This window comes from Alosa alosa, chromosome 5, assembly GCF_017589495.1.
Source record: "Alosa alosa isolate M-15738 ecotype Scorff River chromosome 5, AALO_Geno_1.1, whole genome shotgun sequence".
Lineage (NCBI taxonomy): Eukaryota > Metazoa > Chordata > Actinopteri > Clupeiformes > Clupeidae > Alosa > Alosa alosa.
Genome location: NC_063193.1, coordinates 6,721,773 through 6,792,846, shown reverse-complemented (window position 1 = coordinate 6,792,846; position 71,074 = coordinate 6,721,773). Strand labels below are relative to the sequence as shown.

At 41.4% G+C, this 71,074-nt stretch overlaps 3 protein-coding genes and 1 long non-coding RNA gene across 8 annotated transcripts in view; 3 read left to right on the top strand and 1 right to left on the bottom strand.

Moving 5' to 3' along the window:
- Positions 1 to 3,951, bottom strand: part of LOC125294386 — a 12,565-nt gene extending 8,614 nt beyond the window's left edge. Inside the window, exon 1 of the long non-coding RNA XR_007193520.1 lies at positions 3,872 to 3,951. This is a non-coding gene — a long non-coding RNA (uncharacterized LOC125294386). The remainder of the gene's footprint in view (positions 1 to 3,871) is intronic.
- A 20,550-nt stretch (positions 3,952 to 24,501) lies between these two features.
- adrb3a (adrenoceptor beta 3a) lies at positions 24,502 to 44,091 on the top strand. 2 transcript variants are annotated; one of them, XM_048243061.1, is made up of 3 exons: positions 24,502 to 24,941; positions 25,043 to 26,576; positions 42,629 to 44,091. In XM_048243061.1, the coding sequence occupies exons 2-3, from the start codon at positions 25,240 to 25,242 to the stop codon at positions 42,654 to 42,656; spliced, it is 1,365 nt and encodes a 454-aa protein (XP_048099018.1). In that variant the 5' UTR covers positions 24,502 to 24,941; positions 25,043 to 25,239; the 3' UTR covers positions 42,657 to 44,091. The 2 variants fall into 2 exon arrangements, with proteins under 2 accessions (XP_048099018.1, XP_048099019.1); XM_048243062.1 differs by having other exon boundaries at positions 24,502 to 26,576.
- A 6,979-nt stretch (positions 44,092 to 51,070) lies between these two features.
- npm2a (nucleophosmin/nucleoplasmin, 2a) lies at positions 51,071 to 53,373 on the top strand. Of its 3 annotated transcripts, none has more exons than XM_048243069.1 (6): positions 51,071 to 51,201; positions 51,577 to 51,670; positions 51,852 to 51,931; positions 52,346 to 52,456; positions 52,905 to 52,998; positions 53,151 to 53,373. In XM_048243069.1, the coding sequence occupies exons 2-6, from the start codon at positions 51,580 to 51,582 to the stop codon at positions 53,174 to 53,176; spliced, it is 402 nt and encodes a 133-aa protein (XP_048099026.1). In that variant the 5' UTR covers positions 51,071 to 51,201; positions 51,577 to 51,579; the 3' UTR covers positions 53,177 to 53,373. The 3 variants fall into 3 exon arrangements, with proteins under 3 accessions (XP_048099026.1, XP_048099025.1, XP_048099024.1); XM_048243068.1 differs by having other exon boundaries at positions 51,558 to 51,670; XM_048243067.1 differs by having other exon boundaries at positions 51,551 to 51,670.
- Positions 53,374 to 53,750: 377 nt separating this feature from the next.
- Positions 53,751 to 59,304, top strand: got1l1 (glutamic-oxaloacetic transaminase 1 like 1). 2 transcript variants are annotated; one of them, XM_048243064.1, is made up of 8 exons: positions 53,751 to 54,020; positions 54,293 to 54,474; positions 55,095 to 55,218; positions 56,479 to 56,696; positions 56,866 to 57,010; positions 57,611 to 57,776; positions 58,202 to 58,344; positions 59,006 to 59,304. In XM_048243064.1, exons 1-8 carry the CDS (start codon positions 53,903 to 53,905, stop codon positions 59,140 to 59,142), a joined length of 1,233 nt encoding a protein of 410 aa, XP_048099021.1. In that variant the 5' UTR covers positions 53,751 to 53,902; the 3' UTR covers positions 59,143 to 59,304. The 2 variants fall into 2 exon arrangements, with proteins under 2 accessions (XP_048099021.1, XP_048099020.1); XM_048243063.1 differs by having other exon boundaries at positions 53,752 to 54,020; positions 56,863 to 57,010.
- The last annotated feature ends 11,770 nt before the right edge of the window (positions 59,305 to 71,074 follow it).

Sequence of the window (71,074 nt, the reverse complement as noted above, 5' to 3'; positions counted from 1 at the left end):
CGGTCATGAGCAGCTCAATAACATGTAATTGAATTACCACCTCACTGCCATAAAGCGCTCTCTAAGCTAATGCCTGCTGGGTAATTCTAGCCGCCGAACCGCTTCAGGGTCTGAGCCGCAGAGACCTGCTTTGAGCTGGCCCTGGGGTGACGGTACGTGCGTCACGTAAGATGGAACAGGGCGATCATGGGGGCGGGGGGAGGTTACCAGATGACGGGACACATCCTGTTTGCCTGGCCGATGGAGGAGCAAAGAGGCCTGGTGGGAGAGGAGGGTTTGCGGGGACATCAGGGAAGTGAGAATGTGACAAGAGGTCAGATGACAGAGTCATTACTGCTCCCATTAACCTGCGAGCCAGAGAAGGTGGCGTATTGTAGCGCCTGCGCTGGGGCGTGGCGGATGGGTCTTGGTGGTGGTGGTGGTGGAGGAGGGGAGCAGTGGAGATCTTTAGGTTTGCAACATAAAGGCAGGAATAGGCAGGAATTCACAGAGGGAACAGAAAAGAAAGAATGAAAAACAGACATGCATTGAAAGTGAAAGAGACATGAAGAAAGACAGAGACAGAGCCATGGGTCAGGGTAGCAATGGGAGGGGAGTTACAGTGAGAGGGAAACTGCTGTTCTATTTTTGAAATCAAAGAAACAGGTCTGTGCTCGCTGGGTGCCTTCATCCACCAGTAGAAATTTGAGTTATGTTGTGAAACTAAGTGATGCATGTTGGGAGATGCTATCTATCTCTTTCTTTCCCTCTCTGACTCTGTCTCTCTCTTTTTCATTCTCTCTCTCTCCCTCTCTGTCCCTCTCCCTCTTTTATTCTCTCTCTCTCCCTCTCTGTCCCTCTCTGTATCTCCTCGTACTTTCAATCCGTTCCCTCTGGTTGAAAACCCATGAACCCATCTCAGTCTCTTAGAAAGGTTTTGAACTGGCTATCCTTGGAACATCCCCAACTTTCTATTTAAATTCTTTCGTCACTTCATCTCTCTCTCTGTCTCTCTTTGTCTTTCTCTCTCTCTCTTTCATTCACCAGTCTTCTTCTCCAGTCAAGCGTGAACCGGCAGGGCTAGATTCTGTTTCTGGGCAGGTAAACATCATGGGGCATGGGCCAGGAGCAACTCTGAGATTGGCCCCTACAACATGCTCCCTGGCCTCCAGCAAACCGGGTGTTGAAACAACAGAGCATGTCTGCCCTCTTATCCCTGCCCTCCACCTCCTGCGTGTCTCCACCCTCCGCGGCGTTATCTGCCATGCCATCAGGCCCTCTCTCTCGGGCTTAAAACGGCATGCCAGGCCTGGCGCCAACCCCTCGGTCCCTGGAAGGTCTCCGTGGGCAGCGCTGCAGAGGTGGGGACGCACCGTAGAGGCAGTGACATCACATACGGCCGTACACAGGAGTGCTGTGGCTCAGACACTCCTCCTGGCCAGACTGAAACACACGACACACCCACGCACATAAACACTCATTGCCTAGATACGCACACACACACACACACACACACACACACACACACACACACACACACACACACACACACACACATACAGTACACACGCGCGCACACACACACACACACACACACACATGTGTGTCAGGGGTCTCTTTAGGGGCCTGTCTCATCTCACTGTATGACCTCATTGGTTACTCCCTGAATCTTAACCTGTTACAGCATGTTATCTTTCCAGGTTCACCCCAGTCTTAGCTCTATAGACCTTTCCCATGGTGCTTTTTGGTCTCTCTAGCCTGCCTTTGCTCTCTCTCTCTGTCTCTCTCTCTCTCTCTCTGTCTCTCTCTCTATCTCTCTGTCCTCATACACATTCACACACACACACTTATTTCTTCCCCTGTTCATGTGTTTTCTCGAACACACACTGCGTCCTTCCAGCAAATGAGTCGAATTGGATGCTTGCTGAGTCAGACCTCACAGTCTCACCCAATGCTGTGGCTGCAAAGATGGGAAAACGGCCGATCTGAGATCAGTTCCATTTCCTCAGTTTAAAACCACTCTCGCTGACAGAGACAAAGTGCTCCCAAAGGAGGCTGGGGTAATGGGCCATGGGGCATCATCCTGAGGCTATCAGACAGTTATTCATCATCACTGTCTTCCTTATGTGTGTGTCTGATGTCTCCACACTCTGCTAAGGTACAAGGACATCAGTTATCGTAATCACAGCATATACATTTAGCCTGCCTCTCAGCATTTCAGAGTCCATCCACTTATGGTAAATGAAGATACTCACGTCGGTCAGAGATAAGGGTAATAAAGAAGTAAATTATGATAGTGTGAATAAGTGAATAGAGATAAAAAAAACGGATATAAACACCATCACCACTGCATGTAGATAGATGCACTGTAGTACGCAAAACGTATGATGATTCAACAAACGTGCAATGTTTACATAGATTGGAATGGTCTGTTTCATGTCCCTGAGAAAGGAATGCCGGACAGGAACAATCCTTGATGTGCTGTTTCCTGACAAGCACACAGAGTAGTTATGGGTTGTGTGTGTAAATCCTGTGTGAGAGAGAGAGAGAGAGAGAGAGAGTATGATAACTAACAACAGTGATGATGAAGGCCCTTTGCACCACAATTAGACTGAGTCTGATGTTGTTTTGATGGGCCAGCGATAGGCTAAGGGCAAAGATAATTACAGCTGCATAAATGCAGGCCATAAAAGGGCACTCAAACAAAACAAATGTGGGAGGTCAAGTCCGGGACTTGGCACAGTCCAGGATCAACAGGTTAGCAACCGCAAAAAAACTAAAACATAAATAAATAAAATAAAATAAACAACATATCAGAGAATATCCATTTGTGATGGATATCATATCACATACAGTTTTGATTGCATGAATTAGATTACTGTTCATTTGTTCAAAAAGATGTTCCTTTCGGTATGCATCACTATTTCTATGTATCATTCCAAGGACTTCTTCTAAAACAGGCTTGTTTTCAGTTGTATTATGGTCAATACTGCTGGTCTCTCCTCCCTCTGCATAACTACTGCATGCTGTTTTCATTCATTGAGGTTCACAAATTAGGATCTAATTAGTTATTAGTTAATTAGTTATCATTACTTTAGTTGGGAAGTCTATTTGGACCAGTAGCCTTGGGGCAGAGAAGGGAAAGTGCTAACAAAACGAAATGAGGAACCAAAATGGAAGGGATTTATTGGCAGCTGCAGGGCATGTGATAAGACAGCTCGGCTCGTAACTGGCAGTTTCGATAAAGTTGACACATAAGCTCCCCAAAAGCCCAAATAATGCAGAAGGAACTCCATATGCAGACTCGTGCCGTGTGCCATTTACCACAGAGCCACTTTCTATTCCATTCCAATTTCTTCGCCACATGCTGGAATCATCTGGGGCATAACACCACACCATCTGCATAACTTACATTGACAAAACACTAATGCAGATTAAAAAAGAAGTTCAATTCTGTCTGCATTCCTGCATTTTATTAGCAGCCATAAACAAATATATGTATAAAGTATGACTTTAATCATGAGCATTTTGATCATCAGTACTGTAAGTAGTATTCTGAAAAGCCCATTTTCAGGCTGTATGCCTTGACTTAATTAGATATTAGTGCTCATTAGTGCTTCAAAAAGTCATTGCAGCCTAGTTCATTAACTAAGCGCATTAAAGTGTAATTTCAAAGGCTGAAAGGCATTTGCCACCCATATTGAGGTAAAGTCTGAAAGCCAAAAGGGGGTTGGGGTAATTTTGTCAACAATTCAGATGTGGAATGCACATAGATCTTGATCTTGTTCTCAAATTCATTACATGGATATAACTCAAAAATCTTTCAATGCATATCTGCTTAGCACAAAAACACGTCATCATCATCATCAATGCTATAGGCAACTGTGCTTACCTGTAAAACAAAGAAAAAACATGGGACAGTTAAGCCACCAGAGGGGACCGTGGAAAGGGACTCGGGGCCGTAGTTGCGTGGCTTTGACATCCCGCTAATCAAGCTCAGCACAGGCTGAGATAAGAGTGTTTGGAGCCCCGGGCCAGCAGCTGGGCCTCAGCGCACATGTGCGGACGCCATTACGGTTCCTCCTCAGGCTGCGATAAGAGCGCTCAGACGCCATTACGGCTCCTCTCCAGGCCACTGAGGAGGGGAAGAAGGTACCCTACCAGTCAAAAGTTTTGAAACACCTACTCTTTTATGGCTTTATTTTTTTTACTATTGTTACATTGTAGAGCAAAACTTAAAATTGAAGACTTAACCCTCAACCAAGCCTCAACCTTCAACCTTAACTGTACATACACAATGCCGCCGACTTGAGCTTCCAAAGAAGCTCGGGTCGCCCTGTCAAGGACGCTTGTCAAAAAAATACAGGGAAGCTTTGGCCGCTTTGGCCGCTCTGGCCGCTCTGACGTGACAGGATTCTACGTTCGATCATGTTCTAGCTTACTACTTTATTTAAAGGCCGTCTATTCAGATTGGTTGCTGGTCGTTGGTCGCTGAAACGCATCATAGCTCATTACCATAAAGTTGACTTACTTTCAACTTTTTGCTTGACGTTCAAGTCGCTCAAGACGCCCAAAACGTGACGCCAACTGAATTGACGCTTCTTTTTTGCTGCTTCCATTGAAAATGAATGACTTCCTGAATCTTTGGAAGCTCAAGTCGGCGGCGGTGTGTACAGTCCTGAAGGAGTTCCAATGCATGTTGTACGGGAAGTTTTTGCTTACTACATACTAACTAAGTGTTTCAAAACTTTTGGCCGGTAGTGTATGTTTCAAGATCAAAAAAGAGTCATCTCTAATGTGTTGAAAAGGGACATAAGGACATAAAAATTCAGCATTATAGGATAATGTCTAGAAATATTCAGATAATCTATATCATTATTATATCATTATCAACCAACCAGGAAATACATCACGGTTATAGCGCAATGCATAATAATTATAAAATTATCATAGCAAATACTTTCATTTATTTTTTACATAGGCCTACATATTTAGAAACCCCAGCTTGTCTGTTTTATCTAAGATCATGAGAACACTGGCCTTTTCATTGGTGTTAGGGGTCCATTCACTTGTTAGTGATGGAACAATTTTTCAGTGGTGATGTTGGATGTGATAATCTCTGAATAGCCATGTTAAAAGGACTGTTTGCTATCCTGTGCTAAGACAGGAAATCCCAGCTCAGTATTGTATCATATGTGTTTACACACATAACAGTGAGTGATAGAAGAGGAATGCACAGATACAGGTTTGAAACACACACATGGCAGAGAGAGCGTGAATAGAGGTTTAAAACATGGAGGATGAAGTCTGACGAAGGGTAACATAAACCATTAAAGTGTGTGTGTGTGTGTGTGTGTGTGTGTGTGTGTGTCACTCAAACACACAGGAAGAAAGAGAGATTAAAGGACCACCATAGCAAAGGAGAGAGAGCTAATCTCTATTGGGCAGTTAGAAAGGGCACACAACCACACACACACTCTCTCTCTCTCTCTCTCTTTTCACACACACAACACGTGATTGTGGCAGTTTGTGGCAGTGGCAGTCTGACCCGTATAGTGGATACAATTTCAGCACAGATGCCTTTCTGTGCAGCAGATCAGTGCCGCTGGGTCCCGGGCCTGTGCCACCACCCACTTCAGTCACCCAGTCACCCAGCCAGTCACCTGGCAGAGCTACCTCACTTGCTCCCTTACAAGATGCTTGGCTCTCCACAGAGACTACTATTTATAACCCATGCCTCTTACAATGCCCATAAGTACGAGCATTATGGACAATCTGGCTGGAGTGGTAGTGGAATTACTCCATAATTGCAGTGTAATTGGGTCTGGCGAGCTCGTTTCATAGTTCTGACCTGAAGAACTTCAGCTCAAACTTAGGGGTAAAGGGGGGTCTGGGTGGCACCTAGTCGACCCCACCTCTCTGGACGGGCTCTGTGCAGGCAGGCACACCGTGACCGGAGGGGAGGGGCGCGGGCATGCCTCCCGCTGGTACACCATGCCCGCTGCCGGCGCCGAACCAAACGAGCCCGAGGCGAAAAAGGGCTGGAAAGTTTTCTTTGGTCAATCAGTAAGCTCACTCATGACTCGGCTCGGCCGCTCAAAGGAAGCTCTGTGTCGGCTAAATAAAGACACTTTCTTTGCACCCTCTTTATGCTGTTTACGCACTGTTCTATCTGAGGGGCCCGTCTGCATCTCAGCTCATTAATAGCAGTCATCGGAGGTGACGGGAGGGATTTGGGGAGAGGTGGGAGGGGGGTGGGGGAGGGGGAGGGGGGTGAGAGAGTGAGAGCAAGATGGGTGGAGGTGCAAGTCGGCGGCTTTGACAGATTCTGATGTCAGACTCTGATGGGCTCCGGTGCAGACAGCAGCATGGAAAATGAATGTTGCTCTCTCTCTCCCCCTCTCTCTCTGTTCCTTTCTTCCTGTCTCTCTCTCTCTCTCCCTCTTTTCCTTTCCTCCTGTCTTTCTCTCTCTCTCTTTTCCATTCCTTCTCCTCTCTCTCTTTCTCTCTCTTGGTCTGTCAGATGGGACTGCAGGGGAGTGTGAGAGGTAATGTCTGTGGCGGCGTGGTGAGTGCTTGCATGTGGTGTAAACACACTGCTGTTTCACGAGTCAAGGTCAGACCCCCCCACACACACACACGTAGGATCCCTCTGGAGAACGTGCATGTCAAAATACCTGTGAATGTGTGCCTGTTGGGGTAAAGCATTACACATGCATTACACATGCAGCCTAAAGTGTTTACCAAGGAGACCATTGTTTGTGCAGTCACATCGCGAAAAAACAAATAAAAAAAGCCTTTGCAGTAGCAACACAACAAACAAGCGCGAAGGACACCAGCTGGTTATCTTTCCATCGAGAACACTGCTGGAATAAGAATTAGGTGTTTACTGACCGACTCCTGTAACAGTCCCCATCTCCAAATCTTGAACATTACGTTCATTCTTTCGATTCTGGCTCTCTGCCACATAGATTACTTTAGTACCAGTTGTTGAGGAAGGGCATATCTGATTAGAGCTAACCAGGTCATTGGATATATTTTCATATATTTTTTTTAATTGTCAAAGCAGAGCGGCAGGTGGATTTGCTCCAGGAGCTTGTTGTTTTGTCTGGGTGTGGCACTTGACAGATCACAGGCAGTCCAGGCGCGTTTCAAGCAGCAGCTTTTCTTCTCTGTTGATTTGTTTGCCTGAGAACATTCCTGTGGCGGTCCTGTGCCAGGAACTTAAATGTCTGAGCTATCTGTTATGGTCTGTAATCCCTCCGAGAAGCTTCTCACTGACCACTGAAATCTTAATCGCTAATCCAGCTCTGGCCTGTCCAGCATGAAAAATTACCAGTTATTAAGTCTTCTGCTGCCAGGAACAGTGTCAAAACCTGTGGATTAAATCTTGTTCTTCCATCATAACACTTTCTACACAGTCCATCAAAATTCATGCAGTATGCAAGTGTAGGTATGATACGACAAGGGAAAAATTAAATCGTCCGTAAATAGGCAATGTCAAGCTCACAGAGTGCATTTATGAGGTTCCTCTTTTGTTTGTGTTATTTTAATTATGGTCTGATGACTGTGCACGTCATACCCAGCTGACCTTTGCGTGCAGTATTGTACCTGTATTATACCTGTTTTCCACTCCATTAACAACAACCTGCCTCGGCCCCTTATTTAGTCCACACCCCCCAGCTAGTCCCTGCTCCGGTCACTCACGGTGTCATGGGCAAGCCTAGGGACTTTCACACTGGCCCTGTAGTTTTGCTTTATTAAGTTGTCATGTTCGTTTTGACAAACTGTTATTGCAGCTCAGACTCTGCTTGACTCTTGAAAATAGCCTGCCATAATTCACTCAGATTGTGGGTGTCGATAAGCTATTATGATGATGGATGCAAGCTCACAGGTCTCTCTGCGCGAGCACAAAGTGATGCTGAGACCATCCCTGCGGTGATCCTTGACTGCTGCTGAGGTAATGAATCCATTCAGGGACTCAAAGTTCTCTCCCCCCTCAGCTCCTCTCTTTCTGATCATCTCTCTTCTTTCCTTCATCCTCGTGTTTCTCTTTCGTTATGCTCGCCTGCCCCCCCACCCCACTCACTCCCACCCCAGTTTGCATTATACTGGCGCCAGACCAAAGCAAACGACCCCCGGCCCCCAGCCCTTTCCTTGCCCTCATGACACATTCACTCACTGGGAGGAAATGCTGCTGGAGAGTGAGCCCACGGCCTTCTTTACACGCGGCCACACCCAGGGTCTCGCACTAGCGAGCTGCTAATAAACGAACAATAGCAGCGTCAGCTTCAGTCAAGGCTGGCCCGCGTTTGCCCTCGATAACATCTTGTTAGATTGTCATCGACTCGCTTTTCAACCTCTGGAATATCAAGAAGTAGAAGAAGAAAAAAAAAGTCCATACATAAAATTCCATAAAAAAGTCCATACATAAATTATTCATTTATTTCATTTATTTGTTTTGAATCATATACTCTGGAGAGGAGGAATGTTTTCACAAGGGGCCAGCTCACGGACACTGCTTCAGTGGAGCCACAGAGGTAAATATTTGTCATGGTTGACAGATGTCTTGTACCATGAGGGCTCATCAAACGACTGAGCAGGCCTGCCGCTACTGTTACCCCTGATCCCCAAACAAAACACGGCTGTTGGCATGAGGGCTCTCAGACAGACACTAATGATAGCCACATTGCTCTGAAACCAGTGGAACTTCCTTCTCATATTTCACTCTTAAGGGAGGAGACATTTCTATGGTGACCATCAGATCTTCATTTGTCCTCAATGAGCTATTTGGGGCTCCATGTTCTGAAATGTTAATAGATTATGCTAATTATATGCTTTCATAATGCTAAATAGATAGATAGATAGTTTATTGATCCCCATGCGGAAATTCAAGGTCCCAGTAGCTTAAAGACATCACACACAACATACACATACTGTACAACATAAACAGGATGATAAAATAACAAATCCACATGAATAATATGGACAATAAAAGATACGAAATTAAAAAAATCCACATGAATGTACTAAAGGATGTATTATGAGACGCTTACTGTGACAGGGCAGGGATTAACCCTGTGATTCAGTATGCATGGTAAGGTGCTCTATGAGAGTGTGTGTCATGGTGGTAGTGCAAATGCTATAACAATATGCTAAAATATTTGGTTATGGTGGCTTGAATTGTGGATTTTTGAATTCGTAATTATGCTTTTGTGTATCTAATGTCACATAAAGGTGGTATACATCATAGTGGCACTGGTATGGAAGGCACCAGAAGAGCAAGATGTGTACATCATACATGGACTTACAATGGCAGACACACCAACAGTAGATAATCATTTGTATGAAATCATTTTTACTACAATACATGGTGTATATGATTCATTGGCTTATATGGCCAGCTTGGAGGGACCCAGTGCAAGGTTTGAACCTAACCCTAAAGCAAAATTTAAACAACACTGACCTTACCATGTTCCACAAAAGCACTTCAGATTTCACATAACTCATTGAGTTCGTATGTATAATTTGAAATAAATGTTCTATTCTTGTTCCTGTCTTTGGCCTGCCACAAGTGGCATGGGACAAGTTGTTTATGAGAGGCTTGACTCTCCAACATGCCTCATCTGTGAACCATTACACATTAAATTAACTTCTACATTCAAATCCAGTGGAAAAGTAGTACCATACAGAAATATTGATACAATTTACACCTTTAAACCTCATGTCTAGACCAACAAAAAGGAATTTCCTGAGCAATAGTGATGTGTTCAACCAACAGATTGACAGCAGATAAAAATAACAAGCCCAACGTCTCTTGAATTAAAGGTTGTTTGAACGTATTAGCTTGTCAAGAAGTGAATTAGCAGGGTTGGTTTTTCCACAGATGATCTCAATGTGATGGACAGGCACCTCTGACTGTAATGGATGAAGTAACCACATATGTGGACACACAGACACACACACTCACACAAACAGGAACACACACACCATGCACACACACACACACATGCAGGCACACACAGAGACACATACACACACACACAGGAACACAGACATACATGCATGCACACACACACACACACACACACACACACACACACATGTATGCATGCACACACACACACAGGAACACACACATACATGCATCCACGCACACACACAGGAACACACACACATGTACTGAATGCACGCACGCACACACACATAGGCACACCCACACGCCACACACAGTATTACTTGTTTCATTAATTGCTTCACTACATTTTACTTTAATAACTCACACAGGAAAACACAAGTGCATTTTCATAATTGGTTTCATTAGACAAGGGTCAGGTGTGCTCAAAAAAGTATTTCATACCATTGTAAAAAGCCTCAGAGGGGACACCATATGAATGCATTTTCAGCAGTTATCTAGAGCCCGTGCAAATATAATCTCGAGAACACTTCCCTCAACACACACACACAACCTCCTGCCTTCCCTCATGTAGACATGTAATTTGGTCAGCACCAGCAGTGCATCATATGAACTCAGGTCTTATCCATGGATAATTCTAAAATAAAAAGTAGAAAACATAGAGAATACTACCAGGCTAGCATGTGGTTCCACTCACAGGGTAATGAGTGTGATTTCCCCACGACCTGATAACAGTGGCACGCCAGCGGCCCTGCAGTCTGGGCCCTTGCGGTGCATAATCTCATCGTGCCTGCGCTCTCTCTCTCTCTGTAGGGCACGCTCACAAGCTCCACAGCCCGGGGCCACGCCAGGGCCGCAGGGGAACAAAGCATGCCAGGGGCCGCATGGGAATCCAGCCAGAAAGCACCAACCTCCCCCTTTGGTCTTCCTCCTCCTAATCCTCGCCCTCCTGAACCCTCTCCGATAATAAACACGGCTAGAACAGCATTTAACGGCCCCTGTTGCTGCTGCATAATGCATACATAAACATGATAGGGGATTGTGTGTGTGTGTGTGTGTGTGTGTGTGTGTGTGTGTGTGTGTGTGTGTGTGTGTGTGTGTGTGTGTGTGTGTGTGTGTGTGTGTGTGTGTGTGGATAATATGGTAAAAGGACATTTTATCAGTGTATGCCATAATAATGCGATGTCAAATATAGAATAAAGGTATTGTGCAGATTAACATAAACTAATCAGACAGTGGCATAATACTAGCACATGGAATATCACCTGGACCTCAAAACGCCATTTGAGAGAAAAAGAAGCTCCTGTCCTCAGTTAGAGTCAAACCATCCAACAGAGTGCATCTCCTGCTTAAGCACATTCATGAAAAGGCTCCTTAAGACACAACGTAGACATTTTCCCAAGAAGCACAGCTCCAAATTGACTTGCAAGGAAAGAAAAAGGGCATTGTTTGAGCCGTGACTTGTCATGCATCAATAATTACGTTATAGACTCTGTACTGAATGGCAATTACATGGTAGATTTATTCAAATGAAGTCCTGAAGGTCAGGTTTCCATGTCTTTCCCCTCATGGAACTGACTGCTATGGGAAAGCCAGCCAGTCAATAAACAACCAAACATCACCAAAGAACAGTGCATTAGTAACATACTCTTCATGTCTGTTATGGTAAAGCATTTAGCTTCCTAACACTATACGGTTTAGTTTAACAAAAAATGGGGCTGCTTCATGAGAATGTGTCAATGGAAAATCTTTTCAGCAACTCCAGGGGGTATGACCCATTTGAGAGCTGAGAAGAATGCAGAGTGGTATGTGGTTTCACAGTGGATAGGATATCTCAACTTGGGTTTGGTGCCCACTTAAACCCAGTCCTGATAAGTGGGAAGTGGGCATGCATTGGCCATGTAATTTAATCATTCAATTATGTTTTTTTTGTTTTGTTTTGTTTTGTTTCAAAAGCACAGCCTTTGTACACTCCTAAAATAGCCATATTCCATTTCATTCATTTCATACAAAAACACAACCATAACACACACCACAATACAGCATGACAAGCTCTCCTATCTCTCTCTCAGTCAGGAGTGTTTTGTCGTGTATTTGGGGGTGAGAGTAGAACACAAGCAGGTCATGAGCATTTCTCTTGCTCTGCTCTGAATCGGAGCGAGGGAGGGTCTGAATGTTTTGCACTTGCAGTTTCCTATTTCCCTCAACATTCTTGATTAGCCAGTCTAGTCTAATGGAGAATTTCCTGTGTAAAGAAAAGCCCCTCAAACAAACTGAAACATGGGCATCGGTAAACTACAGATAAACAGAGTAGTCACGACAGGCTAAAGATGATGAACAAGTCGAGAGACCAGGCTAAGAGCCCAGTGTCAGGGTGGTGTTTGACTGGACATTCTTTTGACGTATGCAAGCGCTGTCTTTCATAATGCCTGTTGTTTAAAGGTGCTCTAAGGGAGTAGTTAGCTAACTCTCTGTTTTGTTTGAAAGTCAACAGAAGTGACGTTACTCAGCATCGCTTAGAGCACCTTTAAGCAAGGTTTAACATGGAATTATGTCATGTACACCGAGTCATTGTGTTACACCAGCAAGATAACTTCATGAAGGGGAGGAAGTCTGTGAAAATGAGATTGTGTAAATATACTTTAGAGTTTATTCACAACACAACTGATTTCAGGCTCTTTGATTTCAGCATTTATTATGTTTAACCATGGGTAGTTAGTCTGTAAAAACACATATGATTTAACATAGCCTAGTTAAACCTAACCGATCAGTTATTTAACCATATCAGATGTAAAGGTGAACATCATTTCATATCATAGTCATTAACCATTGCAAAGTCTAACCTAATCTCTTAAAGGACAATTCTGGCGCAAATTGAACCTAGGGGTTAACAACACATGTGTACTGAGTTCGTCCGTTCTCTGGGATATGTTTTCATGCTAGCTAATCAATGTGACCAGTTTTACCACCGTATCGGCACCGTGCAGTATCAGACTCAGATTCTCAATAGAAATGAGTAGGCCTACATCAGGCTAATAGTAACCAATTTATGCAACATTGTGTGACTTTTTTTTTTACACATTCACAATCGGGCATTTGTTGTGGTTTGACAGTCATGTTTGCAAGCATTTAAATCAGAATAAGAGAAAAGTAACTAGCATGCTAGCGGTCAAAGCCAGTAGGCACTATCTAACCTACTGGCTAAAACACTGACTACTTGAATTACTTGGCTTACAAACATAAACTGAGGAATCAGCAACTTTTCACGATCAGACATTTATTAGTTTGTAGGCTTACTCTATGACATCAACCTTTAGGGGATTAAAACGACATCTCTACTTATATAGTTTTTAGAACGAGAGGACCACATATTATAAGGTGAGTAGGCTACACATATCCAAGCAAAGCCCTCTAACACAAAAAAAGGTCTGATATCAAATTCTTCATTCAGGCCTCCAGGGGCCAATGTGTTCAATGTGTATCCAAAACAATTCCCTCTTTCAAAGTATAGTATTTATAATCTCCATGTATCTGGAAACACTGTTTTGCATTTGTAAAGTGCTTATACTGTAGTAGATGTTCTGTTGTTTCTTATTGCACTATGTTCCTGTAGTCTTGCCCATTTAAGATAAGCCACATAGGCACTTTATCATGTATAGGACATTAGTGAGAGAAAGATTTCACCCCTTTTATATTGTTTTTTACCCTTATGATTGTGAGACAAAGGACCCAAGGTTTTTCAGTGCTCCACAGAGGTCCAATGTGAAAGTACTATTCTCTCAGGTGATCCAGGTGAGTGAAATATATTGCACAGTATATAGCAACAAATAAAGAAAGAGCAAGATTTGAAAACACCCAGAAATTTCAATTATTGTTCAAAAGAAGAAATGGAATCAAACTTTGTTGTTCATTTGTGAATTACCTGGAAAATCCTGCTATTTTTAAAAATGTAGTTCCGTCTGGGTTAGTCGACTACTATGTAATATTCCTGTGAGATTACAGTTGGGCTGTGGTTTTGTTTTGTTGGAGTTAATTACTTTCTTCTTACGTATCAAGACTTTGGACAGACTATTCTGTTTTATGACACACTGTGCAAGAGTCAAAAACAGCCATGGGACCAATTTCCAGTTAGTGGAAGTTGGCTGCTCCAGAACGGGATATCAGAGGCTGTTTTAATCTGCAGTAGCCCTGTCCACTTCATCAACTTACAAACGGAGGACCCTATTTGGAGTTTGCTAATTGGATCTCCATGTCCAAGAGGGTTTCCATGGCAATTAACGAAACATTCCCATGACAAATTGGCGGAAGGTGTGTGATAAACAGGAGCTCTAACTCCATGACGGCTCTCATGATTTACTTACTCCCTCCGATGGAATCGAGAGCCTTTAGAATGGGGCCCTGCACTCTGTTAAACGCCACTTCCTTCCTTTGAAGAGTGAAGTCACTTATAAACCTCTCTGTGAAAATCCAAAGGGGATGCATCACACTACATGTTGGGTTAGTGCAAGGACAGATGTCTGGAATATGTCTTGTCCTCAATAAAAAATTTGCACACATATGATAATTTACAATTGTGTGTGTGCGTGCGTGTGTGTGTGTGTGTGTGTGTGTGTGTGTGTGTGTGTGTGTGTGTGTGTGTGTGTGTGTTTTGTGCGTGAATGCGTGTGTGTGTTTGTGTATGCCCAAGTTAGGTGGGGCTGTGGGAAATATTTTGAATGTGTGCTCAGCTTAGCCTAGCTTTTGCAAGGTTATCTCTAATCCCATCTAAGTCTGACCGGGTTGAAAAAGTTAAAATAGGCCCAGGTGTTTCATTGTGGTATCTCCCGACCGGCAGCAGATTTTAGAAATGAAATACAAATAGTGTATTACTGTAAGTAAGGGATAATGTATTGTCCGCCGGTAATTATCAGAAAATAAGTCCCGACAGGGAGAACAGAACAGGTTTTGCTTTGACCTGAAGGGACTTATTTTCTGATAATTACCGGCGGACAATACATTATCCCGCTTATTACACGGCTACTTGCCAAAACGAGAAAAGAAACCTAACACAACGAATCTTTAAAAATGATTTTGCTACCGTTTCGTGTCTTCCGCTGACAAAATAAATAGTTTGCCACACAGATAGAACTTGACAGTTTCAGGTGTTGCGTGGCAACGTCTTACTAGCTTTCCCTTTCAATGAAATTCCATTGCAATAAGCGAACGGAATTCTTGCGGAGGGATATGAAAGACGTTAATCAACCCGTTGCCATTGACAGCAGTGATTATATACTTTGCCGGTGATTTATATAGATTTAACAGAGGCCCGAACGTTAGGAAGGCCTATTCATGTGAATGGAACTTTATGCAGCACTCAGAAGAGCCGTGTAATAAGTAAGGGATAATGTATAGAATGCCGGTAATTATCGGAACATAAGTCCTGACAGGGCGAACAGGACCCGGCCAAGCGCGGAGGGGTCTTGTTTCGTCCTGAAGGGACTTATGTTCCGATAATTACCGGTGTTCTATACATTATCCCGCTTATTACACGGCTACTTGCCAAAACGAAATAATAAACTCCCCACGATATGACTTTAGCCTACATAACCTAGCCTATTTGTTACCGTTCATCGTGTCATTTGCTGAGAAACAAATAGTTCGCAACAACACACGCTGCTGAACTTGAATCAAACATTCTTTAGAACACAGCTGATCAACCGTCTGCTTTCACGCTTTGAATGAAGTTCCAGTCCTTTAGTAGTAGTGATATGAAAGACATTAATCAGAAGCACAAAACCCGTTGCCATTGACAGCGGTGATTAAATGCTTTGCCGGTGATTTATGTAGATTTAACATAGGCCCGAACGTTGGGAAGGCCCATTCATGTGAATGGAACTTTCTGCAGCACTCTGAAGAGCCGTGTAATAATCCAATATAACACACAGGTGCGATTTGTAGGATTGTTACCGAACGTTCTGTTGGCCAAAATCAAAACACTGGTGAACGTTCTCAAGACTACCAGACGCGAGCCTCTTCTGGGTTGCCAGATGTAATGAAGACTTAGCTAACGTTAGTTGACCTGCAGCTGCTTAAACTTTTCTCCAACCATGACCCAGCTACACATTACGGAAACAGTGAAAACAAAAAATACCTCTCTAACCAACGTAACATATTTAGCTGAAGTTAGCGATGCAGATGAAGTTTAGCATAGGCTACCTGTTGTGGAGAAATATGGCCAGCTCTGCGTCAGACTTGATATTCTTCGTTTGACGAAGACGTCACCATCTCAGGAAGCTCCTCCGATGTCCACTTAATTTGTTTCTTGTTTTAATCAGCTGTTGACAATTGGCCTTTGCTAATTTGGCAACCCAAATAGGAGGACGCGCTAGCCCATTATTAATACGCTATTCAAGAATTAATCGTTCAAAACATAAACGAAAATTCCAAGAGATTCCGCCCCGTAACTGATTTTTTTCCATGGGTTTTACAGGGTTTCACGGGTTAGAGTAATGTTGTCAAATAAGCCATTACTTCAATTCATCGTGTTTCCTCATTCTCTGACAACATATGGTGATCATTTTTGGAATGGTTACAGTTTATTTTCCATTATTTCCTACACACTGGACCTTTAACATGGCACAATGATGGGAATTAAAATAGAACCAAGTGGGCATTCTTTTTCTCACCAAGGCCAGTTTCAAAGTGATCAAGATCAAGTGTAAAAGCCGCCCGTCTCGGTTTACATGACTAATGGTGGGGCAAATTAGACCAGCCCTAAGCCTAAGTCCTCGCTACATGTTACATGATAAATCAAAGGAGTACAGGCTGTCCCAGACAAGCCTTCAACAGCAGCCCTCTCCCAGGCATGATGTTGAGGTTTCCCCCTGCCCGGAGTACACTCTCCTTCAACACCTTGGGCGGTGCCAGTCCCCCTGCCCTCTGGACTGGCACCAGACCCAGCCATGGCATCTTCTCACGCAAAGACTAATGACCACCTGCCAGGGCTGTCATTTCCAAACCCCCACTTAGATCTACCCCGACAGCTTACACATTAGCTGACCTGGGATCTCTGTCATCTAGGCTGTGACTGGTTCTCAGCTCTACAAGACCCACACATACCCGTCACCTTGCACATACACACACACACACACACACACACATAAACACATGCACATACAATCAAAGACAGAGAGAGAAAGAGAGTTAAAGAGCTACACAGTCAGCCATTAGCTTCCTTTCTGGGGAGTACCTGTGAACCTTCAGCACAGCATGGCGTCTCTCATGGTGGGAGATGGGCAACTTTGTATAGAGGCTGTAGGTGCTTTAAGAGCAGATGAATCATTACGACTTCAGAATAGAAGTGCTCTTAATGTGTGATTCAATTAAAAACTCTGAAAGGGACAGATTACGCGCTCCCTAATGGCACACTCGGCCACTGAGGCTTATTTATCGCCCAGGTAACGAACGAGCTCAGATGTAGGGCAGCCAGCGCTCCGCTCATTCAGCTTCAGCATGGTGTGAGGGGGAAGCGGATCAGGCCAAGAAAGAACGAATGGCGGTCTTTGTTTTTGGGTGACGTCTTAATCAGTGCAGTGCAGAGGTGTGGACTCGAGTCACATGACTTGACTTGCGGCATGGGTAAAATTGTATAAAAACAACTATTTTCTGCCTAACCAACTTCAGCAGCCTCAAGTTCATTGTTAACGTTACACCTGCATTGCAACGTTATTTTGCATGGAATGCAGGTCTCTTAACTATTGTGAGAAGGGATGAACATCACTGAACATGCTACCATTTGTCGTCTGACTTGGATCATGTGATATTGTGATGGATCCTCTGACCCCTTTGATGTGGTTCGATATAGCCGATATAAACAATTTAATTTGCTCCACGGAGCTAACCGAAACGATCAATAAATCATAATCAATGACTGATGGCATTTCAAGCTTACATCCAAATTAGCGCTGTGTTTTGCAACATTAAATATCAAGCTTTCATTTGCGGTTTTCTATCGCTCATTTACACGTCAGTGGGGGCCGTATATTCTGTAGGCTACTGGAGCATGTGCTTGCTGCTGAGAAGGTCTCACGCACAGAGGTTAGAAGGAGGATGGCTTTGCATTTTCTACCAAAATACTTTAAAGGTGTGTATTTTTGTAGTTTAAAAATACTGCCAAATATTCTTGGTAAAACCAATAGCAGAGGTGAACAAAGTAGCCTACACAATTCCTTTACTTAAGTGAAAGTACAGATACACCTTGTCAAATATTACTCCAATACAAGTGAAAGTTGCAAAGTCAAAATGTTAATTGAGTTGAAGTAGAGAACTATACTGTTTTTAAAAATATTCAAAAATCAAAAGCACAACCATTTTTTCCTTTTTAATGTAATATTTTTTATACACAATAATAAGATGTAAATCCTTTGGATGGTCAATAGGTCGTCACTAGCACTGTGTAATCATTCACATGAGTGCATTCACACTGATAATTTTGAAACAAAGTGCGCTGCAAGTAGGCTACACGGATGGTGCACTCATAATGGTAAAGAAGTTGAGCGTGGAGCGCTGGACACTCTTCGCCCTTAATGATCGCATGACCATGATGATAGAACACTTTGTTTAATTTCTAATGGTCTAAAAAATTAGCCTGCATCGGTCCTCTTTCTTCAAATCCCCATGCGGCACTGTTACTATAGTAGGCCCAGGGGCGCAGGAGATATTTTGAAAGTGAGGGGGACCAAATTGTGAACACAAACCCATAGTGAAATCAGATTTCCAGATATCAGATCGCCACCTCTGGCCCACTTTCGACCATCATATTTTAAACTTGCCAGAATATTAAGATAATACCATTGATTGTTTTCAAAATATTGTTTGATTAAAATTGTCAAAACTGTGAGATGAGCACAATGCCAGATCTGCCCTCAGACCAGCTTCTTGCTATGTGCTATGTGCAATTCTACTAATTTTTTTAGATTTATTTTACACTACTTGGGCCAATGGTAGAATACTCTAAAAGCAACATGATGTTGATATTTTATGAAGCCATGAATGAATCATCATGCCTATGATCCAAACATAGACTACATGATCAAATAGCCTAGTTAGGCCTACAGTACCTAAATTGTCTGGTATAAACCAAATCAACTCTCCACTATGTGTCTGCAGTTAATATTTATGCAATGTTAGAACATGTTGGCTTAACAAGTTACCAGTCTAGAACACACAGAAAATTGCAACAGAAAGTTGCCTTTATAATCAACTATTTGTTCCAACAGCATTTAAACAAAGCATTTATAAAATTGAAAAAAAAAAAAAAAAAATATTACATAAGAAGTAAAATAAAAAAATACTGTTACTGTAGTAACTGTACCACATTATCCCAAGCTTCAAAGAGCTCCCCATGTCTGTGACAGCCAGGCGTGACACCGCTAAATTCTCAGCTTGTTTATACCCCACACTGAACGCAGCGTAAGAAAGGCCCATCACTCTGGGGTGTGGTCAGCCTACTCTCTGGGATTTATGCACCAAGGTAACTGAAGTATCCAATTTGTGTCTTGAAATTATGTTTGAAATAAATGTCTTAGAACAAAAAACTTTGGGTAGGCCTATATACTTGTATTTTATAGTTAGGCTAGTGAAAAACGAAGTTGATCAGTAGGCTAGTTGAGTTTGTTATCAATAAACATAACAGCTAATGTCATGTTGAGCAGGAGATAGGCTACCATACATCCTCAAATTATGCCCGGATTGATTCTATTTATAGCGGACACAGGGCTCGAATTATCTTTTTTGTCTTTAAGGGGTCTCTCTATCTCATAAAAAGTTGACACACCCCCGGCATAGCCTAACAAGGCGATGCAATGAAATAACCTAGGCGCAAGTGGCTTTTAGCAGTACAGTATATATCTTACGGTAGGCCTAGGCTTTACCTTGACACAAACATACAACAGACATAGATTTTTCATAGAAAATGATTACTTTTAATTAATTTCAACATATTATTGATTATAATAGTCCATATCTCAATTCAATTTCACAATACAAAGAAATAGACTAAACGATTTAGTCTGTGCCATTCTCAATTTCTAACGTAACTCATTTAAACCAGACCACCGTCTCAGATAGGCTATCCTCAGTGTCAAACACAATAATGCATGTAGTGTAACTTATACACAGCGGAAAAAGCACTAACTGGCAGAAATGAATAAAGCCAGCCAAACTATGTTCTAGTAGGCTAATGTGTTGAACCGTGGAAAATTAATAGACGAACAATTTTGGGTTTGCACTGAGATATTGTCGGGTAGCCATTGAATATTCCGACATCAGAGATTGCTAACAGGTGTTTCAAAATAGCTGGGAACTTTCGAGCTCTGAATGGCAGAGGATAGCTAGATCATCAGACAACACAATCATTGTAGGTTGCATTATGGGCCATAATGTATGGCTTTGTCAATCAACATAGAATAGGTAAAGCGCCAAGTTCAACAGCAAACAGGACTTTTCAGCACGTATCAAACCACGTGTAGGGCTAGCCCAATGAACGCATACTCTGCAAATAGACAAAACACTCACATCAAAGCAGGGTGACTTCTTCAGATTTATGAGTGCTGTCAAATCGATCGATTTAAGTCAATGAAATAACACCTCTTCTTAATATTTTATTATATTGTTGGTTGGATTAATAAAGTCCTTTTTTTTCCTACCATGGGTCTCCAACACACGTTCTCAAGCTCATTGTCTTGCAGCCCTTTCGAGCTAATTGCCAGAGGCTGAAGCCTACTACATTTAATTGTTATGACTGACTCAAGGCATTCCAGCCTCTGAATTTAATAAAAAAGTAGCCTACTAAATCATGCATAATTATACAATCACTCAATTTAGGCTACTTGGCTACGCAAAAAAGGTTTCTATTACAGTACAACCCCTATTCAATGAATGGCTACCTTGTCTGCAATAAACAGCGGTGGAAATCCGACACTTTTTCAACTGCATGAAACATAACAGTGAACCATCAAATATCTCCCAGAGTTCAGTGCCCATCAGTCCCAACATTTAGCAATATAATCAAACAGTCCAAAAGTAAATTAGATCCCAAACCAAACCGAAAATGTTATGCTTTTGATGGCCTACCAGTATGCAGCTCCAAACGAAAAGCATCTCTAATGATGGTTGTTAGTAGACAAACTGGCTTCAGATATCCAACAGAGTGAATATGAGATTGTGCAGTCTTACAGTACTGTAGATGGCTGTGGTTAGTGATGTGATGCTGTTAATGGGGAGTTTTACATAGTTAAAGCATAAACCCTATTTATTATTTATTTAAGCGTATATAAGGCTTTTTTTCCTTATCAAAAGTGAGGGGGACTACGGCTGTCTCTTCAGCACTGTGTGGGACACATCCCCCACGTCCCCCGTGCCTCCTGCGCCCCTGAGTAGGCCTATTGGTATAACAAATGACTAGACATTTTTATATTCTAAAAAAGGGGCAGGGGCATTTACGTTCAGTTGTGAAGACCAATACTCTACATAGCCTACATAACATGTGTTGCTGGCTGCACTGCATTAAGCCATTCTAACATTTTGAATGACAAAACAGCTATGGGGTGTGTAACATAGAATGGCTTAGAATGCAGTGCAGCCAGCAACTTATTTGGGGACATTGAGCACAAGTCAAAAGGTCAGAATCGCCAAGCATCTTGTAGGGGCTGTTTTTAAAGAGTAGCCTAGAGATTGTCTGCAGGGATGGATTACTGCACGGGCCTACCGGGCCCAGGCCCAGGGGTCCAAAAGTCAGGGGGGGGGCTGAAGCCCAAGCCTTTGCATGTAATCATTGCCTCAATATCAATAAATCAGGATGTAGGCTATGAATCTGATTGAATTTAGTATTGGCAATCCCCAAAATGCACCAGAATACAGGAAATCACATCAGACAAATTAAAAAATTTCTGGGGGAGGAGCCCCAAACCCCCCCTCCCACATATACGACAATTAGTGGGGGGCCCCTGGGAAACACGGTGAATGAGCTAAAGTCCTTTATTAGCATTAAAGTCGGGACATAGTAGGCTATTACATAGTGAACTCATTAGAATCAAAAATTCTGTATTCACTCTTTTCCACAGTAAGAGAACAAAGGATAGCCTACTTTGTTTGTCTTTGGGCTTGTGCTTATATACGGAGCCCCTAAGGACGTGAGCAAAAAAAAAAGTTTAGTTTCATGTGCTCACGCGAAACTTTCATTTGCTCACGCGAAACTTTCATGTGCACAGCGTTAAGACTTGAGACTTACTTGTGACTTGCCTAACAGTGACTTTGTCCCACCTCTGGTGCAATGAATCTTACACTATATTAAAAACAAAATCCCCAAGACTACAGACTACTAAACTACAGACACTAAACTAGTGTCCCAAAAGGGTTTGCAGTCATTCTCCTATGTGTCGACTTTCTCTTCAAGAATGAACTCCAGCTCATGAAACCAAGGCCAAATGACACAGAATATGATCATTGTATATTTCACTTACAAGTGATCAACTGAAATATAGGGCAACATGTTTTTTGATTACCTTGAAATGACACATTTGATAAAAGCTTGCAAAGACCAAAGCCCCCCTTTCCTTCATTTGTTCTCGAAGCAGACAACAGGAAATTGAGGTTTATGAATTTGAATACAGTAGCTTCCCTCCCACAGTCCCCAGACAATCAGTGTGGTAGAAAGGAAACCCAGCATCCTCAAATGGACAAATGAATAGAGCTGGGACATCACTATTGATTATCCATTATCCGCTCCCTGGGAACATTATGTAATTCATCATAAATACCTTAATAGGACTTGCACAGATGTCTCCGTTCCTGGTAACTGTGAGAGATGAGTGGAGACCAACTGTGAGGAGTTCATCTCAGGGCTCTGGGCATTACCGGGGGATTTATGACCAGCGCTTGCAGATTCGCATCAAGTAGAGCTGACCACTTGCATCGGCCTTAGCCTCCTTGATGAAAATCTAATAAGGTCCCCGTGTCACATATTTTCAGGGGCCAAATTAAATCCAGGAGGGATGGCATGTTTCTGTAAATGCTTAAATCCAGTATTCTGATTCACTGGTCCCAAGTCTTCACGCATGTTACATTCTTTACCCTGCCAGTTGAGAAAGTAATAGAATTTTTGTGTCCCAAGGAGACCCAAGACGAACGCATAGCTTCTCAAACATGAACTGTTTTGTCCGAAAATAGCATTCGCTTAATCTGATAAGCGAGGCCTCCTGCATTTGAACCTGCATGGGCCCAGTGGTAGAATAAATCAAAGGTCATGAGTAAATAAAATTGCATGGTCTATGATCATAAACTGGATGAGAAAATTGACCAAACCCAGCATGTGTGGACTTAAATAGCTGCTTCTTAAACGCAGGCTTGTTCTGTTAACAAAAATATTCTGATTTAGTAAAGAATTGTTACAACAACATGTTGACAATATGAGGACAGGATAAATACTGCATCTGTGTTCCCTTATGAATAGAATAAATTATCATAAAAGGGGTTGTGCTTTCAAAGATCACACATACTGCATCCTCTGGGCTAGTAGACTAGCAGAGAGAGGACATTAGAAAATCACAGGCCGAAGACAAGGGACTCGGGGAGGAAATAGTTGATGACAGACCCAGTGGGTCACCCCATGAGCATGGCGGTGGTGTGGCATGCCTGGCATTCGTGAGTGATTGTTCTTCCTCATTGTGCCCGGGTTAGCGTGAGTGGAGTCCCGATAAGCATCTATTATTTTTAGAGCTGGTGTGCAGGGCCTGAGGGCGGGCGCTGGCTTCCTGTGTGGGTTGTGGGGTGTCTTAACACTCAGCATCTCAGGAGATAGAGAGCGCCCGCAATCAAGGAAACTGCCCATAAACACGTTTAGTGGCCGCCGGCCCACATGAGTCCTGTATCTCCCTCTGCGGCACTCATTAGAAACGAGGGAGGCAAGTTTTCTTATTTCTGGCTCTTTCTTGTAAAATGGTTCGAAATGACTCAAACACCCATGTAAAGCTTATGAGCATTAGGCTACCAGTGATGGCTAACTATGCGGTGATGGACAGACAGATCCCTTGATAGGAGCCGTGCTTACTGTCAGCATGTACGGGTGACTGTGGATCCCTGGAATGTGTTACATAATTCCTTTGGGCATCTGCATGGTTGAGAGATAGGTATCTGGGCAGCCATTGGTGAACAAGTTCATCCAGTTATGGATACTATCGGCTGGAAGTCCGGGGTTAACAGCCGAACAATGCCGACACTGCTACTGGAGCAAAAAGTCTGTATACCATAGAAATCTGAACCTTTACCACCTGTTTGTCACAGCTGCATAAACAATTTATCTGGCAAAACATGAAGTATGTTATAGAGCCACAGAGGTTTTGCTGGTTTACCCGTTTAAAGAAAAAAAAAGATTAACTAAAAAAGCAAATAGACATTGAATGTGGAAGAGCGCAAATGGCCACACATTCACTGTGAGCCCCTATCTATCTCTCAAAGGCAGTCCCACAGCACGGGCACACATTGGGGCTCCTCCCCTCAGCTTGTGCGATTAAAATCAGAGTCCAGGCTAAACTCTGTATGTGCGTGTGTGTGTGTGAGAGAGAGGAACACAGCGAGAGAGACAGAGAGAGAGAGAGAGAGAGAGATAGCGAGGGAGTGAGGGAGAGAGGGAGGGAGACAGTTAGAGAAGGCTGCACTGGCTCCAAACCCTCCCAGGTTCTCTCCTCCGTCACAGCTTCAAGCTCTCTGTCACTGGCAGAGGCAGCAGCCACGCGTGGATTACAGACCTTTGCGCATTTCACCCAACTTTGCACATCAGGACTGCAATGACAGGATAGACTTCTGATTTCTATGCCTTTCACTGAGATGCAAAGAGAACTGGAAACATTTGACTGGACTGAGCCTCCAAAAAAGGATTTTTGCAATGTTTTTCTACCATCTGGGTGGACATTTTAAGTTCAAGATATGATATGGAAAACATGTTGCTTTTGAAAACAGAAGAAAAACTCTTTTCTTGGTCTTCATTGACCCTCGGATCATTGATGGAAAGGTAAAAACAACTTTTTTTAGGTATTGAGGCACTGATCGGAGTTAGAGTTCTTTTACTATCAGGTTCTTTAATAACAACATATTTTTAACATCTTCTTACAGCCTCTGAGGAGCAGACGTGGGAATCGATTTTTGGAACATGTCAGAGTTAGAGAGAGCTAAAGTCCATGTTCACAAAGATGAGTACAAGGAATGTTGCTTTTTTTCTCTTTAGGGTTTTGTAAACACGTCAGTTGTGAAAGGCTACTCTTATACTGCATATTATTCGAATTGGGCCAGCGGCGTTGCCTCTGAACAATATGAATGGAACCAACGCTACGAGTCCCTATCAGGAGGCTTCCGGCCCCTGGCTTTTGGTGCTCATGGTGTTCATCATCATGATCATTGTACTGGGCAACCTGCTGGTCATCATTGCCATTGCACGCACCTCCCAGCTCCAGACAATGACCAATATCTTCATCATGTCTCTGGCCTGTGCTGACCTCATCATGGGGGTGCTGGTGGTGCCTCTAGGGGCCACCATCGTGGTGACGGGGGAGTGGCAACCCAACAGTAATACGGCCTGCGAGCTGTGGACATCGGTGGATGTGCTATGCGTGACAGCCAGCATCGAGACGTTGTGCGTGATCGCCGTGGACCGTTACATCGCCATCACGCACCCGCTGCGCCACAAGGTCCTGTTGAATAAGTGGCGGGCTCGGCTGATCGTGTGCTTGGTGTGGGTGCTGTCGGCGCTCATCTCCTTCGTGCCTATCATGAACCAGTACTGGCGCGCGGTGGGTGACGAAGAAGCCAAGCAGTGCTACGACGACCCCAAATGCTGCGACTTTGTCACCAACATGCCCTACGCCATCAGCTCGTCCGTGGTGTCCTTCTACATCCCGCTGCTTATCATGATCTTCGTGTACGCCCGCGTCTTCCTCATCGCCACGCGCCAGGTGCAGCTCATCGACAAGAGCCGCCAGCGCTTCCAGAACGAGTGGATGACCCGGCAGCAGCAGCCCAATCTCCATGGAAACAACAACTTACCGGGAGGAGGAGGGTGCAGCGGCGCTGGTGGTGGGAACGGTGGTGGCGGCTCTAACCCCAAACGGAAGAGTTCGCGGCGGCGGCCGTCGCGGCTGACCGTGGTCAAGGAACACAAGGCCTTGAAGACGCTGGGCATCATCATGGGCACGTTCACCCTCTGCTGGCTGCCCTTCTTCGTGGCCAACATCATCAACAACGTGTTTGACCGGAACGTGCCCACCAAGTGGGTCTTCCGCCTACTGAACTGGCTGGGTTACATCAACTCGGGACTCAACCCCATCATCTACTGCCGGAGCCCGGAGTTCCGCATCGCCTTCAAGAGCCTCCTGGGCTGCCCGTGGCTGCCCACTCCCAGCATGAACTCCCTGTACAAGGAGCTGAGGACTCGCTGCCCGTGCTTCCTGGGTTCGGCCGAGGCCGGCATGGCTGGCTCGTTCCAGAAGGCGCCCTCGGTGGCGGCGCCGGGGCCCGAGTGCCAGGGCATCGAGGGTAATGAGAGCCTTCATAGCAGCCAGAGCAGCTACCGGAGCGAAGAGCTTTCGCCAGGAGCACCGCACTCCAACGGAAGCACGCACTTCAGCGAATTCTCCGAGCCGGAGACTGAATTGTAAGTCCATTTTCAAAATGTTACTTCTCAAGTTCCCTCCTCACTCATCTAATGTCGACTCACTTCATATCTCTGAAGTTATTTTGAGGGCTTCCATATGGCTACATTAGAAACTCAGCTGGCCATGAAGGTAAATCATTTTTCATTCAAGCAAGCCAAAATAAAACACAGTGGCAGCCAGTGTGCAGGACACAGGATGGTTATAGGATGCACAACATCCTATTCAGTGACTTCATCTTGGGCTTTCCGCTCAGTTGCACAGACAGAGTGGTCTCTGTAGAGCATGTCTGTGGGAACCGCGCAATGCACTTAACAGGTAATGTTTCCCATACAGTGCCCATTTTTTTGCCGTATATGCCCATATAACTGGAGCAAAAGCACAACCGCCAGTCCACGTTACACATTTTTCATTCTCTCCGGAGCCTTTTAAAATAGAGGATGACATATGCAGTTTAACATGTGAAACATGGCAGTCTCAGATTACTCAAGGTCTAGCCTTCTCTTTATACTCACGTGTGTTAGATGGTGCATAGACTTTCAAACATATTGACAGTCTGCTAAAGCAGAGCCTGCTAAGTCTCAGACACCCAACTGAAAATGTGTGAAGCCGACATTTCGTTGTTGTATCTGAAGCCCTAAATCTACCCTCTCAATTGATATTGTTGATAACAGCGATGCACGCAGAATAAATCTCAGCAAAATAACTGGCTTGGTAATGGCGCCATTTTTTTAAATTCACTTATAAAAACCTCAGAACACATTATTCGTGAAGATTACCAAAATAAAAATGACTGCTCACAAGCTGAGATAAAAAAAATATGACTCAAAACTTGCTTCATTTTTGAGCTTATTGAAAGCAAAGACAATACACACATCTGGAGAACAAGTAATTATCTGAATCAGGCCTAGTGCATTACTGTGATTCTGACTGTGAGCTGTAAAATCGATTCAGAGAATAAATGTAGCTTGACTGCTGAGATGCCCCACTGTACACACACAATGAGGAGTGCTGGTAAAGGTTAAGCAAACCAGAAGTCAAAATATACCGCCAGCGAGCTCCTTATTACTGTACATAAATGGGAGCTGTGTTTTAGACAAAATATACATAGGCAGATGCAATAACGCCAAGTAATGATCATTCTTTCCCCATTAGAAATGGTGAGAGAAAAATGTTGGTTGGCAAAAAACGAAGCAGTCCTGCACAAAATACCAGACGAGACTTAAAGGGAAGTATTTTTAATCACCACTGGAATACTCAACTATATGGTTGGATATCCTTTAATTCCGTAGATGTCTTGTCAAGATGTGCATTTTCGGTCTACAGTCTGAGTGACTGTGTGATGTAGTAGTACTACTAAGATGAACAGCTGGCTAAAATATGGATCAAAACAAAGTCTATGTCCTGGAAAAAGACTTTTAGCCTCTACTTTCTTGGAAAAGTGGTTTTACAGAAGTTTTTGCCACAGCTGAGTGTGTGTGTGTGTGTGTGTGTGTGTGTGTGTGTGTGTGTGTGTGCACAGCGCATGCACTATGGCCTAACCCTAGGGACATTCTCTGTGAGGTACTGCCTACTGCCCTTGATCTAATGGAAACAATGCTCACACACACACACACACACACACACACACACACACACACACACACAAATGTAGTCTGTGTGGAAAACCTTACGTCTGTCCTCTGTATTTTAACAGCATGTGTGAACTGAGTAGGGATTTAGACTTTTCTCTCTTTGCAATGTCATTCCGGACTAACAGATTGCTTAATGCATGGCATATAATTGTTACAGAATTTAGAGATTTTTGTAAGGCCAAGAGAAATGACCACTATGCAACATATTGCATCCAACCATGTCTTTCTCATGTGCACAATCACATTTTATTGCACAGGGTCGTTCAAATGATGTCATAATATCTCTTTTGGACCTCATCAGCAAACAGCTCCACCAATTTCCGCTCTTTCAGATCCACAAATTGCAAAATAATTCATTTCAAACCTCAAAGATTATCCAATAACTCTTTTCTCTGTAATATGTTACCTGCATAGGGCTGAATCCACTGTCATAATATATATATATAGAAAACAGATGTTTGTTTTTAAGGTAATAATAATCCTAAATTATGTGGTAATGCAAGGCAAGGGTCATTTCCTCCTCTGCAAGCCGCAGGCTGGAGTAGGCTGTTTGAGGTCCCAAGAGGTGACAGGAAATTGAAGAGGTCACCGTTGCTATTTATTTGTGTAAAGTACGAATTATACAGTCTATTGGGTCCAGAAAAGTAGCACTTTTTATGGCACAGCAGCAAGACAATAATAGACATGGTAACTGTACTGTCCCTCTGGTTATTTGACTTTATTGACATTCATACAATTAAATGATAGGGTTTACAGAGCAGATAAAGATGGTTTGGTTACTGTATGTGAAGTGTAATGAGTGATGCATTGTGGGATGCGTGTCATATTTTATTAAGATAATACTTAGACTTTTGCCACTGCCGTTGTACCAGCTAAGCACCTTCACAGATAAAAGAAATGTTCTCTTTCAGACCGAATTTAGCAAGGGCTTGACCCCTTGTGTTGTGGTGAAGCCCCTTTCCCCAGCAGAAATGAATGGGCTGTTTGTGGCCATGGCTTAGTAACTGTGGTGGGAGGCGAACAGGGTTTGTGTGTGTTGGAGGGGCCCTCGGCTGCCTTGCTCAACACCCACCGTAGCTGATAAAGCCTTTATCACCACGGCGCAAGACTTCCGCTTACCATGAGAGCCTGTTTACCACCAAAACAGAGAAGAGCGGCTATCACGAGAGCGTGAAAAGGGATTACTCTTGTTTGTGTGCTCGTTGTCCAGAATGTGACGCTTGTGATCGCACGTGGCCTGGATCCGATTCTGGAGCTGTGAGCATTTGTGCCCTCATTAAAATGCTGCCAAAGGAAAGTGATATTGATTGATTGATTGATTGATTGATATGGAGCTACTTTAGCAGGTTCCCAGAGGTTGTCTTGGAGTACAATGCAAGCAGAGCTTGTATTGTACTAAAGAATTAAGGGATTACTCAGAGGGCAAATTAGATTTTTCTGTCAGGATTTGCTGAATCATTCACTAAGCAAATGAATACTTGCCCTCAGTAGCATTGTAACCACCATTATTGATACAGGGAGGTAGTCCAGGAGGTTACTTATTTTGTAATAATTGCACACTAAACATATGTTTGTTGAATGCTCATGTATATACTGAATAAGTACAGGTAGGTGCAGTACAAATATGAAATATGTAGAGTGGTTACCTTGCATTGAAGTTAAAGTTGACTGATGTTTTTAGCAGATGTTTTCATCCAAAGCGACACATACAGAAAAACAGGGCATCGTTAGGTTACTCCTTCTGTGGAGGTTCAGGGTCAGATGGATTCTTTACAAAGGCACATTCCTCATGCTCATTTGCATACTACAAAGACTGTTTACAGTGAGCAAAATCCAGACGTTTCACTTTTGATGATTGACCTTAATCAACAAATGCTTTTCACCTCTCAGAAACAGAACAGAAATAGTTCATTAAATGGGCACATCAAACTCTTGTGAGAAAATTATAATAATGCTACAATTACAAAAAGAAAAGACCCTCTAGAGGACATTCAAAAAGACATATTACAAGCAAAAGTGACTATGTAATGACGCAGGCATGTATTTTGACATGGTCCATTAGAAAGTAAACCGTAAGTGATTTAATCATTTTGGGCACTCTTTAGTGCAGGTTTTACTCATTGTATACTGGAATACCAGCATCTAAATGAACCAACATTAAATACAACATTTTTCTGTGAGAGGTATATTTCTCTTCCATTTGTTTTGATCCACTTACAGTACACGTCTTTTCCATTACTGCTGTCTCTTCTGCAGTGATAAAATGCCTGTTGATTTAATACCTGCAGATTTGCAGGAATCCGACCTGCCAAAGGTGTTGAACCATTTTAGCTGAACCAAGTCAAAATTGAGTGGAGCTAAGATGCAAAATCAGCCATATTTATCTCATCTTGTGTGCCTTCATAGTGACCTTTGTAGTGTCTCAAAATATCAAACAAGCAAGTCTAAACAGAGCCTTTCTCTACTTGATAAGGTCTATGGACAATCTCAAAGTGTAAAATTGAATTGTATTAAAAAAATGTATGCGTAAATTAGCCAGCTGTGTACTTCTTAATGTCCATCTTAACATTTCTCTGAATTGCATGTGCAGTTATCCAAACAGACCACAGTGGGGGAGTGCAGGGAGTGTGTATTTGATTCAGGTATGCCTCTGAGGCTGGGCACGTTTGCCCACATGATCCGCATTAAACAGCACCTCACGTTGTGACGGCATGGTGTGGCTGGGGAAGGGGAGCGAAGACGAGAGCAGAGCGGGCAGGAGTGTGTGTGTGTGTGAGAAAGCTGGAGTGGGTGTGCAGGGCACAGCAGAGTGGCTGTGAAGACCGAGAGAGTAAACAATGAGGTAATCCTCATTCCAGGATATTAACTCAATATGGAAACTGATCATCGGTCTCCACATATAGGCTCTCTAGAACAGCTATAGGATTGTGGTCAGAAATTGGCAACTTGTGTGCTATAAGCCAACAGGATAATTTGATGCAGGTCCTTACCTTTTCCTCCTCTCTCTTTTCCCCTTTCTCTCTCTCTCTGTCTCTCTCAGTCGTTCTCTCTCTCTCTCTCTCTCTCTCTCTCTCTCCGTGTTTTCTCCCTGTACTGTTATTGTTCCCATCTTGAAATAGCTCTCTGCTTGACCACCACATCAGTGTGCTCTTGATAACTAGATCAATGTGGCTTGAAACATTTCAGTCTTCCTTAAAAGGAACACAACACCCTCTCGACACCCATGATTTACTTGGGGAAAGGATGCGACGAGGACAGGCAGGGAGCACGCACTCCAAACACTGGACCGTGGCTAGACAGCTGGAGGTGGATATAAAGAGACGTTAGCAGCTGGAGGCAAGGCTTGGGGGTGGGTGGAGTAGGGGGGCTTGGGCAGACCACCCTCCCTGTTTGTTAGGCAGGGACGAGGCAGCATGTGCTTTATATTATAAACCTAAGTCAGTGGACAAGCGGTTGCACCCCTCCTGGTCACTCTGGCTGTGGAGCAGCTAAGTCTGTTCTATTAGAAAGAGAGCCAAAGAGTAAGCCAATGAGCAGGAGTAATCAGTTCATATTGAATAAGTAGATGGTGTGCAGATAAGAGGACCGCTTCCTCTCCCCTTGAGAGGGCCATTCTTACTTTGGGTTTTGGACATGCAACACTGCACTCAGACACATTGCAAACACACAACATCCATGCATTACTGATGACTGACTTTGACCCACCTCACACTGTTTGTTTGTTATTTGGTTAGTTTGGTTAATACATCTATATTTACAGTGCATGAAAATGCCCTGTTCTGTTATCTGAAGTCTTCTTCTTCTTCTTCTTCTTCCCCACCAAATGTCTGCGTCTAATTCAGCTTTAACCGTTTAACGTAGAAACTTTGTTCAAACTTTGTAACGTAGGTCTTGAAAAGGACACTTGAGGAAAGTATTTTTCATTTTTGTAAACTTTATACTTTTTGAGATATTAACAAAAAACAAGCTTAATTTTCCCCATAGACTTTGCATTAGCACTATGACATCACAATGGACTAATTAACTTGATTTGCACCTGTATCATCTTCCAGCTGCTCAACTAGGACCCATCAAAGGGCCAGTTAAACTGATTGCACCTGTATCAACTGTTTTCTGCTTAACTAGGCCAACTCTCTCTGTGTCTCTCCATTCTACAAGGATATAAGACACATTCCATCCAACTTTCTATCCATTCATCCTCTTCAAACCATTCACTCATCCACCCATTAAACTATCCATCAACATCCATTAAACAATCTGCCTATAAACATCCATTAAACTTTCTGTCTATCAACATCCATTACACTATCTACATTCAACTTTTAAACTATATACTGTCTCAGACTTTAAGCATACAATCTGGCTCTCTTAAGACTACTATTTCCTCTGCCCACAACTGTTTCAAAATAGATGTCCTCACTGCAATAATTCACTATTAAATAATTTAACTATTTAAACTACTCAACTATTTAACTGTTCAGCCATTTCAACTGTCAGTTGTTATCAACTATAACTGCCAACTGTTTCCAAATAAAAGTTTGTTTGGCACTTTATGTTAATATACAGTATGTTTATATTTTCATGCACTGGTAATTTCCTCGAAATTACATTTTCTAGTTTAGTTAAAGATCCAACCTCTCGACACCCTCTTTTGTTGTGGCCTTACCCCTAGCTCATAACAATTGGCAATTGATACAGATGTATTTTGATTAATAGTGTTTCTTCAGCAGTTTAGATACTGTTGTCATAACTTGTCTGGGACAAATAAGATAATGACACTTGGTCTCTAGTCCAGAGGAAGGTAATGGGAAAAAAGGAGATATGCAAACACTATCAGTACATTCCTGACACAAAATGGCCACTCACTGTACTCATCGTCTTGCTTTGTGACTAAGGCCGAGGGAGCAATCAATGGGATAATGGGGAGATCAAACGATGAAGTCAGAGGGAGAGCGGTTCAGATGATGAACAACTGTTTCCCTGGTTGAGACAGATAGCAAGTCGTTAGGTTAAGTGAAAATAGGAGCTCTGTTGAGAATTGGGGCCAGCGGGTCGTTTGTTTTGGAGCCGTGCTGCGTTCACAGACCCCATCTCGCTGCGTAATGATTGAGAGGTCTGTAAAACAGCTGGAGAATAATAAGGCATGCTGTTTCTAGCACTGCCATGCACGCAGAGAGCAGAAAATACTTCCAAAACATCGAGGGAAAACTGCAGCTTTGGGGACAAGTCGAGATCCTTGAGCTGTTGGCACAGCATGCATCATGCAAAAGATCTGTATAGGTCCCACCTGACAGAAGGGGAAAAAAGATCAGTCATTTCAAATAGAGTTTGAATTACTCTTTATGGGAGTGAGAGGAACAATACATGTAGGCAGGGTCATTGGTCAGCTTAGTCCAAATGCCTCTCACTCTACAGTCACTGGTGGGTGTGGTGTAAGATGCAGGCCAGGCTTTCTTAACCTGTTGAGGAGTGAATTATTTTCCTGGTTCCTTCTAGAATTCTATGCAAATGATCTATAGTTTCAGTGTTCTTTATACAGTCTATGCATAAATCTCTGAGGGTTGCACCATAATGCAGAACTCTCGGTTTGCGAACATTCTACATTCATTCTTGCGAACATATTTGTGACCGTACTCCTCAAGTTGTAAAGTAAAGTTTAAAGTTGTAAAGTTTTTGCAAGGGTGAACTTGAGCAAATCATTTTTGTTTTGTTTTGCTTGAGATGACAAGGAGTCAAAGTCAAAGAGGGGCAATTCAAAGGGAACATGTTGCAGGAGACAGAAAGATTCATTTTCTGTGAGAAGAATCTCGGTATGCAACTGACACCGACATCAACATGGGCTGTAGCCTGCTGCTTCTGTCACGTATGCACTTAGAGGAAAGTGGGATATGTAAGGGAGGAGTGTTTTTTTTTCCTCTCCCCACATTATTCTGTGTTGCCACTGTTTGTCTCTGGAACATAACAACTGTTTCTGTTGAAAATGATGGGTTCCTAAAAAGCAAATGTTTTGTTTAAAAAAATAGTTGTTTAGTCTGTAGCAGTATTCTAAAGAAGGGTGAGGATAAGCAGTGAGCACTTGATGACGCAAAGAAATATCAATTACCAAATATATGCTCAGTGTTAATGGATGGGTCATAAGTCATGAGGAGCAACCAAATATACAAGTTAAGCTTATTCCATCACAGAAAATAAGATTTCAGTAGTGGGAGAGGAGGGCCAATTAGCCTTGTCTAATTTGATCTACAGTATGTTGACATTGTGCATTGTAAGTCATAGAAGAATGTTTTGTAAAGAGGGTGATAAAACTGAAATACAATCAGTGTATTTGAGGCTGGGGGGCTTTCTCATGCAAAGCATCATGGGTTTATGTAAAAGTCCAAGGAGACAGCTGCTTCGTGAATTCAAGTCCCATGCACTTGGGTGTAGATAGCAATAGTGCTGTAATCGCCCTCACATGGTTCTTTTTCATAGGGAGCTAGTGAACCCTCATACAATGATATATCAACCATATAAAAAGGAAAACAAACACCTTAGCCTACACACTGTACTGAACATACTCTGGCCAGTGTGTTGACCGGCCATCACAATTTAGTCCCATTCACTGACCAGCACATTTATCCTTTGCACTTCACTTCTCTTTGCTGTGCAACACTTGGTGTGTGGCTGGAATGCATGTAGTGGCATGGTTGTTTTCTGTTTTCTGTTTCGTTTGAGGCAGGCTGCCACCAGGTCGGGAACAGCACGGAGGCACACCCCTCAATTGCACTCTAGGGAGCGGGTGAAATCATGTTTCCCTGGGAGCAGGATTAGCCAAGCAGTGTCCCACATTAAATTCTCCCACACCGGATCAGGGGCAGAGGTTATCTATAACCTGGCCTGCACATTAGTGAAGGCATCAGATCCAAAGTAGTGTGTGTGTGTGTGTGTGTGTGTGGCTGTGTGTGTGTGTGTGTGTGTGTGTGTGTGTGTGTGCGTGTGTGTGTGTGTTTGTGTGTGTGTGTATGGGAGAGAGAGAAAGAGAGAGAGAGAGAGAGAGCATTTGTCTTTAGCAAAATTGTCATAGAGGACAAATGCTTAACACATGGTCTGCATGGCACCATGCATTTCAATTCTGTCTGCCCAGAATTAACCACATTTGGATTTCTTGCTATGCTTGAATTTAGATCCTCTGTATGCTCTACATTTTGTAAAGCATTATCTTGACATGCTTGATTTCACCTCATAGACTATAAATATGAGAAAATGTCTTTAACTTGGCCAGATTGCACACTGCTTACCAGTGTTCGAATTATACAGTGAGCTTCGGTGGGTACAGCTATTTCGACTGGTGACGTCACTCTCCATTTTATATAGGCATGACATGATTTCACACTTGTGGTTCACAGTCACATTTCCTTCGAAATATAGGTCATATGGCCGTGGCTGGCTGGTCGACAAGTTAAAATAAACTAGTGTAATCATACTAGCAAGCACAATATACCTTTCACGTTAAGGGAAGGGTTGAATTTGGGTAAACACTATTTCAAGGTGCGTCCAGTAAAATTGCGCGCCACAGTCAAAACATATTTTCTGGTATAGCAGGGCAATGCAAACATGGACATGCATAGACCAATAGCACGGAAATGGCAAACATACTACTTAAATTTAAGACCCAGAATTGTTTACAGATGGGCCACAGAAAGTCTCCCGTTTAATAGCCAAGTTCACCTAGCCTGCTTCTGGTTCATTTGATTCTTTTTTCTTGGATAGCTAAGCCTACCAAACGTCAAGCAAATAAAAAAATGACTTGTTCACGGTTGGAAAACAAATATCTTCACGTTATTTAGCCTAGGCATTTCATATAATGTAGCCTAGTGGATTGTGCGCCTGGTGTTCTATCACAAAACGTTTGTGAAGCAATACGCTTTTAAGAAAGGCTGATCTCTAATAATGGCAACAAAGAAAGACACAGGTCCATTTATTATTATATGTTCACCTAGCGTTTCAAACAAACTGCAGATAACGTTGCAATTATGGGTGTATGGGCATTTGCTTAAAAAAGGTTGAGAACCATCTACATGCGAAATTCCCTGAATATTACTGCAGGTTCCCTCTTGTTAAGACATTAAGAATGAAATTGCACAAAATTATAAATCGCCTCATTAAACCTCTCCCCGTGTCAGTATATCTATGGAACTTCTCCTATGGCGTGTGATTGTAGGCCTGATTTTTAGGCTAAGCTGCAGCGATGGTCGTGGCCGCTGAGTGGAAGGGAGACCTCCGGTTAAACCATTGCTACGCAATGTTTTTCTAAGGTTGGCTATCAATATGTTACAAAGGCAGTGAAATATTAGACAAATGTATTTGGCCACCGCTTGTCAATCCATTTAGGCGTTTGCAGCCTACACTGTGCATTTGTTTTAATTCGTCAGTATTATATCATAGCAAAGAACACAGTCTGAACGTACCAGAGAAATGGTACAGCCCAATGGGGGTGAGGGTTTGAAAATCGTATTTCATTAGATTATACCAATTGTTGGTATGCGATGGTAATACATTTAATTACATGCAATATAGGATAACATTACATTTTATTACATTTTTTCAGTACCCCCCAAACTATTATTTTCACCCCATTTGGGAGGGTCCAGGTCTCATCTGGGAGTCGGACCCCCCCAATCCCCCCGTAATTCGAACCATGCTGCTTACTATTAAATGACAGAAAAGTCAGAGAGTAAACAGAGGCACAAACAAGTTTCTAAAAATATGTTTTATCACTAATGTTTTATCATGGCTATGTTAAACTTTATTAACACCAGGATGTGAGAGAGTGTTATTCCTTCACTGGTGTTGTTGACACAGAACACAGGACTTTGGTAATATACAAAATCACATGAAGTTCCTTTTCCCACTGACTGTTGGCTCAGACATCACTGTGGTCATTCAGTCCGCTACACAGCGCATAAAACACACGACCACAAGCACTGAACAAGATCAGTTAGACACGAGGTCTGTTGGTGCCTCTAGCCAGTTGAAATGTGGGTAGCCCTGGGCCGTCCCCCGCCATGCCAGTGCGATCCTCATTACTGGTGATTTGCAGAAACATACAGACAAAATGAGGCATGTTCTCTCACCCTGTGAAGTGGACTGTACTGCACTCTTAAAACTAATGTGTTGAAAACAACACAATTTGTGTTGAAAACAACACAACTTCTGTTGTTTTTTAACACACCTCTGTGTCCAGATAGGGACAACACATTAATTTGAAGAGTGTGCTACTGTGGACTGTACTGTTTCAGTTTAGCCAAGGTTTTAGAAGGGCTTATAAGTGACCAGTTGAAATTTAGCAACATTTATTTAAATGTATATTAAGTGTATAAATTTAGCAACAAAAAAACATTTTAAATGATTTGCAATCAGGTTTTCGTAAAAAAACACAGCACTGTTGGTCACTATTAAATGTAAAGTAATTCTCTATGCTGATGACTTCTCACTACTCGTATCTGGTAGAAACATCTCTCAGATTCAACACACCCTTACTGATGAGTTGAGTAATGTAAGACAGTGGCTGCTAGACAATAGACTGGCATTACATGTGGGGAAATCAGAATGTATTTTATTTGGTACCAAACAAGATACAAAAGGCACCTGAGTTAACAGTCACATATTTAGGTTTAACACTGGACCAGACTTTGACCGGTCATTCAGTTGCGGAGAAGCTATTAAATAAAAGTGCTTCCAAATTAAAAATGTTGTACCGTAACACAAGGCAATTAGAGACAGAACAACATGATCCGTTTTATATTAGGTAAACCACCTAGGTATCATGTCACTTCTAATGATTTTAAGACAGTGGACTTTCTGCCTGTGAAACTAAGGGTTGAACAGCTAAAACTGAATCATATGTTTAACATTATCAATGGGGTAGCCCCTAAGTATTTGGGATCCCAAATTATTATGGTGCATATTCAACATACCCATGAAACAAGAGCAAGTGTTCGCTCCTGTAAGGTACCATCTGCAAAGACCGCGGCACGTAGCTCTTTCTTTTATACAGGGATTATGCTATGGAATAGCCTTCCATTTAATATTAAAATGGCAGAAACAAAAAGGGTTTTTAAACAAAGGGTTAGAGTTTTTCTGTGGAATAAAGTAGAGAATTAGGTGACTTAGGAATGTGATTTTATATGTGTATATGTGATATCTGTTGCATGTGTTTGTATGTCTTGTCCTCTTCCATCAGGGACCATGTTGGAAATAAGTGTTTTTATGCTTTTACATGTAATCCCTTGGATACCTCCTTTGTCTTCCTATATCCATAAATAAACCAAACCAAACCAAAAACTATGAAAGTGTTAAATGATTTCATAAGTGCTATTGACTAAAGAATATTGTGCTGCACTGTTCTTAGATCTTTCAAAGGCATTTATCACAGTTGACCACTCTGTCCTGTCTCAGAGATTGGTGGATATTGGAATGTCTTCAAAAGCTGTCAAATGGTTTGGCAACTACTTTGTAATGTAACAAAGGCAAAGTATCATTTGACATCATTATGCAGATGACACCATTTTGTATTGTTCTGCCTCATCCTTAGCAAGTGCCTGAGAAGACCTGCAATCTGCTTTTAACATTATTCAGAAGAATTTCAATAAATTCAGACTTGTACTAAACTCTGACAAAAATGATGTGCTTCTCTAAATTAAGGAACACAGACGGTGCTTGTTAGATTGTTACACTATGGGGGAAAAAAATTAATGAGTATCAGTCTACAAATATCTTGGTTTCTTCTTAGAAGAAAGTTTGTTCTTCAAGCATCATATAGAGTGTCTAACAAAACAACTTAAAGTAAAGTTGGGTTTCTATTATAGAAATTTACATTCATAAGAGAAAGAATCAAGCAAACATGCCAAAGAAGTAAACAGAAACAACTTAGACAAAGAAAACCAGCCAACATAATCCTGCAATTAATCTTATAACCAGGTCCTATAATAGCTCTTTCACATGCTCACTTTTTTAAAATCGTATTTCTTGTGGCAACCATTGTGTGTCAAAAATAGGTTTTGAATTTTACACCTAAAAAAGGAAAAAGTAAACACATGAATTACATTGTAAACTTGGACCACTAAATCACCTCAGCAATGTATACGTTTGGGGAAAACACACAGAGCTGACATGTGTACTACCATGATTTAAGGGGAGTTTCCAAGCAACTGTTGGAAGAGGTGTGGTCCTGGAATATGTGTTTTTAGGTATTATGTATTTGCATTATTAAATTGTGCAGTGCTGCTGTAAGGCTGAGAGGGGTTTTGCATTAGTGTGCATAGCATTAGCACCAGACCATGACATGGTCAATATTAACCGCCCTGAAAACAGGCAAGCATGGCTGGGCAAGGGGATCCCTTCTCACTGGAGTTTAGTTTTTACTGGCAGATTAGATATTAAGGCCTAGGGAGACCAAAATACAATGATTGTATGTCTAAAAGTAGAGGCTCTAAGCAAATTTTGACCAAATCCCTCATTGGAGAATTGGAATATAATGTTATCATGTGGCTACATTTTTTTTGGCTAAAGCTTGTAAGCAAGGTTGATTTGTTGTGACAATCCCCCTTAGTTCAAATCAGGGGGAGAGAAAAATAATATAATTGCTAAAAAAGAACACTGATGATGTAAACTTTACAAGAAAGTCCATTTTAATTGAAATCAAGTTGAAAGACAAACATGCATTCTATTCCTGGCCTGGATTTGGTTGTTATGAGGGCATCGTGTCTGATGAGGGCATTGTGTCTAATGTGTTTTGACATAACATGTCTCAGGACATATTTAGTCCTTAAATGGTTATAATGTAAGTGCAGGTGTGGCCTGACACAATGTAGTGGGGACTAAATAGAAACTGGCCCTGTAAACACCAGTGAATGATGCCTGATTGCAGTGTATTTGTGGCGCCAAGTAGAGCAGATCAAAGTTAACAAAGGCCAAGGGGAGATAACCTGGGCGTCTTTTTTGGTGCATATGGCTAGGTGAGACAGAAGTTTCCGATACACTGTTGCACCTCAACCACAAGATCAAATACTTAAGGAAGGTTGCTTGGCTGATTTTGCATAGATAGCATCTTACATCTACACAAGGAAGAAATTTAATGTAAACAAGCTGGGAAACTTGTTCGTTCATGGAATCAAAATGTCTTCGTTCATGAATTTCCAAGTAAGCAAGGGAAGAAATATAGTTAGCTACTACCACAAAAAGAAACAGTAAGATCAAGATCTAGTTGCATTAGCAGCTCCTTAATGCGGAGAAATGTTATATATGTGCCAGGTGGTTATAAGGCTCAGTGGCAAAAATGACGCCTTGATTAAAACATTTTAAGCTCATCAATCATTAAACCCGTTCTGTTTCATGTCTGACATCCCCTTGGAATCTATTGCTAAATAAATCTGATGCCAGAATATCTGTAGACAGGCAGACCCACAGTGCTGACCGCAATGTCAGACTCCCCTGAGAGACAAGCCCTCTGTAAACATTCAATAAAAACAAGTAAAAAATGTACCTGAATACACAAAAGCCCAGCAAGTGTCCCACTGACTACTGCACTGGCACAATAAAGTTGGGAAGCCAAAGACCTCACATCTTTTTCCTGCAATAAAAAATGGATGGAGCTAGCAAAGCTTGCCTTCAGTACAAACAAGATCCCACCTGTCTTTTACATTATACACCTCAGGACGTGATTTAAGCCTCAGAGTGAGGCCAAGTTTGAACATCACTTTGATTTCCAGTTTAAAAGGTGGATATGCAGTATCCACATGATCGCTTATGATGAAATGAAATCTATCCCTCCCTCATAATGATTCAAATAAACAGTGCATAGATTATGGAATGGAATCATGAAATGGATTATTTTGTTCGGTGTGATTGCCCTCCTCAATCACTGCTAAGGTATAGGCAGAGCGGCTGGCAGGTCTTGACCAGGCTGACTCTCCGCTCTTTGGATAATTTATCGGCGTCACTGTCGAGCAAAGCAACAGGGTAGGGCCACTTACTGCAGTCTGTTTTTCCATTTTTGCTTTTTCCTTTTCCCTCAGATAGCACTTTAAATGGTCTGCATTGTTTATATGTTCCTGTAGAGACATGTACAGTACAGTCGATAGGATCAGAATCTTAGGCATTTTGGGTAAGAGAGAGAGAACAAAGAGATTGAAAATGTTCTCGGAAGCATAACCAGTGCAGCAGTCAGTTCACTTCCCGACTGCCTTTAAGGTCTGGACAATGAACATGAATCCATCTTGAAGACAAATACGTCAGCACGGCAAAACACACCTACATGGATTTGTTAAGGTTATCTCCCACAATAGGACAATCATGACATGGACATGGAGTGACATAGGGAATACATATCTGCATTTGGTATATGTATCCATTGCAAGTAACCCCAACAAATGTTGCAGATGTGTTGTATGCCCCCACACAGTGTAGAAACCCTGGAGAAGCAGATTGAGATATTTGCTGTGTCTACCAAGTAGAGCTAAAAAATGCCCCCCTAATGAAGCAGTTGGCCTTAGTAATGGAATGTTTTCATTACAAGACCATATGTTTGATTCCAAACATCATTGACAAGCCATGTGAGCTGGGAAGACAGACAGCTAAAGAGATCATAAGGAAACACAGATAGAGGGACTGTCCTAGAAATGAAGAGTTCCTTGTGTGTGTACTGTATGTGTGTGTGTGTGTCTGTCTGTGTGTTTGTGTGTGTGTGTGTGCATGCGTATGTGTGCGTGCATGCGTCTTTGTGTCTGTGCTGGTGATTTAATTCTGTGAGACAAAGCTGACCTGTCAGGACGGTTGGATCCCAGTAGTGCACATTCCATTGTTATACCCTGCTGAAAACACTTTTTCCATCAAATCAGGGCTCTTTCCTTCTCTCTGTAGTTACAAGGAAGTATTTTCTTTAAGAAATGTCACAGAAGTAGACAGGCAAGCTAGCTTTCCATTAGTGAATTAGCTGTTCTAGTCCCTAAAGAGTTTATCTTAAATATAATACTTAAATATATTTCTTGTGATAAACATTAAATACATTTCACGGCCGACAAATCCCCTGTCTCACAATACACCATGGCAATCATCAGGTTCACAAATACTTGATTCAAAACAAAGACCTATACCTTGTAAAATAAGGTCAAAGAATAATCAGATTATTGTAGAACTGATTAGGCTGTGAAAATCAACCGTTAATAGTAAATGCACTTCAACATTTGTGTTTGCCAATGCATCATCATCATGTTTTGATATTAATATTATTAATCCATTATATTAAGTATATAATAAATTATATTAACCAATTGTTGCTTCCATAGCCCAATCAGTTTTAAAGTAGTTATTCAAATATGGTATGAGTTAATTCAAATGACATTGCTGAGTAAAATGTTTTTTTTTTCTTTCTGTGTTTCCAGTTTCACTCTACAGGAGAAAGATGGATGAGAGACAACGGTGACACCCACACTCTGACAAATGAAAGCGCTGGTGTCTTCAGAGGATGTCAGGAGCACACAGCACCAGAGAGGGCTGAAGGCATTGGGCCAGAGACTGATCATAAAGGCGTCTCGGAAAAACACCAGTCCCAGACTAGACAAAATATACAACCAAAACAACAACAACAACAACAGCAAGAGGTCAGATGCTACCTCTTGGGCCATCACAGTCAGGGGAGCAGGTTCCACAGGTAACTCGGATCAGACCAGTTGAACTGGAGTTGTGGTCTCCACTGCTTGGCGCTCATATGGACGTCAGGCATAGATGAACATTCTGCACTAGGCAGCGACAGAGTGAACTGACCAGTCATGACATCCTTGGAATATCTGGGACACTGAAGTCATCCCCATCCCTAGCCAAGAGCCCATCATTCCATCCCCAAACACAGCTGTATGTTAGGATGTATTCTTTCAAAACACATAAATGGATGCCTGTATACCAAGAAATTCACAGCAACAATTCAATGTGGATATTTAAATACATTTAAACACATCTGGTACAGTGTACATGTATATGAAAAAAATGGTAGAAGTTCAAATTAGATTTTTGTATTTTCTGTTGTTGTGTTAAGTTATTTTGTTTTATTTATTATATAATTTCCCAATCTGTGGATGTAAATTTTAAAGAATGCTGCAGGAATAGAGTTCTTTTTTTTGTGCCGTCAGTCCAGCTTGTAGCACACTTTACTTTTTCTAAAGTATAAGCTAAATCCTGCAGCACTGCTTTCTGTATAAACTGCCCAAATCCCATATGATCTCATAGTAAGTGTGAGACACATGCAGTAGAGAACTGGGAGAGAACTGTCTGACATTAGCCAAAATCTTCACAAGACTGACATGCTTTAAAGTAACCTCATTTATTGACATCTTGAATGTCTCTGTGAGTAAAAAAAATATATATATATATATATATACATATAATGTGAATTACCATCTAAATAATTTTCAGTTCAGTGTAAAGGCAGTTTATGCCTGTCCCGGACACTGCCAAAACATGTCCAAATACTTCACTGAAAACCAGTAACAGTCATAAAATATTCCTGATATTCTTTGGACTGATTCTTTCAAGAATAGATCAGAAGCTGAAAAACATTATTCCAGATTCATGTTTCAGGGTGTGCAGAGATCAGATCAGATCTTCTACTTCTTATCCTCATCTTTTGAGATGATCCATTTATGTTGCTGCTACAAATACCTTTCTTTGTCCTTTTACAACCTACTCAAAGCTTGTGAGCATAATATCTTGTATCATCATCCTTCGTTCCTCACCATTTTTGAGCATTAGCCTCCCTGATCTGTATATAATGATGTAGAGAAATGTCACGCACAATTTTTCTTGTTTTTGTTTCTTGTTTTTTTATTATTAAAAATGTCTTCATGGTGAATACTCATGTGTCATGTAAATGCTTTGAGGTTGACACTAGTACTCAGGCTGGGGGCGGGGGAGTGGGTGGTCTAGGTAGTCTACCTGTCTGAAGAGTTAAGCTGATTAGAGTTGAGTGAATGGCTGGAGCAAATGTGTCACTTTTGTTTCTGAAGCCAAAATTATTATCCAGTTATAAAAATATCAGAAGCACACATATATCCCTAGCATTTTCCTTCCCTGAAATCACTGCCATTTAGGTTTATAACCTATAATAAATGTAAATTCAAACTAGTACACAAGATTTTCCAGAAACAAGAGAGAAATATTTCATTAGCACAAGGGTAGTGCTGTGTGTTTAGACTGAGTTTGTGTGTGTATGTGTATGTATGTGTGTGTGGGTGCGTGGGTGGGAGGGACATTAGCCTACCGGTATATGTGTGTTTGTGTGTGTGTGCGTGCATGCATGTGTAGGCTACTTTCCAGATTTCGTAGTGCTTCAACTGATGTCTACACACTGTGACTGTGAAATCAGGCTTTCAAAGAACATGGACCAGAACCCTGCCAATGACAAAACGTGTGCTTCTTAGAGGACTACGACTTCTTGGGAAATTAGCTCATTCATCATCTACTCCAGAGTTGTAAAAGAGGCTTACATAGAGCTGTATAGAGAGAGTTTGGCCAACTAGGAAATCGAATGGGAACCATGTTGGATCTGTAAGGGCCTTTTATTTATTGACAAACGTTGATGATAACATGCCTGTTATAGAGTTATCTGACATTGGTAACCAACATGACGGAGTTGGCCAAACTCTCTCTATGTACAGCTCTGGGCCTACATACCTTTCCCCTCTCTGATCGTGTAATAACCCAGTGTGATACCATTAGCCTAGCTAAACATAATTCACTGGAAGTGGGCTACACCAGCTAGCCTACAGCTAGCCTATGACTAAAAGAGAGCTGTAGACAAACTGGTGTAGCACACTCCTAGTAAATTATGCTAAGCTAAGATAATGGTATCATACTGGGTTGCACATATGAGAAGAGAATTATGTATCCTGTTGTTTAAGGTAGATGACAAATAAGCAAACAGTTGCTGTGTACCTTGACATTAAACCCTGCTGCCTCTTCGCCCAGTTCAGCAGAGGTGCCCTCATCACCTGACACCTTCGACAGTAGGCTATGTCAAAGATCACCTCTTCATTGTTGAACCACACATTAGGCTCGTCATAATGACTTGTCCATCTAATTTGCAACAGCTTCTTGAGGAAAGGGCAGCTGTATTTCTGTGTGACATAATGGTATTTTGGCACAAAGTTCAATTTCAATAGCATGCACAACAGCTTAATGTGGTTGGTGGTTACAACAGTGAATGTAAGGAGTGCATTCACCAAGCTGTCTTCGCACTATAGCCTGCACCCCATCTTTAACTCCACTCTGGACCACTGCCTAAGCATGTTTCCTGGATGAAAACCTGTGTGTGAAATGTGATCAAGAATTTATCTGCAATATACTCTATATCAAACTGCCTCAGTTCAAGTAAACCTATCAAGTGTTCCTATGGCACCGGATTGCATACAATGACTGTTCATGCAGTATATCATGCAGTATCATGCAGTAGCTTGGTGAATCTATTTATCCCAAATTTCTTATGACTATTTTCAGCATGCGTAGTTGGTTCGTTCTGAAATGTTTTAGAGGTGTATTTGTCATTCTTTGGAAATTTCTTAACAATGTCAGGCAATTTTGTATCCTTCTCAAGTGTGTATTCGTATAATTTCACAAACAGCCCAGCAGCCAGGCCATCAACACACTTAACACTCCTCATCATTATATTAGTATACTATCCTGATCTCCACACAATGGCAGCTCTTTCACTGCAGGAAATGTAACCAACTCTCCAATCGTTTTGATGTAGTTAGTATCTGTATCTGTTCTTTTCAGCATGCTGAGGGCCAAGCGGTGAAGCACTGAACCTGTTGTTTGCCATGCTTTATACTCTTCTCAGCGAGAGACAGCATGTATGTAAGCCTAGGCGCTCCTGGCTCAACGCTGTTGCAGTCCACAGTCCCATTCAAGATTCAAGATTTAAGATTCAAAAAGCTTAATTGTCTAATATGTTGCCATGTTAGAAAATATTCTTTTGATTGAAGGCAGAGTGTGTGTGATGTGTCAGTTTCACGAGTTCTATTGCTGCTTTCCAGGAAATCCTATCATCACAAATGCATCGTCTATGTCATGGACTGAAAAAAACCCTGCATGGGAAACAAAAGCACATATATTTTTCCGAACGAATATTCTAGCCACAGTCAAAACAGAGAAACATTTCTCCCTAGGTTCGATTACTCGTCCTGGATAGGTTTTCAAAACTGGCTGGCTTGGGGTTTCTCCAAGGGTGTATTTAAATGTGTGTGTGTGTGTGTGTGTGTGTGTGTGTGTGCATAATTGAAATGATTTTAGCCAAATTATAAATAACTCCCTGCCTTTACCTTTATGTCCTTTACATGCTGAATAAAACCATCCAAATAATACTGATTATCCCTTCCTAATTTCTACCCTGCCACATATTCTCCCTCCTGCATGCCTCTCTTTCACATGCTAAAACCACTATCTTAAACCTACATTTATTTGATTGCTCACCTGTGCAGCATCAGCTACTTCCTCTTGACTCACTGAAACGGATGCCTGAAGCAACTGCATATCCTAAACCAGCAAGACACAACAATAAGGGACGGGTTATTGAAGTGGGGCTTACTAATTGCCAAGCTCAAAAAGGCCTCTCAGCTAAATGATCCCTATCATAACATTAATGCATATACAACACTAAGGAAATTAGAATGATATAGGCTCATACAGCCTGAAGCAGCAAGCTATAAAGGTGCATCTCAAAAAATGAGAATGTCATGGAAAAGTAATTTTTTTTTCAAGTAATTTATTCCAAAACGTGAAAGTCTACACATAAAGTGATATTTCAAGCCTTTTTTAATCTTGATTATTCTAATCTTGATTACCGGTATTACCGGTAGGCTATATCATGGCAATCAAAAAGGCAGAACCTCAAAATATAAATAATATATTAAATATTAATATAATATATATATAAATAATATATTGAATAATATAATAAAATAATATATTAGAATAAAGAATATATAATAGAGAAATGTCGACCTGAGAAGAGCTCTAATCAGCTGCCTGGCAATGGTTACAAAAAGAAAATGTTTGAACTTTACTTTGGAGGTAAAAAAAATGCTTTGGGCGGGTGAACAAACCCCACCCAAACACAGCCTGTCTGGTTTGAGTTCACCTTGGTGTGTTTTTGTACACATGCACCTTACTGTATTTACAATATTTCAGCTAATTTGAAAAAAGCCCTAGAATGCATTAGATTCTAGATTACTCCATCCAATCCATAAGAAATACTTCTCACACATAGGGGAGACCGGGGACAGTTGCAACAGGGGATGGTTGCAACATGTCAATTTTCTCCAATCAGAAACAACGTAGAGTGATGACACTCACACTGCATATGCTCAGTTGGATCCCCCCCTAGCAGAGAAAAAGCAAGGAGATTCCTGAACTGCTCCAGGATATATTGTAAAAAAAACTGTTTTTTAGGTATGAAAGTATTTATTTTCTTGAGCTTTGTTTTTGTTAAACTGCTGTCACTGTTTTTGTGATTCAGCTCATACATTACATTACACTACATTTAGCAGACACTTCTTGACCAAAGTGACTTACATATGTCAGCTATATTACAAGGGATCACATTGTCCCCGGAGCAACTTGGGGTTAAGTGCCTTGCTCAAGGGCACAACGGTGGAAGCCGGGAATTGAGCTCAAACTTATATGATTTAAATGAGTGATATGTTAACTTTAAAGGAGAATTCCGGTGTGATATTGACCTAAAGTGTGTTGAAACATGATACCGAGTGTGAACGTATGTCTCATAGCCCATCTTGGCTTGTCCCCTGCACTCCAAAATCTGGCGCTAGTTAGCCGATGCTACCAACAGCTTTTTCAATGGTGGTGCTTCGGCATCGGGCTAGCCATGCAAATAAATCACTGTTTTACACCATTTACGAGGCTCAATGTATCTCCACACTTCATTGGTAGACTTCCGAGGGCCCTGACATTTAAAACGAGACATTGAGAACTTTAAAAAAGCACTGGTACTTTACTTACAAGATGATTTATACAGACAGTACCTTCACAAAGTTTAGCGTTTGCAGCCATCTTGAATTTAGTCACGATAAGTCGAGGGTGATAATGATAAGGGATCAGATTCCAAAAATAATTCCGTGGAAATGCATGGATTCCAGTTGCTGCTACTGGAAATGGCATAATATAAATGGCAACCTCTACCTGAATCATCAACTCAAAGTGGTCACATAACTTGTAGAGGGGGACAGATCAGAGGGATGTGTCACAGTTTGTGTTTGCAAATGAAAGAGGAAACAACCATGTTTCCAGTTTACCTTAGCATTCATGACCTCTCCTTCAAGTTCATGTTAGCTTTGTGACCTCTCGTTAGCTTTGTGACCTCTCCCTGCTCGGCCTGCTTGTAAGTACAGGCAGAGTAAGCAAATTAGTTACAAAGCACTTTAGTCTGTGCCAGTGTTTACAACAATTGTGTCACAGAATTAATAGACAAAAAAAGTCACTAGTCCTGTCGAATGTATGTGATAAGTGATAGGAATATCAACAGTAATGACAGCCAAACATTGGCTATTCAAAACATACCTTCATTATTGTTCACTGTGTTCTTGTTGGTTTCAAAGTGGATAAAAAACACAAGCGGGGCCCCAGGGTGTTCTGGTGATGCGGCAGTACAGTAGAGAAGCCTTCCGCTGCCAAGCATGTGGAACTCTTCAAAAGATTCCCGAACAGTCTGTCCAGACCACACATTTATCATAAAGTCACATACATTACAAAAGAGGCTGAAGCAATCGCTGGGAAATAGGAAAACATAATATTGTCACTGAATCAGTCAAACACAATGCAGATAAGCCTGTAATTGTTATATGATGGTGTCATCCAGTGATTCAACCCTTATATCAGAACAGTGACTGTTTTTTTTTTAATTTCAGAGATGTATGGTTCAGCATACTAAAGATTCTCCTTCAATGTATTTCCTGAAAACATGTTAGGGGTGAGAGAAATAATAGTAATACATATTAAAGAATCTACCTCAACAATTCAGTGTCATCATAATGTGCAACATGATTTTGGACAGCAAAGGGGAAAGATGGGGTAGGAAGTAAGGGGTGGTTTTCAGTAAACATTCACTGTGTGTGTGTCCATTTATATATTCTATATGGTGGTAAATCAAGATAATTGTACGCTTGGTTGCACAACAATTTGGACCAGTGCCTTGGTGTGAAGTATGATTCTAATGTAAGGATGGTAATGTGTTTGTGTGTGTGTGAGTGTGTGTGTGTGTGTGTGTGTTTGGCTAAACACACTTATCTCTTGCACTGCACATGGAAACAATTAGCCAAGTCTTGCTCCAATTCCAGGGGAGCACAACCTGATTAGTATCAGGTAATTCTTGTTCCTGACTCCTTTCACCAGCCAGGGGACTGTAATGTCACCGTAATCATATTTTACCATCTGCTGTGGAGAATAACCTCCCACAGTTTAAACTAGTAGAACAAAAGGTGACTGGTATTCTTGAGCCCAGTGGGCCACCAAAGACTACATGTCAGAGCAAAAGAAGACAAAAAACATCTGTACCTATTAGCATTCTAACAAGAAGACTACCCATGAATGAAATGGGAGAAACAGGATAGATACAATTTATATACTAAGTGCCATAAGTGTCACAAACTTTAACATAACAGTGTGAGAAGTATTCTTCACAATATATAGGATCCCTTATACATGGCCAGGTTTCTAGGCTCTCCAAAGAGTGCTGTCTATTTAAACCTATTGACCAGTGTCTTGTACTGGTTTTACAGATAAGTAGGCAAGTCTCGCTCAGCAGATGGTAGGACACAGCAGATATGGGTGCCACACATGAGATGTTTCTTGGGATGGGGAGTCTTTGTGAGACAAGATAAAAAAAAAACGTTGCCCAGCTCGCTGGATGGGTTTTTCCTTTTATCAGATAAACTAAAGGGCAGGGAGGCAGAGGTCTCACCCTCCACAACTATGTGAGAGCAAGTTATGAGGCCTTTTAAACAGCAGGATGGTGCAGCTAGAGAACAACACCAACTGGCTCAGATGTCAAACTACTTTTTTAATTTTAGAAATAAACTAGAACACAGTTGGTGTGGTGATACATTGAAAACTGTGCACTAATTAACTTTAATATTTTTTCTTTTAAAATAATTGTGATGCCATGCATTTCTTGATCACCTTCTTGATCATCCATGCAATAATTATATTTTAGAGAATTTAAATGAGCTATACTGACATCAAAGTCAGTTTTTAGTTGATTGATGTGGATTTGTACCCTTGAGCCAAGTGTCTACGGAAATACCCATGAGATTAAATAAATGAGAGACCTTTATCAACAATCAGAGACTCTTAGAAAAGCCTATGCATAGTGCTGAACTTTTTTTTTCTAATAGCCTATAGGCCCTATATCTTAAACATTTCAACATTAAAACCGAAGCAGAAAACTTTAATCTCTTCTTCTCAAACCGAAATATCCACACCATTAACCAGACCTGGGCCTTGTTTTGTAAGAAAGCAAACCTTATGAAGTATGACCAGGCCTCATCTCAACGTTCCAGCCGCTTAAAACTGAATATTTGGGAAATGTCTGACCTCATGAAAACTGTTACGTTCTAAAGCTGTTGATCTCTCAAATTAAATCCGCGTTAACCCTCTCTGCTACGGACCTAGGCTACTGTTGAGTTCAAAAACATCTATCGCGAGCGGCAGTTAAGTCTTTGTGAGTCGTCAAAAGGCAAACAAGATTCTTCCAGTCGAATGGCTCTACCTAGTGGACAAAAAAATAAACTGTGCTAAAAGAGTTGGGTAGAATTACTAGGCTACATTCGGGTGCACCTGCAGGTAATCAAACAAGAGGTCACAGTTCAATCGACGTAACCGTCTACGCTGGACTCCCACGGCGTCGTCGGATAAAAAAAAATAAAAAAAAACATCTTTAGCCGTCGGATAAGTGAGTATCACCAACTATTTTCTTAATCTTTGTTGACTTTCAAACGACTGTTAAGATTTTTGGTCATTTTAGCCGTCAAATTGTGTATAGTTTGGGCGGAAGATGCTATGACATCTTGCCAGTAACCCAAGTTATGCATGTTTCCCAAACCCAAATTGTGTTTGCAATAAAACACGGCCTGCAGTATAGTGTAGTGTTATTGTTTCAGTGTTCTTACTATAGTAGCCTAGGCCTAGGCTACTCTTCCAGAAAATATACTGGTGGTGCTTCTAAAAAAAAAGGCCTAGCCTATATATTTTTTAGTTGTTACAGTAACACACACATACCACTTTTAAGCATATCTCATAAGTTTGCAGTTGGGCTGTCTTCCAAAAGTTGATGGCGATGATTGAGGTCCCGAAAGATGACAGCATAAATTCATTTTGTTCATCCTGTTCATCCATCTCAGACAAAGTTTATGTACCTTGGGGTAAGTGTGTCACATCAGCCACTAGATCTTGTATCAGGACAAAACTCCCTCAGTTGTCTATCTGTCTGTGTGATTTACATATGAATTCCAAAACATGTATAATCTGAAGTTTGTGTGAAGTACTCTCTCAGTGTTTCCTGTCTCTGAATCATTGTGTCATCTGCATTGTTTCTATAACAAGGCTGTGAGCTGACTTCCTCCAAAGCAACAGCAGTTTTCGAAGTGGACTACCCCTTGGAGTGTCAGTTCTTTGTCAAAACGGTAAGAGTTAGCTTTTGTTGCGTGAAACAATGAGTAATGGCACATTCACAAACATCATGCCACCACTGGGATCAGCCCTTGTTTAGAACAGGGTTTATTCTGTTGCTTGTCATTACAGAAGCCAGCATTTATGCTGCATTCCAGACAACTCTGAAGTCAAAAATGTCCTAGTTGGAATCTCCCAATTTCATTCCAGACAAACTCGGAGGTCAAGAATTCTGACCTCCTACTGGGAAAAAATACAATGGAACACCACTTCGACCTCCGACGTCCGAGTTGTCTGGAATGCAGCATTAGTACCACTGTAATCCAGGCATATCATATGCAGAGTAGACACAATGTTTTACTTATGAAATAGCCTTTTACAATAACACAGTTCGCCTGTTTTACAAATGCACCCCCGTTTGCTCCCAGATCTGTCTGAGTGCTGGTGCCAGTGATGATATGCATGTGGTTGCTGTTTGTGATGGAGATGGGAGGGTTAAGGAAGTACCTATTGCCACCCTGCGTCATACCATGCCCATGGTGAGTCAAAATTGACTGCTTGCTTGTCACAAAGCACATATACCTGCACCAAAACATATTGGTAAATAACTGCAGACAATGCATCTGTGGCCTGTTTAGTTTTGTATCGAAAGATACAACCAAACTGTTTGTGTGAGCAAATAACTTGTACTGATTGGAACTCTGTTCCAAAATAACACTAATGGACATGGCTAAGACGTTCTAGTGTGACATTTCCCTGGCACCTGCTACTGGATATATATGGCATTTGCTACCAGTTAAATTGACTCCCATTCACTTTCATTATACACTCATTTTCTTTTTGTGCCTTAACGATGTTGTCGCTGAATATTTGAAGGGTTTGGATATACTGTATGACATACTCCCAAATGTGGTAAATTTATGTGTGACCCTAACCTGAAAGTTGAACTGTTAAAGCATGTCCGTATCATGAGCCTATTTTCCCCAGGTTAGTTTCCAAGCATTTGAGCTTATACCACCAGTCACTTTCAAACTCGCCTCAGGGCAAGGCCCTGTCTTCATCACTGGTCAGCATATAACTAGTAAGTAAAGGATTTTTTTCAGTGTTTGTTATTTCAGACAAAGCCTACTGAAATCATTTAGTTGTTTGACTTACCACATTGGACATCACCAAGAATGAGGTGTTAAGAATAAGAAACTTATTGGACCGTATACTTGTCTGAATGTTTTGCAGTTGGATTGGAAGAAGATGAATCTTGACCTACAGTATAAACCATGGAGACGGCACTGGAATTCAGTGTGGGCTATCATGTGAAGGGTTTCATCATGGCCTCAAAAGCTGTCAACCTTAAATATTAATTCCTCAAAGCTAACTGCTATATGTTAATGGACAGTAGCCGTCCATTTGTGTGCCATCATGTTTGCAATTTTGAAATATGTATTAGAGAAACTAAATAAACAATAACAATAATACATGTTTACCAGAAAGTGCTATTTACAACATTGGCCTATATGCTCTGTGGGTTCTCCTTCCTTTCATTTTTATTATTTCTCAAGATTTGTTTGAGATCTGTGCTTATTAATGGGTAGACTATATTCTTTGCAAAGCTGGGCCTTCATAGCATTTTTTGGAGAGATGCTAGCCTACATGTTTTCCATGTTTTTTAGCCTGGCTACCTTTTTAAAAAAAAAAAATAATATTAATAATAATCAATTAATTTAATAATCAGGTAGCTATTTCTATTTTCTCTCTACCATGACCGAACACTTTCTCTACATGGCTCTGTTGTCACCAAGAAACGCCCGTCACACCAGGTAACATGGCAACAGGCAGTCAACAAACTAACGTTAATGAGCTGATGCACGATTAGACGGGGGAAATACACGTCAACAACCATGATGAAACCTAAGCAGCCAGGGTCGCAGTGGTGAAAGGCGACTGAGCGGCATGTTTTACCGATAAAATAATCAAAAAAATCAATATCAATGTCTGTCATATCCGTATTTACGAACATCCCTACAGCTCCACCAAAACGGGAGTCTAAGATTTTGGCTGATTTCAGGAGAGACGCTCACCCAGAGAAGGTGAATCTTGCAGGACGTGGTGAGTGGAAGTCAGCTCCGCAACTCGGATCACCTTTGGTTTTGTCATTTCTATCAATTGATGGCGCGTGGATATCTGCCAATTAATGTTTTCATTTTACAATCGAGCACTACAAGGGGGCATTACTTAGAATAGCCTGTATAGGATCTTTGGCCTAACTTATGAATAACTAAGACCTGTTGACGTTTAACCTTTACAATATACAGCAGTAGGCTATAATATAGATAGCCTAATGAAATTATTGCTGCCTCTTTATCTCCTCTAATTTGCAGAGTATCTTAATGAAGATGGCCAGACCACAGTACTTCCCCTCATATGGAAAATAAAGCAACAAATTGGATCAGACCCAACCCTCACTCCTGGGTATCCCCCACCTCTTGGTCTAACTGAACTGACCAAGAGAGTGGTGGAGCTCACACTGGGAAAAGACAGTCCTGCCATCGTGGAAAACAGGGTAACCTGACAATTTGTTGTTGTAGAAATCAGCATCCCTTCTCAGATGTTGCCATAGGATTAAACAGGCTTGGTGTTGAGTGGGCCTGTAAAATACACAAGTAGGGCCCACCTCCTTAATCAGGACCCACCAGCTGGACACACAGATACCTCAGCCTGACGCAAGAACTCATAGTTTATTTGAACAGGGCACAAAAAATTATTTGTCTTTTGCACTGACATTGAAGATGAGGTCAGCATGTTTAAACCCATGACTGGAATTAAACAAACCATCAGTGTCCCTTTAATCACATTACATTCAGGTGTGGGGGTGATTTACCACATGTAAACATGTCCCGCTAAAAGAAATCAGATATCACTCTGGACAATGACTACCGTAAGGGACAGTCATTTTGACGTGGGTGGCCGGAGGTGTAAACCATCAGTGCTGTGCTGCTGATACTGTGAATCACCCCATGTGTTTAATGTTCTCTGTGCCCCTCTGGTAACTACGCTGTACAATCGATTTAAAGAGGTAATGTATCTCGTGCAGGGCTTCAAATCCATAGGTACAGGCGCTTTAGTAAGACATTGGTCAACGACTGCTGTAACTGACTGGAGGGCTTCATTTGCTGGTTGCAGGTGCTGGGGGTGCAGGCAGTGGGCTGTATGGGAGCGGTGAGGCTGGGCGCAGAGCTGCTGAGGCGTTGGTGTAACAACAGCGCATCCTGGAGTGGACCCATCCTGCTGCCCTCACCCTGTGATGGTGGGTAGGTCATGAGCGTGAATATGGACTGTCCCTTTTATTACAGGGAACAAATAGGTTTAGATGCTGTTTTCAGTTAGATAATGGAACTGCAGATGAAGTTTTAAAGTGCCCATATTATGACTATTTTCAATATAGGCCTATGGGTTGCACAAAACATGTCCCCTCAGATTACACATTATCAGCAGCTCCATTCTTGCCAGTTTCAGTCCCTTTTGGAATAGGCTGTATCTGGGGCCTGTTGCCTTAAATGCAAATGAGCTGTTGTTGGCCATGTCCCACTCCGGAACTGATTCCATGTTTACGTCAACGGGCAGCATGAAAAGCCAGGGAATACGAGTCGTGTCGATGACATGATGTTGGAGGATTCTCCACCAGAAAGCCTCTGACTGCCAGTGATCAAATGCTATTTGTTATGCAGGAATAATAAAGAATGTGTGACAAAAGTAATTGACGGTTCTGTTTGAATTTTAGTAGTAAAGTGGCCTAATAGTCAAGTTATGGGAGTTTAGCCGAAACGTCTGCTAAATACAATAACCATAGCAGAATCAATTCAGACACCTTTCTGCATGTATGATGTAACATGGCCTAACAATGTTAAATTATAATGGGTGAAACTTGGGTCGGTATATAAGCCCACTAGAGTTGATGTACCCCTATTCAAAAGTTTAAAAGCATTTGTGAAATCGGCTGCCTATTACCGGATGGCCTGGGTCGCTTCCAGCATAGGCTAGGCCAGAGGTTCCCAAAGTTAAAACTGTCGAGACCCAATTGCAACAGGAATCGAATTGAATTCGAATTTAATTGAACAGCTCACCCGGAGACTGAAGACAGAATACATTCAGAAACCCGTATCTCACTCAAAACAGCATGGATGTTTTTTTCCCCCAAGTTTGTATAGGCTTACGTGTGGAAGCAACAGAGTCACAACATAACCATATTATGGGCATTTTAAAATGGTTGATGTAGCTGTGAAACAAGAAAATAGGCAGGTGAAACACGAGAAAGCAAGCTATTAGCATTTGCTTCTAAATTCTGGAATCGAGAGGGAGACCTAATAAGTCAGAGACATAATGACTTTGTGCATGAGTGGAACAGAAACTAATGTTTCTGGAGGGCTTCCTGTTAAATGCTGGAATCTCAATATCATGTGTTGCAAATCTTCTACACTTCATATGCCTTACTCACATTTTCCAAATTCTATATCCCTCGCTCTGTGACTTCTTTAAAATAAGGTATAATCCTCTCTTGCTTTTTCAGACTCACTTGCCGAGACCTTTGAGGCAGCAGGGTTTGGGAATGTGTGCTACTACCGCTACTGGGATGCGAATAGTTTGGGAGTGTGTGCGGAGAACGTGCTGAAGGATCTGGAGGAGGCCCCTGAACAGAGTGTAGTTGTCTTGTCCGTCTCTGGCCACTACCCCACAGGTGCCGACCTCTCTGTAGATGACTGGAAACTCGTGGCAGATGTCATGATGGTACAAGGCCAGTTCTACCTCACTAGATGACCTATGAGCTTTTATACAAATGTTTTGGAAAGGTTTAATTATTTAAAAAACAAAACAATTTTAACATTCTGAAATGCATTCTTGGAATGCTGTCCCTTTCCCTAAAAATCTATCTTTATCTCTCTCTCTCAAACAGCAGAGAAGATTATTTCCTTTCTTCCTGATGTCAGAACAAGGCTTTTCTAAGAGCTATGAGAAGGATGCTTGGCCTGTTCGTCATTGTGTGTCTTTGGGTCTGGAGGTTATGTGTGCACAGTCCTTCTGCCACACATTTGGCTTGTATGGTAAGACTCAAAGTCCCTTCTGTTATGATATTCACTCGTGCCCACTAGCATGGCTAGAACAACTAGTGCTAGCTAGCATGAAACTCAAAGGTTCAGGTTCATTAATATGAACTTTATCACTGTATTGTTGTAAGTCGCTTTGGATAAACACGTCTGCAAAATGAATAAATGTAAAGGTGAATCTTAGGTGTGTTGAATAATTTCAGAGATATTCAAACAATTGATTGAACCCGAACAGATTGTATAGTTCAAATAAACTGAAAAACTTTCAGTTGGTTCCTAGAGGGTTTCTGGTTGAAACGTTCAAAGTCAACACAGCTACTTCGAATTGAAAATTAATTGGACTTTAGCTTAGTTTTCTATAAAATATTGACTTTAATTTGTTTTGACCCCAAGTTTGCATTGGCTCAATGTTGTTTTCTGTGCCACTGGAAATGCCATGGGAATGCTAATGTTTGTTTATACTGTTGAAAGAGTCAATAGTTAGTGGACACACGAACAGGTCAAGAAAACGACATGATGGATCTGATACTGAGAAACTTCTGATGGATGCGTAAGTGGCATCCCTCTTCTCTACTCACGGCAGCTTTGATTTTCCAGGGGAGCAGGTTGGACACCTCCTGTGTGTGCTGAAGCACAACAGCTTCCTGCTGGCTGTCCAGTCGCAGTTGGAGAAGTCAGTCCAAACTCTGTGGTCCTCTCCACCAACAGGTGGTGCCCGTGTGGTGGCTACCGTCCTCAGTAACCCTGCACACCTTATTGAGTGGTGAGTCAGTCACGTCCAGTAAAATACTGTTGTAGATGACCCTGAGAAGGGTGGTCATGTTTGTTTGTAATTCCCCATCCCATACACTTAGTATTCAGGTATGTTCTCTCTTTCAATAAATGGGCAATTGTTTTGGGAAAAGCTGTCACTGTCTGAACCTTGTCAAACCAATTCATTTCTGAATTGTGCATGTACTGTCCTTTTTATATCAATATAAATGATTTAACTTAATATTTGAGTATTTATTTCCAAATACATTTAAGAATATTTATAAATATGTTCATGTATATTGTATCTTAATATATATCTACCGGTATATATAATAATAAATAAAAATGGTTTACTGTATATTGTAACATAAAGGAACGGGTGATTGTCTCTCATGAGTTCTCAGCTTCACCCACATGGTTCATGTGCCACTTTAGGCAGGAAGGTGTGAGGAGTCAGGTGGAGAGGTGCATGCTAATTAGGGAGCAGCTCAGGGAGAAACTGAGGCTGCTGGGATGTCCAGGGCAGTGGGACCACCTGACCAAACAAACCGGACTCTACTGCTGCACTGGCCTCAGTGGTGAGTGTTGAATCTGTTTACTTTGTTTACTTTGTTGCAACACATACCGTAATTGAAATTTGAAACACATACAGTGTGTTCTTTTTGGGTCGAAATTTATACAGTAGACCAGCAACCTTCGGTGTCTGTTGAATCTGTTCTGTTTAAATATGAATGTAGTTTATACAAAAGAGAATAAAAAAGACACAGCTGAATAATTCAATGACAGTCAGTGTTCCTTGTCCAAAGAGCATCATGAATGTCAAGTCTAAGCCTCTTTATGACACAGCATCATTGTACATTGATGTTTTAATCAATGAAAAAATCAATCAAAACAAACTGCGACTGTATATTTAAGCAATATGACACAAGTGGGAGTGGGGTTGGTAAGAATATACCCACGGCCGTGGTTGGGCCATAGGCACACATTGAAAGCAATTGACTTGTCCTCTTTGAATTGTAACTGAGATTGGAGAGGCTCATGCTTGCAGTTAAGCGTAAAATGAGAACCGATAATTACCAGCTTCCTTAGTCCCTGTGTGTAGACTTGTGAGTTTAACATTCACACGCGGTAAATGAGTAACCCTTCACCCAGCTGCGGCAGGCTGATTGACTCTGCAGGAGAGAAAGATAAATGAGAGTTGGCTAACTACGACTGCTGCGCTTGTCTTCTGGTTTTTAGGTCATCAAGTGGAGTTTCTGGGCAAAAGGAGACATGTCTACCTCTTGGATATTGGGTGTCTGAATATAAGTGCAATCAACAGCCGCAATGTTGATTACGTGGCAGAATCCATCCATTTGGCTGTAACCACTCTTTGATTTGTAAAAATAGATGACAATGTTCTTTTCATATTCTTTATGACTTACCTTTGCCCATCCTGACAGTATGCGACTAGGCCATGGATTGTGCAGAATAGTGAATAAGACAGTCGGATTTTGCATTAAGATATTGCAGATATGACATTAAATTAGTATTCTTCAGATGTTTCAGATGATTTTTTTTTCTAGTAGGAGCTCAGTGGTCATGTGTAGTAATGGGGGTAAGACTGTAGCATCGAGGGCATGCTGGCCAGTCACATACAGTACCTCTTGTCCTAAGTTCTGTTCTATACCTGAATACTTATGTTGGGGGAAAAAGAATGAACAAAGAGAAGTTAAACACTGTTGTTTTTAAGAGAGCTACAATTTCTACTCCTTCCTGAGTGTTTAAATGTAGGATGCGAGATTTTCTTTTTGGTATATTACCTGAAATCCTTTTTATATCCCGATAGCAACCAACTAATTAAATACTCTGACATCAAAATAAAAAATATTCATCTGTGGAAGCCGCAGGGCTGTAAAAGCATTCAATCATTTTGAGTGGGCTGCAACAAATGATCAGTTACTAATCCGTCTTTCAACTCGACTTCTGCATGCATTGTGTGTGAGTGACTGGAGCTTCCCTATGCCCAAGGTTGCATTAGCCAGGATGGCATACCAATGTTCTTCTTAGTATAGTGATAGTCAAAACAAGTGGCACTACACTAAGGAAATGTTGAGTTATTTTGTCACTTTTGGGAGCTATAGGCTAGTTGGTTCCATGGCTAGCCTAGGCTAGCTATAGGCTAGTTGGTGGGGAGCTGGTGGGTGCGTCAGACAGAGTTGCTTCATGCGCAAGAAGGATATGCATTATGTAACTCTGGGGGAGATGGGGAATAAGCTAATTTCCCAAAATGTTGGCATGTTGCATTAATATCTGTACATCTGGAACAACAAAAAGGATTCATGAAAAAAAAGTTTGCCTGTGGCAACATTTTTCAACATGTCTTGACAGCTTAAAAACATAATTTGGAAGTCATCAAATGGCTTAGACAATTCTTGTGCAAGACAAGCCTCACCTATCAGGTTGCTTAAGGGTCATTCCACGTCAGTTCAACCAGGGCCCACGCACTTAGGTCTCAAAAAATTCTGAAAAAATTACCAGGTGTACCTACGTTACCCAGGAGACACAATGTAAAATTACTCTTATCTAAGATCAATACTTTCCAAGATACAGACAGTTTTACAGTGGGAGGGGGGTGTCGATTTTGTTCGGCCTCTTTTTTTTGTCAAAGTTCACAAGCCCACAGTGCAAGAACTAAACCATGTAGGAGGCTCAAATTTTGCATGCTGGTACATAAATAGGAATAGTATGTAGCAAAATTGTCACGTTTGGTCTGGATAATCCTGCATGGTCATAGCTGTCCCTCAAAGTTTATACAAATTTTATTGGAGTTTTTGGCTGGGCTCTGTTTAAGCCTTCAGAAGACATATTTGTACTCAACATAGGCTCTTGATTTACTTTCCTTACTGAGATAAGTAGAAACACTCTCACAAAAAACAATGAACAGAAAACAAATCCCTTCAGGGTCTGAACAGCAGACCTCACAAGTCTGAACTCTTTTTTAAATATGTTTTTCTTTATTCTCCATGATCCCTTCTTTTTGAAAACACCAATTTGACTTGTCTTATGCAAATCTTTCTTTTTTATTTTCCACCCTAAACATGGGCAAAATGCCCCATTGACATCAATATGTTTTATATAGAGTCACCACACTGCCACCTGTGGTTGTATAGAGTAACCTGTGGTAGCTCTATACAAAACATATTGATGTCAATGGTGCATTTTGCCCATGTTCAGGGTGGAAAGTGAAAAAGAAAGATTTGCATAAGACAAGTCAAATTGGTGTTTTAAAAAAGAAAAGATCATGGAGAATAAAGAAAAAAATATTTAAAAAATCTTTGTATATTCCCACAAGGTGTTTGGGTGCTCTGAAAATGAGAACCAAAATGATTTTTCAGATTTGTGAGGTCTGCTGTTCAGACCCTGAAGGGATTTGTTTTCTGTTCATTGTTTTTTGTGAGAGTATTTCTACTTATCTCAGTAAGGAAAATAAATCAAGAGCCTATGTTGAGTACAAATATGTCTTCTGAAGGCTTAAACAGAGCCAAAAACTCCAATAAAATTTGTATCAACTTTGAGGGACCGCTATGACCATGCATGATTATCCAGACCAAACGTGACAATTTTGCTACATACTATTCCTATTTATGTACCAGCATGCAAAATTTGAGCCTCCTACATGGTTTAGTTTTTGCGCTGTGGGCTTGTGAACTTTGACAAAAAAAAGAGGCCGAACAAAATCGACACCCCCCTCCCCCTGTAAAACTGTCTGTATCTTGGAAGTATTGATCTTACATAAGAGTAATTTTACAGTGTGTCTCCTGGGTAACATAGGTACACCTGGTAATTTTTTTCAGAATTTTTTGAGACCTAAGTACGTGGGCCCTGGTTGAATTGATGTGGAATGACCCTTAAGGTATCCCTTGCATGTCCAAGTGGTTCCTGGGTAGTTGGGTTGGCTCTGTCGAGAGGCACACTGTGTGTTTCAATTGTGATTCAATTTAGAACTAGATGCCTTCATCCGTCATCAGTCACAATGCATGGACAAATAGTCATATCTAGCAAAGAATAAAACCACCTACAGCTGTACCTGCAGTGCAATGATTCATGAAATGGAACATGTAAGATGAGGCTTTCATAGGTCAGAGCCACTTTCATTTTTTCCAGAAGCACCCTGCCAGTACAACAATCTACAGATGAGAAATGTTTTATTGCATTTTCCATTGCATTTGGTACACTATATAGGCCTATCAATCAATTCAAATGTATTTGCTATGACTGTTCCATAGGGCTGAATTAGCTGTCTCAGATTTCACTACCCTCACATTCTAAACTAAAATATAACCTGAAAATAGTGGTTACAACACCATCACCCTTTGGGTGAGCAAATCATAGCTTGCACCATATAAATAGCACCATGATAGCTTGGCATGTTTGTAGGCACAGCAATAACAGCATACGTCTGTGTGACCAGCAAGAAATTACATGGTTACTGAATCCTGTCATTTCAGTGTTTCATCATCACCATTCCATCCTTGCCCCCATCAGCTGAGAACTTGGAGCACTGCTGAAAATATCAACAATATATTGTGTGAGAATAAATTGCTGCTTCCTTCCACCCTCAGATACAAAGTAGTTACAAACATTATAAAGGCTAGGGAGAAGGCAGCTGGAGGTCCACATTCCTCTCATAGAGCAAAACATGCTGACAACAACTGTGAGACTCCACTGCAACATGACTCGGGCTGTTTGCTTCATTCACGCATACAAGAGTGGTACAGTATGTGCGTGCCAGAAAACACATTCGGTGTACTAAGGAGATCCCAGTCATCCACTAACAAGATATTAGGTTTTAGTGCAAATTAGCAATGCATAAACATAGCCATAGCTTCCTGGTACCCTGATAGGGACAAATGGCAGATCAGTATCATAGGGTGTGTGTTCACAAGTTGTGTGCACAAGTTCTTTTCCAAATTACAACGCCCTCTAGTTTTGATGGTACCTCTGGTGAAAGAGGTATTAAAGGTGCTCTAAGCAATGCTGGTTAACGACACTTCTGTTGACGTTCAAACAAAACAGAAAGCTGGCTCGCAACTACCCCCCCCCCCCCCACCCTCCCGTGCAATTGAAACTCTCAATTTGCTGGAACAGTTTGTTATGTTTTTATGGGCAAGGTTTGCCCAAGTTGTTTTGTGGCCGTTTTTGGAGCCTGGGTTTTTTGTTTTTTTACAGTGTATTCAGGACACAGGCAGCTAGCGGATGGTGAGGTGATGTTTGCTGTAAGTGACAAAAAATGTTTTAGCCTAAAAAACGTATGACATCGCTTAGAGCACCTTTAAAAATAATCTTTTCGACAATTTATCGTGAGTTTCATTATGTCAACAATGACGACAATCCAACCTTGAAGGGAAGCAAATTTATTCAGACAACAGAATGTACATAATGAAGAACGGCTGTTTGTATCCGGTGGAGCCAGGTGTGTTTAACCTGTTGCTATTGTTAATATAGTTAGGACCTGGTTGGGTGTTGCAGTAGGGAATCAGCATGTTACGACAAAGAAGGATTTGTGCTTGTGTTAAAATAGTTTTTATGGGGCAAACAAGATAATCAGTGTTGAAGTGAAGATGTAAGGAGCAGAATATAGCAGAAGATGAAAATAATAGAAGATGCCGTTATAACACAGTTAGCGCTCCACCGTAAATAAATGAGCATACAGGAAGAGCCTTTCATGCACCTAGTCTATTACTAGGTGCGGACAAGACAAGAAAATGCATTTTAAATACAGGGAAAGTGTGTTGACCTTTTTTAAGTCAGAGAATGAGTATAAAACATAAGTTCTAACAGGAACTGTGCCAAACTGGCCTGGACAAAAACCCATGTTTATGTGGCCCCCACACAGTCAAGTGGATGGTGAAAATATTGTACTGAACACAGAATAAAGCTTCTGTCGTGGGTGTCTTAGTCCACTGATCAGAAGTCCATTGACAACCAACTTCACTTCAAGGTTGTATTATTATGACCGCCTCGCAGCGAAGCGGCGGTCATATAGGTTTAGTCAGATTTTTTTTTTTTTTTTTTTTTTTTTTTTTTATGTCCAAATTTCCGTCAAAGGATTCCCGACACTGAAAGACCGGGGTAGACGAAACTTGGTGGGCATGTAACCCCATATGGATAGCATGGAACCATCGTTTTTCGTTTTGATCTGTAGCCCCCCCGCTGGACTGCACCCCCCGAAAGGAGGGTAGGGCAGACACAGTTTTCTGTGAATATCTCGAGAACCATAAGGTTTAGGAGGACCATTTTTTGTATGTTGATCTCAAGGGGCCATGTCAACCCATTCCATAACCACTCATTTCATGTATAGCCACCTACCTAGTTAAACACAAAAAAAACTAAAAATGAGGTGTTGTAATCGCAGGTATCTGTGACCTAACATAGTCAAAACTGCACGAAATTGAAAGTGTAGGATCATTATGACACCCTCCGAATGCATGCCAAGTTTTGTGAACTTTCGTTCATGGGGGGCCTTACAATAAAATAATTTATGTGTACATTTAGTGACCGTTACACCAACAAGGATTCCCGGACACTGAAAGACCGGGGTACACGAAACTTGGTGGGCATGTGACCCCACATGGATAGCATGGAACCATAGTTTTTCGTTTTGATCTGTAGCCTCCCCGCTGTACTGGACCCCCCGAAAGGAGGGTAGGGCAGACACAGTTTTCTGTGAATATCTTGAGAACCGTAGGGCCTAGGATGACCAATTTTTTCCGTATGTTTGCCTCACACACCCACACACATAAACATAAACGTGTACACGCACACATGCACACAATTCAAGAATTTCTCAGAATTATGAACAGGCAAGATGGGGGTGGGGTTGTATAAAATGAATTTTACATGTGAAATCTATGAACTAATCATGTTTTGGTACTTTGTTGTCTAGCAGATACCAGTGAGAATTGAGTGTGGATAATGCAATTTAGTGAGACAGTTAGAATCATATAGGCCTTTCAGCGTGATTTATTTTTGTGGAAAAAATGTGCTGGACTGGGCGGCGGTCATATTTTGTACCGCTCTGCGGTACATCTAGTTTTTTTTATTTTGCTGTCTGAGATATTTGGCCAAAAGATTATTTGGTAACACGTTATGGTAAGGGTACATGCATTATCATTAATTCATGCATGAATTAATTCATGAGTTATGATTTACTTCATTCCTTTATATCTGAAAATCCAGATTATTATTTTTTATTTCAGTTGAAATAAAAAACATTACTTCATCTGTGTGAGTAAACAAGTGTGGCTAAAATGCTGTCACCCGACTGTGAAAGAGAGATTAAGATGTTTTCTGTATTGAAAGGAAACTGGACAGATATTGCAGCCATGGAAAGTGACTCAAAGCATGTGTATCTTTGTGGTGGGAAATCTACTGTGGTTAGTCCATTTGCACCTTGGAGTGGAGCAGTAGGCCTACACATCCGGACTCGACCACCGGCTTTGCAGAGCCGGTGCACTGAACGGTAATGATGTCTGTTCCAGAATCGATTATCGTCTCGTTTAACGACATGTTCCTGGGGACTGCAAGCATAGCAAAATCAATAGTTGAGGAGCACAACCTATAGGGATTAGATACCATCAAGCACTGTGGAGACTGCTCTTACTGCCTATTCATTAGGTTGATACATGTGTGTGCTGGGCATTTAGGTTGTGGTATAAATGTTAATGACAGAACAAATCAAATAGGTGATCATTTACCCATGGGACACGGCCTTTTCAAATGATATTTACACAGACAAGAGGAGGAATGGCACACAATTGGAATTAGTTCCATCAGTCTTACATTTTAGAAATGGCAAAAACCAAATAGATTTGATATGAACATTATGCGTATGTACAGTATGCATGTGTGTAAATAGATTGCATTTACATAGCACGTTTTCCATTCCTCCGAGCAAACAAAGTGCTTTACAATATCATGCCTCACATTCACACCCATTCACACACCAATGGTGGATGGTGACATGCGAAGTGCCAACCTACACATCGGGAGCACTTGGGGTTAAGTGTCTTGCTCAAGGACATTTCGACAGGGTCAGGAGGTGTTGGGCTCGAACCGGCAACCATTCAAACCTCCTCTACCTCCTGAACCAATGCCGCCCATACACTGACGCCCCTGCTCTGGTGCTACTCAGCAGGCTGTTCCACCATCAGGGGACAATAAATGACAGTAGTCTGGATTGCTCTGTGTGTGTAGGGGTGGCAGTGCTAGACAACATTCCTTGGAGGAGCAGGAGAAGCCTTGATGAGAGGATTTAAGTAAGTGGGAGTAGACCCAGCAATGAGTTTGTAAGCAAGCATTAGCGACTTCATTTGAAACGGGCGGCTAAGGGTAGCCAGTGGAGCTCAATGAATAGCAGGTAATGCCCAGATAATGGACTGTTGTCCATTAGAAAATAAAAAAAAGCCTGAATAACAGAAATATGAAGGGGGATCACATTTGTCTGACAAACTATGTAGTCTGCTGCAGAATGGTGTTGTTAGTTATTGGAAGCCTGATCATCAGAGTCTTTCTGTTCAACCCAAAGCTTGCAACAATTTGAGTGATGGGCAATATTGATCTCTTTACCTTGTACAACATTCAATTATGAATTTCATCAGTAACAATTTTATCACACATGGCTAAGGACATACATAAACGACTCCAAAGAGACATACATAAACGACTCCAAAGAGACATACATAAACGAGGAAGGAGATGTGAATACCTCAACAAGGGATAGTAGTGCATACCATGCAGTGCGTTAGTATTTTTGTACATAATGACTTTCATTACCAATTTATATTAATCTATGCCGTTGGAATGATGCTGTAGTTGTTCCAGTTCCCAAGACAAACTGCCCCAAAATACTGAATGATTTTAGGCCTAATTAGATAGATAGATAGATACTTTATTGATCCCCAGGGGAAATTCAAGGTCTCAGCAGCATACACACAAGACAAACACATTCTTTAACAGCAGAAGAGTAATTAAAGTATATAATATAAAAACACAACTAAGCAGTAAGGACAGTAGAAGATTAAGAATATGCTAAATATACTAAAATACAAATTATACTAACACTTAATACAATATATAAAAATATACTAAAATACAATTGCACTGACATCTATTGTGATGAAAACGTTTGAAAAGCTAGTGAATCTGAAATCCTAAAGAAGACAGTCTGATATTGACCCTTTGCAGTTTGCCTATGGGCCACATAGCGGTGTTGAGGATCCCGCAGTAACATTGACGAACATGCTCCTTAAACACTGGAAGTGAAAGGAACACATGCTTGGCTTTTATTTATAGACTTCTCATCTGCTTTTAATACAATTCAACCCCATATCTTAATAGAAATGCTTTTAGAGCAATATTATTTAAGTAAGAGTCTTGTTGGCTGGGTTCTAGATTTTTTACCTAACAGGACACCAAGAGTGTGAGTGAATGGAGCACTGTCTGACCAGATCTGTTCACTGCCACTAGGTCCCTCAGGGTCGTGTGTTGTCCCCTCTGTTATTCATCCTCAAACCTGTGTCACAGCAGCAGGGAAGACAGATTTATTTTAAAGTATGCAGATGATTCTGTCATTGTAAACCTGCTACAAGAAAATTAAACAGGCCATGGTCCAGTTGTCCAGGGCTTTGTAGAATGGTGTGATAGGTCCTTTCTACAGATGAACATTTCTAAAACAAAGGACATGCATATTGATTTCAGGAAACTCTCCGGGGCTCAGGAGCTCACTGTTATAAAAGGTACACCCTCTGAATGCACACCAAGTTTCGTGGAATTCCGTTCATGGGGGGCCACACAATACATTTATTTATGTTACTATACACCAACTGGCCTGTATGTGGCCGGAGACAGTTTTCTGTGAATATCTCGAGAGCCATAGGGCCTAGGAGGTCCACCTTTTTTTGTATGTTTGTCTTAAGGGGGCATGTCAACCCATCCCATTACCACTTATTTCATGTATACCGCCACCTAGTTAAAAATTAAAAAGCAAATAATTAGGTGTTTTCATCACAATATCTCTGGCTGACATGGTCAAAACTGCACGAAATTGAAAGTGTAGGATCATTATGACACTTTCCGAATGCATGCCAAGTTTTGTGAACTTTCGTTCATGTGGGGCCTTACAATAAAATGATTTATGTGTACATTTAGTGACCGTACACCAACAAGGATTCCTGGGACACTGAAAGACCGGGGTACACGAAACTTGGTGGGCATGTAACCCCACATGGATAGCATGGAACCATCGTTTTTCGTTTTGATCTGTAGCCCCCCCGCTGGACTGGACCGCCCAAAAGGAGGGTAGGGCAGACAGTTTTCTGTGAATATCTTGAGAACCGTAGGGCCTAGGATGACCGATTTTTTCTGTATGTTTGCCTCCAGGGGTCATGTTAACCCATTCCATGTGCATAAACAGATACACACGCACACACATGCATTCACAGTAATCATACGTATGACACATACTCACACAGTAGACATATGTACGCATGTATGCACATGCATAAACACACACACACACACACACACATAAACATAAACGTGTGCACGCACACATGCACACAATTCAAGAATTTCTCAGAATTATGAACAGGCAAGATGGGGGTGGGGTTGTATAAAATGAATTTTACATGTGAAATCTATGAACTAATCATGTTTTGATACTTGTTGTCTAGCAAAACTTGTTGTTTTTGTCTGGATAATGCAATTTAGTGAGACAGTTAGAATCATATAGGCCTTTCAGCGTGATTTATTTTTGTGGAAAAAATGTGCTGGACTGGGCGGCGGTCATATTTTGTACCGCTCTGCGGTACCTCTAGTTAATTATGGACTTAACACTAACTTATTGACTGTATAGCCTTTTTAATCTATTTATTCTGACCTATCTGCCATGATGGTTTTTAATCTGTCCGGTATCTTTTTGTACATCTGTATCCATGCTTCTTAGTCTGAAGCACTGTTGTCACGGTCATGTTCACTGTCTCTATTGTTGTCCTAAGTGTTGTTGTCTCTGTGTGTGGAAGCAGCCGACTCACTCTACTGCAAATCTACCATTGGGTATAAACAAAGTTGCCTTACCTTATTTGTTGATAGATAGATAGATAGATACATACATACACACACACACACACACACACACACACACACACACACACTTACTTACTTACTTACTTTATTGATCCCCATGGGGAAATTATAAATGATTGATTATAAATATATGCATCATTGAAAATCTTCATGGTAATGAAAATAAAAGGGTTGTGGGAAAGTTACTAATGAAGTTTTGTCCTGTATAATAATGGGTAAGAGAATGAAATGAGAGTAAGTAGTGAACCCTTTCCTTTAATTTCCATGTGACTGGTCAAATAAATGATTGCATGCAGCATATTGTTAGACTGCACAACATGGTGTGTACACATTCTGGTTGACTCATTTACTATAACACGCATTTACTATAACAGGGATGGCCAGTTTACCCTGCCATAAGTGACTGTAATTTTTACTGAAGAAATCTCTATATATTGGGTTTGTGAAGACCAAAACAGATCTGTACCCAGTGACCATTTCTCATTGAGTATGACAATCTTTGAAGGTAGTGACGGCACTTGACTAAGAAGTATACTGTTTCTAGCTCGTCAGATCATACTCATAGTGCTGCAACTGACTAGTATTTTCATAGTCAGTTAATCTGTCGATTAGTGGCCCAATTAATTTTCTCAATTAGTTGTTTGATCGATAAAATGTCAGAAAATGGTGGAAATGTTGATCAGTGTTGCCCAAAGCCCAAGATTATGTCCCAAATGCTTTGTTTTGTCCACACATAGAAAAATTCTACTTTACTCTTATAAAAGAGTAAGTAAATCTGAAAATATTCAAGTTTTAGAGACTGCAATCAGAGAACTTTGAGATATTTTACTCAAAATAGTTGTTGATTAATTTAATAGTTGACAATTAAATAATTAATACTCAGTTCCTTAAAATTGAGATCACATTCTCCACATGTAATGGATACCTCCTTGACAAAAGGGTAAAATGTTACGGTCTGTCAGTCTGTCTGCCTACTTTAAACCAGACAGAAGAGAGCTTGGGCAAACACAACTGTGTCCACTGATAATGCTGAGGAGAGTAAATTGAGTTTTTATGCCTTAAGAGTTTTGAACAGACTGACTCATTTAATGGAGATTGGTTATTATGGCAAAGAAAGCCTGCACATTTTGTTTCTCTTGCAGAGCTAAAAAATGCATTAATGCCTGACTACACACTGTTAAATGCAGGAATGATCACATCTTATTTCATGGTCCAGTGGCCTAGGACACCACATTAACTATACTACTCTAAAAGGCGGCGTTTTGCTTCATTTAATTCAATGTTAAAGATGTTATTATTCTATTCATTTATTTTTCTCCACAGCGTGCAATGTCCAAATATGGCATGCTCATAGCTGTTCAACACTGAGGCTGCTCTCCCCTGCCCTCTTTGACTATCGTCTTCACTATGCCTTTGATTTTTGGATGTGTTTGTGAGGAAGGGCTGCACTGAATGTCTCTACCTGTCTCTAATTGCCAAGTGAGTCTCTCAATCTCTCCAGGCCAGACAAGTGCCTGTGGCTGATGAAATGAACACAGTGGGGCTCTCTCCTGATGAACTGGACCACTTTGATCTCTTCAGCAAGGAGAAGAAAAGAGTTGGGATGGGGAAAAAACAAAAATGCTGCATGGAATGGTGGCATCACCAACCCTTTGGTTTCAGTTGTTGTGCCACAGGCTCTTTTGAGTGACTGTTGATGCAGGCAGGCCAATTTACGCACAACTTTTAAAGCTTCCTCAAACAAGCCTTAAAAGTTGTACAAGATTACATAGTGTATTTTCCCTGTGAAGTTAAAGAGTATCTGCTCTGTGGGTCTACATTAAAACAGTCTTTGTTCTCTGTCCAAAATTAGGTATAATAAAGCATATAAAAGCAAGGCGATAAAGCAACAAGAATGTTGACCTCACGTGAAGATGTCAGGGATGAATTGCTGTAAAAGTGAGACCAACTAATGCATTTCAGTGAGACGGCGATAAAGTAGCCACCACATTTTGGCAATTAATTCCAGCACCAATCAGGCTGTCAGTCGAAGCAGTTTGTCTTCCAAATTAAGTTTTTTTTACAACTGCTTACACACATTTTCAAAGTTTTGTGTCTTTTTATCAAAACCCTAAATCCAATGGTTGCACTTCTGTCTTTCAAAACCCTAAATCCAAAGCGCTTCTGTCTTTCATGGGCTTC

Coding starts and splice junctions, on each gene's coding strand:
- npm2a (XM_048243069.1), top strand. CDS start 51,580: ATGGCGATGATTGAGGTCCCGAAAGATGACAGCATAAATTCATTTTGT. Junction 51,932..52,345: donor GTCAGTTCTTTGTCAAAACG/GTAAGAGTTAGC, acceptor GTTTGCTCCCAG/ATCTGTCTGAGTGCTGGTGC. Junction 52,457..52,904: donor TGCGTCATACCATGCCCATG/GTGAGTCAAAAT, acceptor TATTTTCCCCAG/GTTAGTTTCCAAGCATTTGA.
- adrb3a (XM_048243061.1), top strand. CDS start 25,240: ATGAATGGAACCAACGCTACGAGTCCCTATCAGGAGGCTTCCGGCCCC. Junction 26,577..42,628: donor TCCGAGCCGGAGACTGAATT/GTAAGTCCATTT, acceptor CTGTGTTTCCAG/TTTCACTCTACAGGAGAAAG.
- got1l1 (XM_048243063.1), top strand. CDS start 53,903: ATGTCTGTCATATCCGTATTTACGAACATCCCTACAGCTCCACCAAAA. Junction 54,021..54,292: donor GGTGAATCTTGCAGGACGTG/GTGAGTGGAAGT, acceptor TCTAATTTGCAG/AGTATCTTAATGAAGATGGC. Junction 55,219..56,478: donor GCTGCCCTCACCCTGTGATG/GTGGGTAGGTCA, acceptor TTGCTTTTTCAG/ACTCACTTGCCGAGACCTTT.